At 36.7% G+C, this 53,352-nt stretch overlaps 1 protein-coding gene across 3 annotated transcripts; it reads left to right on the forward strand.

Moving 5' to 3' along the window:
* Positions 1–1,127: 1,127 nt before the first annotated feature.
* On the forward strand, positions 1,128–33,844 carry MYBL1 (MYB proto-oncogene like 1). Of its 3 annotated transcripts, none has more exons than XM_033125873.1 (16): positions 1,128–1,674; positions 9,942–10,047; positions 10,377–10,448; positions 12,438–12,530; positions 13,941–14,161; positions 15,618–15,792; positions 18,509–18,580; positions 19,151–19,255; positions 21,782–22,012; positions 23,076–23,444; positions 25,250–25,392; positions 25,822–25,936; positions 29,021–29,137; positions 29,226–29,330; positions 29,782–29,961; positions 31,206–33,831. In XM_033125873.1, the coding sequence occupies exons 1-16, from the start codon at positions 1,655–1,657 to the stop codon at positions 31,332–31,334; spliced, it is 2,253 nt and encodes a 750-aa protein (XP_032981764.1). In that variant the 5' UTR covers positions 1,128–1,654; the 3' UTR covers positions 31,335–33,831. The 3 variants fall into 3 exon arrangements, with proteins under 3 accessions (XP_032981764.1, XP_032981765.1, XP_032981763.1); XM_033125874.1 differs by having other exon boundaries at positions 15,663–15,792; positions 21,779–22,012; XM_033125872.1 differs by having other exon boundaries at positions 1,223–1,674; positions 21,779–22,012; positions 31,206–33,844.
* Positions 33,845–53,352: the final 19,508 nt, after the last annotated feature.

A 53,352-nucleotide genomic window follows, 5' to 3' on the forward strand; every position in this document is an offset into this window, starting at 1 on the left:
ATTAGTTTTTTTTAAAAAAAGTGAACCAGCCACACAATAAGGAATGATATTAAAGAGAAAAGCTGTCCACCTTCCCAGAAGACTTACCTTGAGAAAAAGGAACTATAAAAAGCCAGATGTTTTAAATTTTGAAAATAGTGCATGCGAGCTCTTAATTCACATTTGCACCTGCGTGTCTGATTTGCAAAAATTGATGCGTAAAATTTCAAAATAGCAAAATGTAAGTCTGTTACAATATTAACATGTGGTTTATTGTTCTATGCAGTAGAGCATGTTACCTTGCAAATCTGGGTCCTTTACCATTTCTAAATGGTTACTGTAGTTAAATCTATTTTAATGCTACTTGAATTGAGCAGTAAAAAGCTCCTCCGGGGCGGCTCCCCCTCCTCCCCCTCTCCTGCGAAGAAAGGTCAGCTTCCACTGTGGAGCACCGTTCTCGTTTATCTAGACTAAATTCCCAGTCCGCTCCAGTCTTCTTGCATCAGGGCTCCTTCCCGGTGCACATCAGGCATCAGTCACTTCCCGCAGAGCGGGGTGGGAGCTTAAGCATTTGAAGACCTGCCGCACACCTGGGTTATATCCCTTATCCGTTCTAAGCACGTCTCCAGCTAAAAACTTTTTTTTTTTTCACCTGTCACACTTCTGCTCATTCTTGATACTCAGTTTCCTGCCACAGAGTCTTCGCTGCTGCAGTAGTCATGACGTTTGGGCAAAAAGAGCTCACATTTTTACTTAAACAATAACGGCTGCCCACATTTGATGGTTGGATTTGTCTCGGAAGACTGCGTAGTGTGGCGGGATACACCCGAGGAGTGAGGAGCTGTGGCCCAGAAAAGGTTGCAGGGCCGTGCCCCGGCGAGACCCTCCAAGCCCGCGGAGAAATGGCCCGCACAGCCCGGGAAGTTCGGGATCTGGTCGCCGCTTCCGGACCCGCCTCTCCGCGAGCGCTGGAACTCGTTTTCCCAGCAGACCCCGCGTGGCCTCGGCATCCTGTCCCCTCGCGCTGCGCCGCTGGGCGCGCGGTGGGGCCTGTCACAGCGAGCCCCGCGAGCCCCGCCTGCGGCCCCAGCCCCGGCCTCCCGGCTCCTTCCCCGACTCCCGCGAGTTCCAGTCCAGGCTTCCAGCTCCCCAGCCCCGCCCTCAGTCGCGCGCGCTCTCCCGGCCCCTCCCTTGTCCCCCGCGTGCGGCTGCCACAGCCAATGAGGTTGGGGGCCGCGTGCGCAGATTCAAACGGCGGCTCTTGAGTGAGGCTAGGCGCGAGATTCGGCGGTGCGGACAAAACCCTGCAGGAGTCTGCGAGCCCTGCAGAGCTGCTGGCAGCGGGGAGAGGGCGGGGGTCGGCGCCCGCAGCTACGAGGCTTAGAGGCGGCGGGAGGGGCCGGCAGAGGGCCGGAGCGCGCCTGCTGACATGTTGGGAGCATCCTGGACCCGACCCGGCCGGGGCTAGGAGCGGCGCTGCGGACCGGGGGCGGGTCGCGGTCCGCCCCTCTGTCCCTCAGTCCTCCCCTGCTGGGGACTAGCGTTCCGCACTCGGTCTCCTCCGAGAGGGAGCGAGGAAAGCGGCGGGAGGGTCGGGGAAAAGGAGCATTCGTCTGAGGCTGCAGGAGGCTGAACTGCGTCCCCGCCCAGCCCGCGCCTATGCGGTACTTGAAGGATGGCGAAGAGGTCGCGCAGGTGGGTGACATCCCTTTCGCCCAGGCCTGTCGGCACAGTCTCGGCTCAGATTCGCGTTGCCTTTCCTGCTGCTTCCCCACCAGGCCTTCCCCGGCCGGGGCAGAGGTTTTTTTCTTTCCCGCGGCTCTCCAGCCGCCTTGGCCCAGCTGGCCGGAGAGCGGCCGTGACGTGTGCAGAGTTGGGACCAGTGTGTTTAAGACGCAGAAAGTGAGTAACAGATGCCCAGGTTGCTCCTTCGAATTGATTCTCCCCATAATCTCACACAGCCACTTCTTGGTGGGAGTTTCTTGCCTGGTAACTCTGTGCGCTTTTGGGAATACGCTACGCGGAGAAAAGTGATAATGTTCTGCCTGGGTGACTTGAAAATGGTGTTCAGAGGGACTCACTTTTTATGAATTACTGTATCAGTAAAAATAGGAACTTGTTGATGAACCTGGGCAGAGACCCCTCTGCCGTTATTGCATCCTGAAAGGTATTGGAAAATCTGCTGAGGAACAGCTGAGAGGACCTTGTTGATGTTTTCTGTAATCGCCATACTCATTTTCTCAGCTTTATGTATATACTTTAAATATCTTCTATTGGAAAGATGTCACATTGTTACTACCAGTAGCTTGATTTTCAAATGAAACAATGTGTTTGATTCATTTAATATTTGGAGTGTTGGCGTTTGGCTTTGACTGTAACTAGGTAAGTTGCACAGAGGTAGGACACATTTTTTGTTGGAAAACTTGCTACTGTGTTTCCCCGAAAATAAGACCTAGCCATACAATCAGCTCTAATGCGTCTTTTGGAGCAAAAATTAATATAAGACCCGGTCTTATTTTACTATAATACAAGACTGGGTCTTACATAACGTAATATAAGACCTGATCTCATATTAATTTTTGCTCCAAAAGATGCATTAGAGTAGATTGTCCGGCTAGGTCTTATTTTTGGGGAAACACAGTAGGATGAATTTATGCATCTGATTTTTATTTATGTCATTATAGTAGCTACTCCTAAATTGTGTGTAGTAATCAGAAGACAAAAAACTAGGGTGTCTTTTGATTGTGTTATTAATAAACCTGAAAAGATGTTTGGCACAATTTCCAAATGGTTTTATTTCTAGATCCACAGACTCAAAAAGTCTTAACTTTGTATTTCTTAAGTTGAAATTTAGTATCAGGATTGATTAATTGAGGATTTCTGTTAAAAATTTGGCAATAATACACAAAAATTGGCAATAAATGCGCTTTGCTCATTTATCAAGCATCTGCTATATGTAAGATGTTTTTGCAGAATGCATAAAATGTAATTAAGTCCCTGTTAGCTTATTATTTTGTAGCAACGACAGTATAGGTCATACTCTTAAAGGAATAAATGGACATGCACACACATATAAACCATATCTCGAGGACAGGGGTTTCAACCTTGGCACTATTGATATTTTGGATCAGATAATTCTTTGTAGTGGGGGGCTGTCCTGTGCTTTGCAGGATGTTTAGTAGTATCCCTGGCCTCTACACAATAGATACCAGTAACACCCGCCTTCCCCTAGTTGTGACAATCAAAAATTTCTCCAGACATTACCAAATATCTGTTGGGGAGACGGGGGTGGGGGGCGATGCAAAATCACCCAGGTGAGAATCACTGCTCCAGAATGTCAAGGATCAGTTAACCTCTTAAACTTCTGAAAAGATAGGTATTTAAAGCTCCTGTAATTATAATTACTGAGGTATAGCTTTAGGCCTTTTCTTTTGAATATACAAAATTTTAAACATAAAATAACTTCATTAAGCAAGGTGATAAGTGCCTATAACGTGTGGCGTTATCTACTTAGCAGTACTGATGTTAATCTTATTTGAAATAGTTTCTTAGCTAATGCTGTCATCAGCATTTAGTTGTGGATGCTTGAATGGCAGAACCCTGCTTTCTCCAATTGGTTTTCTGTTTGTTTCATAATTTGTATGTTTCATAATAATAGAATAAGAAAGAAGAAATGATTTAATGATTAATTTGCCTGTATAAGTTTCCTTTTATCGACAATACTATTAGCTTTGAGCGCTAAACATTAACTGTACTGTTGACTTTCATTCCTTGTTCTCTGTATAAATTAATTGAAACACATAGAATGATTTAAAGAGTCTGGAGTAATTAAACATAGTGAAGTTACACTCTCTATGGCAGTATTGAGATAGAGGATGCGAGAAATTATCATCTTTGAATGGTATATTTCTTAGGGTCTTCATACTTGAATGTTTCATGTTCTAAATTGTATTTCTTGTATATATAAATGACTTATGTATCTTAGAAAGTAATAGAATCTGAAATGTTTTGAAGGGAAAATCTATTCATTGGGCAAGTCTAGTCTCATTTCTTTGGCTAAGATGTTTCTGCAGAAAGCAACATAAAATGTAACTAAGTGCCTATTAGCTTATTATTTTGTAGCAACGACAGTGTAGGTCAAGCTCTTGAGGTGGAATAAATGTACATGCATACACATATATACCGGTATCTCTAGAACAGAGTTCTAGATATCTTAATATTAAATATGAAGCTAATTTATAATTGAAAGAGAAAGGAAATAATTCAGTCACTTTAAGATCACCACTAGACAACCATTTAACTGTTTGACTGAAAATTATACTTTGCTGTATCAAAGTTTTGCATAAGACTATAGGCATAAATCCTGTAATACACTTTTTCTGTGTGACCTGAAAAAAAAAAGAGTAAAACAGTTACCTCAGATGTGAAACAACTGAAGACTGTTGGCTCTTTTGATCTTTAAGATAGCTGTAGTGTCTCTGGTCTATATTTACATTAAGGAAAAGGCTCATTTAATGTTGTGACTTTAAATAGTTTTAGGTCCCACTGGGGTTTTAATGACATAATTTGCAGGCAATAGCAAAATTGGTATATCTGTTACTAACATGTACTTGATTGTTAAGCATATATATGTATTAAGTAATTAATTTTATTTTTTTAAAGCCAGTTCTACCCTTAAAAGTAAACTTTAAAAAATGTCATTTAGAAGCCAAAAGGCCTATTTCAGTAGTAACAGAATCAGGTATTTATACTTGAGATGACCTGTGACTATATTAAACTGAAAAGATAAAAGCCAGCTCTTGAATTAGAAGATGATTTTCGGTAGAAATGTGTGTGCAGGAAGCAATTTTACTATGTTGTCTCCAGCAAAGTGAATGTTATAGGTGCAAGAATACTGAAATATGAGAATGGATATTTTAACTCATCTTTGTCATTAACTAGCAATATTGTTTTGGCAAAGCAAGTAAACTCTGTATCCCAGTTTTTCATCTGTTACTATAAAGGGTTTGTATTTTGTGGTCTGTAGGGTAACTTCTAATTTAATATCTATCCTATTTTGAACCCTTTTGTAGTAAGATTTTCTCCCTTAAAAATGGAGGAAAGTAGAAATGTTCTTGTTTATATATAGCTAGGTAAAACTCTCTTCAGTATTTATTTTAGTATTGCTATTAATAATGTTCAAATGAAGTCAAATTTGTCTTACTCTAATATGCTAGTTTGCAATCCAGATTTGGAAATGAAATATTCATGTATGCAGTACATCATATTAACCACTGGGTGGCCTGATTTCACTATATTAAATTAACCTGGTAAATTTTCATACCTTGAATTTGATTAGACTTTTTAAAAAATGCAAAATCCTGTCAAGATGATATAATAAAGATGTATTTGTTGATGATAAAAATTTCAGACTTAATGCAGTTTGTGATTTAAAATATGATTAAGTTGATGTTATTTTATTAGAGCAAATTTTATAAAACCACTGATTTTTCCTCAATTTCAAACCAGTAGTTTCTTTTCAAATAAAAATAAATTTTTAAAATTCTCAAAGTCTGCCTCATTTTACTCTAGGTGGTATAATTGGCCTCTTTCAAAATTCAACTTCTTCTGAATGTTTTATCTTAATATTGTCAAGTGTGACTAGTTTGTGTATTATTTCATAGGCAAAAGATGACTGTCACATCCCATTAGCTTACACCACAGTGTGAAATTACTCTTAACCATTTTCCTTGCTTAATGAATCATAGCATTTGTGTGTGTGTGTGTGTGCATGTGTTTCATTTTGCTGTTTCATAATCAACCCTAATCACTTTGTTCATTCATAATTTACAAAGCGTTTCCATTTGACTATAGTACGTAGGTTATATATTAACAGTAACAGCATAAATATTTTCTTTGACTTAAATAAACCTGACAGAATGATTCTGGAAACCAAGTCCTGGATGGAGATTCAGAGACCAAATTCCCCTTCTATTTTTGCTTTGTGACTGTAGAAATAATTTCATCTGTTTTTGCTGTCTTCTGGATTAGTCATCTTAGACTAGAAATGGGTTATTTACCTACACAGTAGGAAGTTGATTTTATTTATTATATATTACCAACATAGATTGCTACAATACAAAAATGCTACAAGATGATATAAAAAGCAGAAAAAGTGAGCAGATTATTAATCAGTGAGACCTTTTTACTATTAAATGGTGAAAAGTGGAGTGAATATTGGTGAGGTTTCTTCCTTTCCCTTTTTTGGGGTTTTATCCTTTCCCTTTTTTAGGGCAAATTGTAGGCCTTCTCAGGGATCTTTCTGTCGAAGTTAGTGATGTTGATAAGTTTCTAGGATTTTTTTCTATCACACTTATTTAAAAGTCACCTCTTCCTTTCAACAATAACTTAAAATAATGCAGAAATAACTTAATGCTAAAACTAAGAAGTAGCTAGGTAGATAGACTCTAGGAAAGTCCCCGTGGCAGAGAGAGGATTCTAAGAATTCTACTTTAATCCTCCCTCACACTCACCCACTCAAAAAACCCAGTTTCCTGAACACTGAGCTGTTTAACTCTGCCTGAAATTGATGACCATACTGATGCAAAACAGAAGGAAACCTCATATAGAAATAGAAATTTCTCACAGATCAGCTATGTGGTTACAAAATAAGGGAGAATTTTAACGTTAAAATGAACACGCTTTCAGGAAAATTACTCCTTGGAAACTAGTCTTTTGACCCAAGTAACATTTTTGGACTCATATTCTTAAAATAGTTTGTAAGAACCTTAAGGTGAATTTCGTACCGATTAGCTGTGATGTAGATAGTTTTGTGAATACTCAAAATTTATACGGGCAAGTCCCCAAATTAAAAATTGTTTTAATCTACAAATAACCTAATTTTTAAAGCAGTCTCAAAATGCTGCAGTTTCAAAAGTTTCAAAAGCTTTTGGGATCTGAGGGAAGGAAGGAGAGGGAAACCTGTGAAAAGCACAACAGAGGGCTGTTTGGGATGGCAGGAAGTGGTAAACTTGCTAGAGACAGTTCTAGGAAAGGCTAGGCAACATTAGTAGACACTCCAAAGAACCCCTTCTGTACTGAATACTTTTTTTAATGTTATTTCAGCAGGTTCGGCTTCTTACATTTTTCCACTTGGAGGTGCATTTGGATTTTGAAAGTCCTTTTTAACAAATGGGAATTGAATGCCTTTCACCTCCTCTTAAGAGTTATTTTTCATTTGTTAAAATTGTTTTCTCATATTCACTTGGGATCTGCCGTGTTGAGGGAGGTAAAGTTTTGACTGGGTTGAAAGGGAGTGAGGGAATTTTGGAATACAGAGCAGTTGGAGGAGGTGAAAGAGTAAGGAAGATCATTAATTTTACACATACATATCTGAATGGCAGGTCCTGTGCTTGGTGTGGAGAGGTGAACATATCAGACATAGTCTTTGCTCTCCTGAGCTTACGCTTTGGTGGGGAAGGTTGGCAACTGTGCCGAGCATAGGGAAGGAAGGGTAGATGCCATGTGTACATACAAACTGGACAGAACGCTTCAGTGTATGGTGTTTTATCTGATTTGTAACCACCTTAGAAATGTATGAAGTCGTTGGATCCGGAACCATCTCCAAGTTAACAAATAATAATATTAGCTAGTCAGGTAATATTTCTAATAGCCAAAGATGGCTGCGAATAGCAAGTATTTTCTTTAATTAAACCCGTGTCTTTATTTTTGACATAGTTTAACAAAACAAGCATTTATGTAATCAGAACTGGCAGATTATTGTTACAAATAGACATTGGCTTTTGGGAGAGAGCATTTGAATATTAAAGTGTATTGAACTAAAGTTAGATAAATATCATAGGTAGTGGAATAGAGGATCGTGGTGTCTTGCTTGGTCAGATGATGAATTTTGGTCCTATGGCATTGACAAATCAAGGGAAATGGAAGTTCCTGCAAAAGATTTGTAGACAGTATATGTTAAATCTAGGCCTTCATTTTTCTAAGATTGAAACTATATGTAGATATTAGGAGCTACCTATATGTTATATAGTATATTACGGTAAGGTTAAACAAATTATCGAACTTTTGCTATTTGAAATCAGAATGAATTTTTGGAAAAGAGTTGAATCTAGAAAAGCAAAAATAATTTTGAATATTGTTAGGCAGTCAGCCTATGCAAAAATAATGATGTTGAGCCACCTCTCTGTGCCAGATGCTATTTACAAGTGTGCCCAGTTTCCTTCTAGATCTGCTCTGTCCAATAGGAGAGCCACTATCCACGTGTGGCTGTTGAGCTTTTGAAACCTGGTTAGTCTGAATTGCGATGTACTGTATAAAATACACACCAGATTTTGAAGTGTTTAATAAAAAAGGAATGTGAAGTATTTCATGATGTGTTGGAATGATAATTTTTTATATATTGGGTTAAATAATATTGATTATTAAAATTAATTTCACCTATTTCTATTTTTTTAAAACCTGGCTACTACGAAATTACATATGTGGCTTGCATTACATTTCTTTGGACAGTGCTGTTATATATATATCCACCTGTGTATTTCTCAAGTGCCTTGAAATCAGCTAGTCTAAAACTGCTTACTCTCCCCATTCCCTTCTCCTCCCAAAGTTGTTTCTCCTACTCTATTCCTTACCTCAGTGAATAGCTCTATTTATGCTTCCAAAACTGGAAATTTGGGAGTCATCCTTGATTCCTCCTTCTCCTATGTCTCTCATACCCATCCGTTGTAAAATCTTGTTTCTACTTGTTCAGTTTCATGTGCTTCTTTTCATTGCCACTATTATTACCTTAGTCAGTTTGTTCTTTTATGGTTTCTTGATTTTTGTCATATTTAGATCTCTTTTATTCAATGATATAAAAAATAGAATTCTACCCTATTTTCTTATAGTACTATTATGGTTTCATTTTTAAAAAAATTAAAATATTTGCTTCATCTGAATTTTGTAATTTTAAAGTAGGACTTGAACTTTATTTTTTTAAAATAGCTACTCAGTGTCTTACCATTTATTGAAAAGTCCATCTTTGCCCCACTGATTTGGTATGTTACTGTTATAATTTACCAAATTCCCATATGGGTTTTGTTTTTTTTCTGAGTATTCTATTCTGTTCCATTGATCTATGAATCTGTTCATGTGCCAGTGCCATTCTGTTTTATTTATTGTTTCTCTACAGTGTACTTTGCTATTAATTTAGGGAGAATGGACAGCTCTAACATTCTTTTCCTTTCTAAGAATGTGGTCTGGATGTTTTTCCATATGTTCAAGTCTTCTGTGTTTGAAACTCATGTTTTATTGTGTACTGTACCTTGATCTTGTACATTCAAGTTATTTCTACATATTTTAACTTTTTGTTGTTGTTGGTATTATTAATGGATCATTTTTTCCATTGTGTCTTTTAATTGGCTGTGTTTTATCATTACCATTGTCAGGTCCTAATAATTCCCTACTTGGGTTATTATAAAAGATTACCAATTTGTCTTCCTCTCTTCATTTCTCCACACTCCTGCCAGTGACTTATCTGAAACACAAGATATTTATCTTTGACTCCCTTAAAGTCTTTTAACTCTTTAGGATAAAGGTCAAAAAGAATAAAGGTCAAACTCCTTAGCATGATGTACAGATTATCACTTGGACCATGGTGGCAATCCACCCTCATCTCTCCGGTGTCAGTAAGAACTATAGCTCTTCTCCATTGTGCCGTGTTTCCCCAAAACTAAGACTGGGTCTTATATTAATTTTTGCTCCCAAAGATGCATTAGGGTTTACATTCAAGGGATGTCATCCTGAAAAATCATGCTAGGGCTTATTTTCCGGTTAGGTCTTATTTTTGGGGAAATACGGTATGTCTCTTAAATTTTTTTGTACTTTGAATAATCTGATTGGATACGTGTCTTTTAATCTGAGTGGTTTCTTCAGTCATACACATTTAAATAAAATTCTTGATTTCACAATTGTGTTGTTTGTAGTGAGGATGAGGATGACGACCTTCAGTATGCTGATCATGATTATGAAGTACCACAACAAAAAGGATTGAAGAAACTCTGGAACAGAGTAAAATGGACAAGAGATGAGGTGATTATCTCATAAGGTTTCCTGATTTCATCTTTGTATTTATTAACAATATTATAGATATGAAAAATATTTAAAAACAAAACATGAGAAAAGTTTTCCATCAACTAACTTGCACATTATTTTTCTTCAACCAGCTACATGAATAGTGCATTGATGTTGAGACTGACAGAAAAAGTATAGTAAATGGGAGAACTTGTATTACAGTGGCTTCAGGCCTGCTAACAATGGCCACCGGATAATGCCATGAAAGAATTGGAGAGTTATCTATGTGCAGGGACAGAGGAACAGGGCGGGGGAAAGCTTTCTAATATTCAAACCTGTTTTAATAGGATGATAAGTTAAAGAAGTTGGTTGAACAACATGGAACTGATGATTGGACTCTAATTGCTAGTCATCTTCAAGTAAGTAAAACATTATATTTCTGTATATAATGGATGATTTAAATCAATGGGTTAAATTTGCTGCTTTTAAAAGAATATGTCTACATTATTTTAGATTTAGGTTTCCTTTCTAAAAACATCTCTTCTTCTGGTCCTCCTATAGTTGCCAATGGCTTCGAAAGCCTGATGTTCTAGTAATTAGTTTATCCAGTAATTAGTTTATCCATTAGTTTACTAATCTAAAATAAGAATGATAATTAAGTTTGGGTAGGGCTTTATAAATATTTGCTGATAAATGTTAAAGCATTTTGAAAGAAGTTGAATGCATTGAACTATTCGATAGCTAATAAGAAAAGGTGTTGTTGAAAAGTTTGTCATAAAATGCTTACATTTTAAAGTGTTAACAGATTTTTTTTTTTAAATTATACTTACTGTTCACCATACTAGTATTCACATACTATTCATTAGCATGTATTAGGTTGGTGCAAAAGTACTTGTGGTTTTTTGCAATTATTTTTAACCTTTTAAACCAGAATTACTTTTGCGGTTACCAACCTAATAATTTTATAATTTGCAAAGTATTTTCACATGTGCTTTTATTTGTTCCTTACTATACTGTAGGTAGTAAGACAAAATATTCGTATTTGAATTTCTGTATTTACTACCTTGGGTTTTAGAAACCATGTTCCCTGTGTTCTTTCTATATTGTTTTAATGCCTTTTAACATAACCTGAAAATTGAGACCAAATCATGGAAAGAGCATACGTTTTGGAGTCAATCTGAATTATGTTCGAATGTCTTAGAAAAATTTCAGCCTCTTTGGTCTTTGGCTTTTTTATCTATAATAATACTCGTTTTTGTAGTAATTTTGTGAGAATTAGAAATAACATATAGGATGTTTGGCACAGTTCCTGACATTTTGCAGATGTTCAATAAATGGAAGCTAAATTAGGACAGTTATTTACATTAGCTTTATCAGTTTAACTTCAACTGTATAACAGCAAATGAAGTGAACAGAGAAATGCTACAAGAACATAACAGGATCGACCTGATTATTTTGAAGTGATAGCCTCAAAATGGATCAGCATTGACGTACAGAAGCCATAAATGAAGACACTCAGTTTGAATAAAAATAATTTGAAGTCCACTAGGCACAAAGACAGAGCTATTGGTAAACAAAGTATTTGTATCTATCCCTTTATATACTTCTAATTTGTAATCCTGAATATGAACTAATATCTTTGTAAACAATGAATCACTAATGAAAAGTTAGTTGTTGTTATCATCACTGTAATACATAGGTGTTACTAGGTCATGGATTGACTAAATAAAGTAAGACTGCATTTATTAATCATTTGTGGAGTTTGAGATGTTTCTACATAAGGTTTTCTTATCCTGGTAAATTCATTTTTCTTTTTAAGCTTCAATAGTTAAATAATTTAAGTGCTAGACAATGCACACCCTCTATACGTATAGATATGTTTTTGTTTTTTCTTGATAACTTGGGAGTCATCATGTATAACCATCCTTTAAATACCATGCACTAGTCTAGTAATGCCTTTAGGTTTTTTTTTTTTTAATTGTGAGAGTTATTACTGCTGTACTGTATGAATCCAGACTGCTGTGCTACTTGAGTTCTTTTATCTGCTTTGTATAGTTTTCTGTTTCCTCCCTTTTATTTCTCAACCTTATAGACGTTTTTTATGGGCAGTATTTGTGTCATAGCTTTGTTGCTTGCTGTTTTATAAGGCATAGTATAGAGATAAATACTTTGATTTCAAATATGTCTTGTTTTTATTTGTACTCTGATCCCAGCCAATGACTTTAGTAAAAAAAAAAAAAAAGCGAATTGGGACACAGGCATGCAAAGTAAATATGACATGTTTAAGGAATGCTGTTGAATGCATTGTTCTTGAAGACTTCATTCTTAAGGTTGTGAGACATAAGTGTGGGTTGACTTTCTTTCTGGAAGACAGTTGTTCAATAACAAAATCGTCTAAATTCTTTCAGAATCGTTCTGACTTTCAGTGCCAGCATCGATGGCAGAAAGTTTTAAATCCAGAATTGATAAAGGGTCCTTGGACTAAAGAAGAAGATCAGAGGGTAACATGTTCATTTTTTTTTCCCACTGTGTAGGTGGATTAGCTTATTTTTCTTCCTAGTACATTGTTTTGACACATTAAGTATATCTTTAAATAACTTTGATTTTGTTCTCTGGGTGCTGCTTGCATAAGAATTAAAAGTTAAGTGTTTTGAAATGTAGTTTTTAAATGAAGTTTTTAGTGAATTTAATATGTAAATATTAAAAACTATATATAGCCTTTTCTGTCTGAGAGTTTGGTTTGCAAAAGTAAAAAAATACTGTCAGCTTAGTCACCTTGTTTAGACTTTAGGTTCGCAACATTTAGGGTATAGTTTCTTTTTGAAAATTGAGTAAACATTTTAAAAACAATTTAATTTTTATTTTATCTGTTAACACTATATGTGAGGAAGTCATTCTTAACTTTCCCTCTTGACTTATAATAAGCCCCCAAAAAAGGTAGATATCAGAGCATTATGTTTCGAAAGGGTTGGATGATTTAAAAAGCAAGATAATTCTTTGTATTATAAAAGAATGGGAGAGTTTTGGTCCTCCACTTGGAATTGCCCTTTAGTTCATGTCCTTGATGGCATAAAAACTTGTTAATGTAGTTGGGGAATTAGAGTATTCTTATTGCCATTCAAAAAAAAATTACTTCATTAAGCTCAGAATCGATCTGATTTATTTGATGGCTAATGCTAAGTTTTTAAATGTGTGATTTATGTCTTTTTAGTTTGAGAAAGGAAAAAATGAAAAGATGGTAACTGGATTCTTCCTGCTTGATTTATTTGGCTTTCAGATGAAGCTTTTTTTTTTTTAAGATGTAAGAATAAAAAAATACATAAATCTTACCATTTTTATTGTTATTTTAAATTAATTTTGTATGAAAACAATTTAATTTAGAAGTCACTTTAATTAGCACCTTGTAAATTTTAGATAAGTTTGGGATCAATTTTTGAACTTGGCCAATACTGAAGTAGTATTTATTGGTAAAATTGTTTTTTTAAGTTGTAGTTGTGGCTTGCATTTAATACATTTTTTAAAAAGTAGTATTCTTTTTTTTAATTTAATTTGATTATTAGTTTCAGGTGTCAAAAATAGTATTCTTGAGTTATGTTTTTTTTTTGCCCGATTAAAGTTTATTGGGTGACAATTGTTAGTAAAGTTACATAGATTTCAGTTGTATAATTCTGTATTATATCATCTATAAATCACATTGTGTGTTCACCATCCAGAGTCAGTTCTCCTTCCATCATCATATATTTGATCCCCTTTACCTTCGTCTACCACCCTCTTCCCCCCTTACCCTCTGGTAACCACTGAACTATTGTCTGTGTCTGTGAGTTTTTGTTTCTCATTTGTTTGTCTTGTTGAGTTATGTTTTAACATCTGTCAAGGTGATGTTTTTTAAACTTTGTTTTTCTGTTTCTTAGGTTATTGAATTAGTTCAGAAATATGGGCCAAAAAGGTGGTCTTTAATTGCAAAACATTTGAAAGGAAGAATAGGCAAGCAGTGTAGAGAAAGATGGCATAATCATCTGAATCCCGAGGTAAAGAAATCTTCCTGGACAGAAGAGGAGGACAGGATCATTTATGAAGCACATAAGCGGTTGGGAAATCGTTGGGCAGAAATTGCCAAACTACTTCCTGGAAGGTGCTTATATAAATGTATATACATTTTTCTGTACTTAAACTTGATCTTTATTACATTAGTATTAAATATATTTGCAAGTACCCCATGACTTTTATTTTATTTATAATTAAATTTTAAACTATAATACAAGCAACCCTTTGGAACTATTTGTTAATATATTTTGTGGTAAGGGATATAATTACTTTTTTAATGAAATATTTCATAGCAGTAATTTGTGCAATAAAATGATAGTCCTTTGGATTATGAAAGTTTACCACCCTCCCAAAATTATGTTTACATATCAATGCCAGTCAGGCAGACCATCTTTGTACAAACTCTGTTGGGTGAATGCAATCTACATCGACCAGAGAATAACAAATACACTGGCTATAAAATAAACTGCTATAAAAGTGCACTAGAGAAAATTCAATTCTTAATTAATTATGGTGTGGTTCAAATCATGGGAGTAGTGCATATATTTGTGTGGCTAAAATACAGAATTTCTTTCGGGCAGTGATGTGCTATGTACACTATACGTTGCACTGGTTTAAATCTATATCTCACTTAGAAGCTATGCATTTGTTTTTTATATTAATCCCTATCTGTAGAGTACTTCATAGTTTTAAAATGCTTTTACGTATATTCTTAATTAATCTTCATATACTGTGAAATATGCAGAGTAGACATTGCTGTCTTCATAGATAGGGAACTTCTGATGTTTTTAATCTCATACATCTTTTTACTGTCCATAGAACCTAACTTAGTGCCTTAACATAAATCAGGCTCTCAGTAAATGTTTGTATATTTTATAAAGAATGGATTTACACTACAAGTAGCTGTAGGTTGAAGATTTACACTTATCTAAAGGGAACTTAGGTGAAAAGGGGGCGGTGAACTCTTTCTTTCATAGGTATTTTGTTCTAAGGAGTACAGAAGAATACTGAGATTCTATAATTTGTGGTTTGCTTTTCATGATCATGTTTGTTCCTGGCTCAAAGGTCTTTGTCCTTGCTATGCCCTTAATGCTCTTTTTTTTCCTTCTGTTCTTGTATTATTTGTTTCATTCTTGTTATTCAGATCTTAGCCTCACTGTCACCTCACATAGTCCTTCCTGGACCATTTAATCACCTAGTTACTTGTGTTTCTTATCCTGCTTTAATGATCTACATCGCACTGATATTTTTCTTATTATGTATATTTTTTTGTTTTTCTATTCTTCGCTCCTTCCCTGCTGACACACTTCCCATGAGAATGTAAGTTCCCTGAGAGAGGGACTTTCTTTGTCTTATTCTCTACTATGTCTCCAGTGCTTAGAACTGGGCCTGACATATAGACATATGATTTATATTTTTTAATTAAAAAAGTATCTAATTTCACCAGATGTAAACTTTCTTTTAAGTACTTTGTACATTTTATACAGTATTCAGATTTGTGGAATCCTCCTTTTCTTTTAAAAATACACACTTTCATTTTGTAGGACTGATAATTCTATAAAAAACCATTGGAATTCTACTATGCGAAGAAAAGTGGAACAGGAGGGCTACTTACAAGATGGAATAAAATCAGAACGATCTTCAGCTAAACTTCAACACAAACCTTGTGCGACAATGGACCATTTGCAAACCCAGAATCAGTTTTACATACCTGTTCAGGCACATATTTTTAATACCTTTATTATTTAAAAAATTTCTTTAGTTTCGGTGTGGGAAGGTGTTTGGTTTCTTAATAGGACAAATACAACATGTATTAAGGGGAATAGACATTTGAATTTCCAAGTTGAAAAAATATTCCCTAACTAGCTGTTATGCAATTAGTGGCAGTTTAATCTCTATTTGTTTTGATTGATAAATATTTTGGGAACAAACTTATTAAAATGTTTGTTTTACATGTAATTTTTACATTATCTGGTAAAATTTCCTAATATTATCATTCTTTGAATCTTCATTTATGATTCAAAGCCAGTGGTCATCTGTGCTTTAACATCTATTGTAGTTTTTTAAAAATTTTGTGTAATTATAGTATTCCATATATCTAAGGTGTAAGTGTATATAAAATGGTTTAAAGGGGAAAATAGTAAAATAAGGAGAAAAATAGTAAAATATCATTCAAGCCATAGTTTTGAAGAGTGTGGTAAATAATTGGTTCCTTGAGGGCATTTAACTTTGCTTTTCCCCTGACAACCAACTGGTTGAGTGATTTCAGTCTTCATTTAGAAAGGTTCATTGGAGTAGAGATTACCCACGTTCATAATGGGGCAAGCTCTAGTTTCCTTACAGTGCATTTTCCTACCTGTCAGAAATTAGTTTAGGAGTTTTCATAAGGTTTATTTACATTTCCCTGTCTAGCTATCTGTCATACCATTTTTTCATGTTGAGCAATTCTTGTTCTTGTCACATACAATGTGAAGAGTAAGTCAGGACTTAATAGTATCTACCAAAAGACAAAATTTGGCTAGTGTTAAAAATCTGTGCTTAGTATTTTTTTTCCATTAAATGGACGTTTTTTAAGACATAATTTTAAAAGAACCACTTACAGTAATGACATCTTAATTTACAAATAGGAAAAACATGTGAAGAAGACATTATACTTATCTGCTGATACTCAGTATCTTAAGGTTTTTTTGTGTATGTTTCTTTACATTTTTCTTTAGAGTCCTAGATTTCAGCAGCATAAACTGAAACATTCTGCTTCTATCTTAGAAAGGTTACCATTTAAATTTATTTCTTTAACTCATAGAAAGATAATTTTAAAAATTATTTGGGGCCAAAGAAGTGAGTCTTGAACAATCTCAATCAAAATATATTGAAAAGATAAAGATAGTTCTTGTACTTCAAGAATTGTTTACTTTTAATATTCTTGAAAGATGCATATATTCATCGTTCAATTCATTTAAATTACTAAAAAGATAATTTAATTTTGACTTGAAAGAAAAAAAATGGATTGGTGTGAAATACTGTCACAGATTTTTGTGAAAAATTTGAGAAAGATAATGTTTTTAATCCATTGGAGTTACCAAGTTGAGTGATAACTGATGCTAATCAAGTATTCTGAAAATTAAGTTCTATGTTAGAAGTATAATGATACTGCATTAGATAGTGATTCAGATAGGCCATTTTGGAAAATAAATCGTATCATATTTATCTTTTTTAGTTTTTAAAAATACCTTCTCATTTCTTTCCACCATTACACGCTAAATTTGCACGCAACTTCAAAATCCTTATTACAGATGCTTTAGAAAAGAAACAGAATAATTCTTAGTCTAGTAACTTAATTCAGAGTATTGAAAGGTACATGAGTGATTCTGATTGTTTTTCTAAGTCAAGTAACAGAAGAAGCCTCTTATTTTCCTACCTTTCTACCCAACAGATTGCCATGGGGTGGTAGTAGGAGTAGCAGATATGATGTTGAAAAATTTGCTTTAGTCTCCATCTTTGTGAGTGCTTCAGATGGACTAATCCCTTCCTCTGAAAGATAGGAAGACGATTACTTTGTCTTCTCCAGGAGACAGAGCAATTCTAATAGCAGACTTAAAAAAATATTTGGTGGATATTGTAGTTAATAGAGTGATTGGCTGATAAATCTAGGCCAAGTAATTCTCATATTTCATTTAGAAGAAGATAGGTCTTTCCTAAGTGTTATATGACTTTTAATCAGTAGATTCTAAGATCAGAGATGTACCGTATTTTGCCGTGTATAATGCGCACTTTTTTGCCCAAATTGGTGAAGGAAAAATAAGGATGCGCATTATACGTGGGTAGTACAAATTCTGTGTCTATATAAATGTTTTTAATTCTTTTAATTATGCTTATGAGTTAAAAGTGTAACTCTAGAAATCAATAACTATATCCATATGCAAAATAATACCCTGGAATACAATCATCGGTTTTGTTGAACTTACGATGAGCTGGCAACAAGGAAGTTCTTGGCCTTCTATGATGCGTAAATATCATAAATTTGTACATAAAATTTCTTGTACCTTGTATCTGTTCTTGTGTTTTGTAATTGTTTATTACATAAAATTTCTTGTACCATACTATGTTAAAAAATAAATGCTAAAATTCTTTTATAATACAAAAAACAAGTACCTAAATGTAAACAAATAAAAAATTAAAATGAAAGATTTTTTTCCCCTGAAAGTTTGGGCTGAAAACGTGGGTGTGCGTTACACATGGGAGTGCATTATACACAGCAAAATATGGCATTTATTAGATAAGAAACTATTGTAGATATGAATATTCAAAGTTAACAGAAATACTTCTGAGCTTTTAATGTTGATATTTAATCAACAGTTTTTGTGCTTTGCCTCAGATTTTAAATATTTGTATTGTGTTATATATATATGATACTAATGATTGAATTACTTTTTAGATCCCAGGCTATCAGTATGTGTCACCTGAAGGCAATTGTGTAGAACATGTTCAGACTTCTGCCTTTATTCAGGTAACTTTTTATTTATAATAAAACAAAAGAAACACTTTCAAACATATTTTTGAAACTCTAATAGTGTCTGTTTCCTCACCTATAAAACTAGGACAAAAACAATACTACTGTCCTATTTACTTTGAGTATTATAACATTAAAGGAGAAAGTTTGCTAAGTGGGTTTGAGAAACAAACTACAAATGCAAGGTGATTGACAACACCAGTAAGGCAGTTCTTTTCATTCTTCCAACGTAAAACATGAATGTTGTGAATGGACATATTTTTGTAAATTGGATAGAAAATGTGTATTGAGATTCAATTAATTAAAACATACTCCAGACATAAATTTTTAAATTGATATAGATGATGCAATATAAATTTTTTTAATGCATTTAAATTTTCCAAATATTTTCATTAAAAATATTTACCTGGTGTCCTCTTTAGACACCAGAAGGATTGTGAGATTTAGTAGTATTAGCATTATTAGAGAAAACATATTTTATGTTGTGTAGAAGAAAATAAAAATTAGAACACTAAGAATAGTAAAGCAATTATGTAAGTAGCCTATTTTTTATTTAACTTATTTTAGCAACCCTTTGTTGATGAAGATCCTGATAAAGAAAAAAAAATTAAGGAACTTGAGATGCTTCTTATGTCAGCTGAGAATGAAGTTAGAAGAAAGCGAGTTCCATCGGTAAGAAATAAGGTTAAATGTTTAAATTTTATTGGAAGAATCCTTTATATGCTTTTCTAGTTTTCATCAGCATTGACTTTCATATTGCAACAAGTGGAAAGCATATTCAGGATGACTTCAGATTTTAATAAGAACTACAAATGGTCTTTCTCATTTGTAACTTTGCAGTTGCCTGATTTTGATAAGTATCTCTGAGCATCTTTGACAGTGTTCTGTATTAAGATGCTTCTTGAGTCATAAATGTCACGCAGTCTTAAGATGTAATCTTTGATATATGTGTTTGTGAAAATGATGTGTGGGTTTGATTAGGCTTTGGTTTTATACATTCCATGTAATGATGGCTTTGATAGAAAAGAAGCTTGAGAAATAATTTAAAAGATGTGTAGTGATTTATGTGCTCCAAATTACTTTTCTTGTGTCTTTGAATTTTTTTTCCTATTTATTATATTTAGTAAATTGGAAAAATATGGAAAAAAGGAACATTTAGATTTTATTCTTGCTAAAGAAATTTTGATATGGATGTTGGGTTTTGGATACCAGGTGTGAAAACTATTGTCTGAGATTTGGTTGATGAGAACAACTAGGAATATTTAATTAGGATAAAGGGTAATCATTCTACCTAAGTTAAATAGGCTATACTACATGGATTAAAAGGGGAAAAAAAAGTTTATACTAAATGACAATTTTAAAAGTTTAATATCCTGACCCTTTTACATTTTGGAAAGGGTTTTTCTTGGTTTGGGGATGAATGAGGGGACATTTAGAGAGACTGAGAACTAATACAAAATTACTAAATAGAATAACTTGAGATCTTGAAAAGGTATTATGAGGCAACGGGTGATATCTTTATACTGTTTAGAGAGTATTAATAAAAATGATGTTTGTTAATTATAATAAAGATATACACCATCGGAAAAGTAGTTTTCGTTTTGAAACTGCAAAAACCATGGGAAAACAGGAAGACCTGAAGTGTACTTACCTCTGTACTTTGTCAAGTAGGTGGTTTATCGTTAGGGATTCAGATTCGAGTGTGTATGTGGTTACAACCCTCTGGTTTTTCCAGTGATCTGCCTTTTTGCATCTTTTTCCTACCTACAAACTCAAATCGAAATGCATACGGTTTGAAAGCTTTCTCCAGGAAGTAATTGTAAACTCTATGTTAGTGAAATAAGATTGCTTTAATTTCTTTTGTTTTTAGGAAACTTTAAAACAGGTGGAACTTATTTTGCCACAATGTTGAAAACTTGTTTTTTCATCTTACTTAACTTGGAACTAACTAACACAGTCTAGCAATTTTCATTTCTAATAGTAATAGGTACCATTTATTGAGTACTTGCTATGGACTGGGTCAATGTGCTCTCTAGAATGCAGTAGTTATTAGCCACATTTAATTTTAAATAAAATTTAAAAAGTCAGCCCCTCAGTTGCACTAGCCTCATTTTGGTTGCTCATATGGTTAGTGGCTTCCATACTGAGCAGCTTCAGATGTAGAACAGTTTTATCACCTCAGAAAGTTCTGTTGGACAGTACAATGACATGTAGCAGTACATATTGTTTCTTTTTTCCCCAGTGAAAGGAAAAAGAAAAGAAGTTTTCTTTTCCTTGTGATAAGAACTCTTAGGATCTACTCTTTTAACAACTTTCAAATTACGTCTTGTTTCTTAGTCATGACTCTTCAAGGCCTCTTGTTTTTTTATTATGAGACACTAGGAAACTAGGCTCAAAAGATAATTGCCAAGTGTACACCTCTACAGAGAGAAAGAGAGATGACACAGTCCCTGACTTCAAAGGATTTGCTCTGCAATGGGAACAGAGACAAGAAGCGGGATCCAGTGTGATAACATAAGCCACAGAGCATTATGGGAGCACATAGGAGAGGTGCCTAATTGAGACTGAGGTAGTCAGGGAAGGGTTCCTGGAAGAAATTCTGCTTGAGCTCAATCTTGAAAGACAGGCAGTGATTATATATTAGCAAAGTAGATGAGCTAGGTCATTATTATAAATGGAACAGCTAAAAGTGTATAGTCAGATGGAAAAGTATTTTCCAGTATTCAAATGTATCTTAAATGGGGAATAGGAGTTTTCCCTGGTCGTTGGGGAGCACTCTTGATAAAGGCAACAGCAGTATGTGCAGAGACACTCAGGGTAAAAGACTAACTGATCAGGGAATCGCAAGTCCTCTAGTTGGGTGGGTATTCCCTGGGAGGAGGAAGTGTTGGGACATGAAGTTTGAAAGGTAGAGGTCAGATTCTAGGAATTTAGACTTTATGTTGAATATACACACTTGTTTCATCTCACTATAATTTTATAAATTTAAAAACATTTAGTTAGAATAAAGAAATATAGACAAGATATGAAGTTTAATTAAAATATTTTTATATCAATTTTGAGGAAAGACTATATTAGCTACTATATTTTTAGCTGAAATGTTGTGAAGTATGTTCTAGAAAAGGCTCTTACAATCCAAATTTATGCTTACGTTAGAAATGACAAATAGTATTCAAATTTCTCTTGTACTTTTAGCAGCCTGGAAGCTTTTCTAACTGGTCTGGTAATTTCCTCATGGATGATAGCATGGCTAATACTCTAAATAGCCTCGAGGAACACACGAATGAGTTTTACAGTATGGATGAAAATCAAACTGTGTCTGCTCAGCAGAATTCACCCACAAAATTCCTGGCCGTGGAGGCAAATGCTGTACTGTCCTCTCTACAGACCATCCCAGAATTTGCAGAGACTCTTGAACTTATTGAATCTGTAAGTTTGAAATAGTGAGATTATCAAAAGCTCAATGTTAGAGACATGGTTTCATGTTCAGAGACTCAATGGACACTGACCAGTTTTATGTTAAGCATTACTTTGTATGTTATACTTAATTTTGTTTTGATATTTTTCAGTGACTTCTGGAAAAAATATATATAAATATTTCTTAAATATGTACCTTGTATAGAATTGTTAAAAATTAAAAATTTAACAGTTCATTTTTTTGTTGTACAAGTTGTACAAATATATTAGAAATAGATGGAAACTAGAGAATACTGAAATGAAGAAAATTAAAATCTTCCATAAACCAGTTAGTGATTTGAGGTATTTTCCCTTTCAGACTGTGTTCTATGCATGTAAAACACAAATATTCATCTATTTTTAAAGCCAGATATGTACTTATGTGTTATGTTTGTGGATTTTTTCTCTCATTATATCATGAGCATGCTCTTTTTTAACTATTTCTTAAACTTGAATTTTAATGGCTTCATAGTATCCTATCATATGAATGTAACAAAATTTTTTACTTATACCATTATTATTGGACATTTAGGTGGTGTTCAGTTTATCAGTATCACAAGTTGCAGAACGTATTATGTAAAGCTTTGTGCAAAATCATGATTATGTCCTTTGGTTAAATTGAATTTCTGGATCAAAGTATATGACCATTTTGAAGATGTTCCATACACATTACCAAGTGATTATGTAGAATTTGATAGTATTTTCCTGATGTGAAATAGAGTGGGAAGTTTTATGATAAATTTTATTCTTCGATAATAACTTAAAATAATTTGTTCCTTTTATTTAAAATACTTTGACAGTAAGCTTCAGCTACTGAATTAGATGAAATATTATTTTGGGATGTTCCAAGCTGGAGTTGTAGTAAAACCATAATGTGTTCCTGTCAAGTGCTCTTGCTTAAAAAATAATGAACAAGGAAAGCCTATTTCTACTGATAAAAATGAGTAGTTAATTAACTGTGAAAGTCACTGTCCTATGTTCGAGGTCAGATTTAACTACACTGGAGCATTCACTTTAAGAATTGAATCTTTTGCAGGATCCTGTAGCTTGGAGTGATGTTGCCAGTTTTGATCTTTCTGATGCTGCTGCTTCTCCTGTCAAGTCCACTCCAGTTAAACTAATGCGAATTCAACACAACGAAGGAGCCATGGAATGTCAATTTAATGTCAGTCTTGTACTTGAAGGGAAAAAAAATGGTTGTAATGGTGCAGACAGTGAGGCTGTTCCTTTAGCATCCCCGAGTGTGGCCAAGTTTAGCACCCCACCAACCATTCTCAGAAAGAAGAGAAGAATGCGAGTGGGTCAGTCCCCAGGCAGTGAACTCAGCGTTGGCGCATTCAGTGATGGCGGCAACACAGCACTAAAGCACACACCGGTGAAAACACTACCGTTTTCTCCTTCACAGGTAGTAGTGTTGTTTCATTTATGTTTCCAAATGTTGATGAACTAGATTAAATTAAATCTTTAATATCCTTACTAGCAGTTTTTTGCTTTGATATTATATAAAAATTGGTAATGTATTTAAATGTACCCATGAGCATGCTAAGCTCAGATAAATCAGAAGATATCTCACAAAGTGTAGTTCTTGCATTATAGTGTCTTACAATTTCTAAAGCTAAAAGAAATGTTTGGATATGTAGTTTCAAATCTTTTTAATTGGACTCCTCAGGAAATAGGCCCAGAAAGGTAAAATGATTTGCCCAAAGTTATCTAATTACAGAGCTCAGACTGATACCCACTTTCCTAGCAGATAGCAGGTATATATCCATAAAGAACTGCTCACTGTAAGGATTTCACATGTCAGAAGATTTGGGGGGTGTCAGGAACTACCTGCTTTTTCCAATAGTTATGTCCTAGGCAGCAAATATTTCAATTAGGGCCAACTGGACCTCTGAATTTATAATATTCTCTTAATGAATACTATGTGCTAAATGCTTTTCTTCCAGCATCGCAGCAAAAATCTGTAGGAGGTAGGTGGAATGACATTTGGAATAGTTAAGCAATTTGTCCAAGGTCAGTTATTAAGATATGGAGCCGGGGTTTGCTGAAAGTGTCCTGACAGAGGTTAAGAAGTTTTATGGGAGAAGAAGGAAGTTTAATGGTCAAATAAACCTGGAGGATGCTGGGATATTATTGGAGGTGTTTTGATGTTAGGAAGATGAGGAGGATAGGGCAGTCCACAGTCACTATGATCTCGAAAAATTGTGCCCTCCCTGCTTCAGGGGGTGCCATTTACATAGGCTACAATGTGAATAGGCACCCCCACCCCACCCCAGCCCTCAGAGTTACAAAGCCTTCCAAGGGAGGTGAACCAGGCTTGGGCACACCTAGCAATTTTCTATGGAGTTTTGCACACTAGCAATTTTTGTTACAGTGTAAATTCTAAGGTGGAAAGTGGCTGAGAAGGTGAGGTGTGATCATAATGACCTTATATCCAATGGCAAAGGGCTTGGGTTTTCAGATGGTTTGACTGCTCGTTTTAGGGTTAAGTGTATTGCAGATATTAGGAAAGAGAAAGGAGAGAGCTAGAATTCATTCCAGTTATAAGTAGCCTTAAAGCAGTTTGTACTTCTCCCTACCATTGTTTCTAATCTGTTGACTACAAAAATAAATTAGTATTTCACAACTGTATGTAAGATCTAATGAGTAAAGTGTGTCATTTGGAAAATGGACTATGTGATACCAATCTTGGCTGCTCTGAGGTTCTGAGCTGTGTTCTAAATAGGCAACTTCACCAGACAGCTGTATTTTTTATCAGCAAAGCATTATTATATTCTGAATTCAAAGTATTCTCATAGAAAAGGACACTTAAGATCATTTACTAATAAACTAATAAACACTTTTTTTTCAGTTCCACTGTTGTACAAAACTGTTACATTTAACCCAGCAGCGATTTATTGTTTCTGTGGTTTCCTATTTGATAATATACTGTTTAAAAATTTTCTTACTGTGTTTTGTAACTGTTGAATATTTATTAAACAACTATTTCTTGCATGCCTATTATGCGCTAAACACTGTTGTGAGAGCTAGAGAGGCAGTGATGAAGCAAACAAAAATTCCTGCCCTTATGGAGTGGAATGTAAATGTAGTATTACGGGCAATCCTTTTGTAAGAGAAATGGGGAAATAATTTGAAAATTTTATCGGTTTAATAGTTGCATAGGGATTTTGATATTCTAGAAATTATCTTTAAATTCTCTTCCTTTTTTAGTTTTTCAACACATGCCCTGGAAATGAACAAATTAATATAGAAAATCCTTCATTTACATCAACCCCCATTTGTGGGCAGAAAGTTCTCCTTACAACTCCTCTTCAAAAGGCAACAACCCCCAAAGATCAAAAGGAAAATGTAGGGTAAGTAAGTCTTAAATAATTGGGTCAGAGAAAACAAGAAGTACAATCTCAACAGTAGATTAGCTTTCTGTCCACTGATACATAAATCGTAATCTCTATCCACATGGGATTTAGAATTTAAAAAAAAAAAAGTCATGTCCTATACCATGGAGACTGAAAAACAGCTAAATATAGTGTAAAACTGTGAACTCAAGCAAAACAACATTTCTGGTACTGTATTCTACATTAGTTCTTTTTTCTGTTTTAAGATCAGTGATTGAAATAAGAATTAGTTTAGGCAGGCATACTTAAAATAGTCCTGGAATGTTTAAATAAAGAATGTATATATGCAAGAAAAATTTAGTGTATGCTTTTATTATGGTTTTGCATTTCCTAACTGACATGAAATCAAATTTTGACTGTAATACAAATATCTAAATGATTGGATAGGTTTAGAACACCTACAATTAGAAGATCTATATTGGGTACCACACCAAGAACTCCTACTCCTTTTAAGAATGCGCTTGCTGCTCAGGAGAAAAAATATGGACCTCTTAAAATTGTGGTATGTATACTCTTTATTTTTAAGAATTTTCCTAATTTTAATTATTAAAACAACTTTTAATATATATCCTTGATTTTTTAACATTTTTTAAAAGGTGTTCACTGAAACTGATTAAACGTTTTATCTCTTCATTTGAATTTGTATTAATCTTTTTCCTTGATTTATAAATAAACCTTTGCTTGGCTTGTTTTGAATTCTTGCTTTCTTTATGTTATATCTAGAGAAAGCAAATCAAGTGTCAGCAGAACTCTTTTCTTAATGCTAAAATTCACCTTTTAGTAGTTTCTACAGTGGTTTCCTGTAGAATAAAATAATTTTAATATTTTTATATATGTAAAATATATACATGTATATATATTTTTATATACATAAGCAACTTTTGAAACTGACTGATCAGGATACCTCTTTAAGGCTCAGTTTCCTCTTCTGTTCAATGGAGATCATAGGACACATCCTAGAGGCTTATTTGTGAGGCTAAAAGAGATCATAGAAATAAATCTGGTGGTACTAAGTTTCAAGTAGTATGTGCTTCATTAGTTGCTGCTGTTAAAATAATTTTAATAATAGTCATAGCAATTGTAGTTCATGAATAGAGGGAGGAAGTGTTATCTGCACTTGTACATATATATTGTCAACCTCGAAGTACCTTAGATGAGCCATGGGCATTCTAATTCTAGACAGATACAGATTTCTGACAAATTGGGTTCATTAGAAATAAAACATGTATTGTAAAAAATCTTGGTCACTTCTAGCATACTTTAGTTTTATGTTCTATTTTTTAGTCACATTTTGGGTAGATGCATTAATAAATTAAATTCTAGTTTACTTGAATTAATCCAGTTTCTACCAGTAGGCATGTCATACTTTCAAATCTTCTAGTCTTTTCCTTTTTTTGAGATACTGTTTCAGAGTGTACATAGTAGGACCAATCAAGTCTTTTTGTCACTTAGCTCCATATACTGCTATGAACAATTATTTTCTCTTTAGAGCTCTCTAGACGTTTTTTAAATTTATGCACATGCACATAACAAAAGTGAGATCATACTTTATGTACTATTCTATAACTTTTTTGTTCAACTAAGTTAATAAATGAACATATTAATTTTTAATGTTCATAATTTCTAATGTTTGTGTAATAATCCATTGTATGGAATTACCTAATTGATTTCACTAATCTGTTTCAGTATTTTGTTTTTTTGTTTTTGTTTTTGTTACTTAGTTCAAAAAGTCCTCCTTAATTCAACATATATTGATTGAGTGCCTAATATGTGCCAGGCACTGGACTAGGCTTTGGGGATGTAATGTTGAACATGTTAGGTATGGTTCCTGCCTTCATAGGGATCTGGAGCCTAATTGGGAGTTAGACAAGTAAACAACAATTTGAAGACATTAAAAAATATGCTACAGTGCTTCAGGGTTATTTGTTCATCATATAAATTGAATAAAAATGATCACTTTAATAATTAGAAATTAGGTTTTAAGTAACCTAAAGTCTTTGTCAGTTTGTTTATGCTTGGGAAAAATTTATCCGTTTCCAAAATAGATCGTTTTCATCAGCAATGTAAGAGAAAAATAATAAAAGATAAAAGTAATGATTTAGTAATTAAAATTTCTAAGATGTCTATAGGCTTATACATTTCTTTGCAGCAAGCTCACTTTTCACTCCTGCCCCTCTTCTGCCACTTAATTTGCTGAGTACCTACTATACGCTAACCACTTAGCTTTCTAGTGTATCTTACTATGAGTCAAAAGCACTTCTTAGCGATTGGCCTTGGAATTTTAATCAGGTACATCTAAATATCTGTTACTTTCTTAATAAACATTGTTAGTAACCATTATTACTAAAAATTACTCAAAAAACTGAAAACTATGAAAGTCCTTTAAATATAAATCTATTAGTTTTGATAGAATCAAACCTGAGAAGTATTAAATGCAGCAGTTCTTTTCTTTGTCACATTAGGACAATTAAGAGAATAATTCTTAGTAGTGAATGAATTCATCTGTATCTTAGCCACTTCTCAAGGACATTTGCATTCTTAATGGGAGAAAAAAACATTCCAGAATTCTTTTTAAGAACATCTAAATCTGTGTTCTTTGTGACATATAATCCTTAAAACAAAAGCTCTTGGAGCAATACAGAAATACTAACATAAGTCCTGCATGTCTCAGGCTGTAGATGAGAGGATATTTAAAATTCTATTTTCATTTGTAAAGTTCTTATGAGTGCTGTGAAATCTCATCTATACACGAATGCTAGTCTGCCTAACTTTGCTGACTGGGAAATTAAGCGGCTGGTCATTATGTGCTGCCACCTTGTTCTTTTACTTAGTGGAGCTTTGATTACCTTTTTTTTTTTAAGCAGATCTTGGTTTTGGTAGGTGTTAAGTTTGATATAATTAAATTTCTTTTCTAGAAAACTAGATGAATAATATTTTGAGGCCATTTCATTATTCAGCCCACATTCAAGTTTCTTTCTGTATCCTGCCCTCCCACTCTCCAATGCACACATCCTCCTGTGCTCCTACCAACACACACACACTTCCTGAACACTGTGTCTCAGCTCTCAGCTCAAGGCCAGGTGTAGAGAGAGATGTGGACACAGATGAAAAAGGCGTGATCACTGCTCTTAAGTAGCTCACACATTTCGTGGTAAGAGAAATATGTTAACTAGTGATTGCACAATGTATAATGAGTACAATACAGAGAGCTAGTAGAGTCCCAATTTGTTCTATTTTTTTTCTATTTTTATATAAAAATACTTGAGAAATAATCTTTTTCTTTTCTTTTTAATACGGACGATCCTAATTGAAGCAGGAACTACAGTAAGCCCCCTAAAAGGAAGATTTTTGTTTAGTAACCTGGACTGAAGAAAGTGCCACACTTCATTCAGTGCTTACAACGTGCAAAATTATTTTTGTCATAAAACTGATTAGTTGATTAATTTTTTTTCACTTATGTATCCATAGGGACTGGGAGAAAATTAAGCCAATAATGAAAAAGTGTAAAAGATGGGTTGTATATGCGGGGAGAAAAAAAGGAATTGTTATAAAAGACTTTTAAAAAATTCTTTTAAAAACAATTTAGTCACAGCCACTTGCTTTCTTGGAAGAAGATATTCGGGAAGTTTTAAAAGAAGAAACTGGAACAGACATATTCCTCAAAGAGGAAGATGAACCTGCTTACAAAAGCTGCAAGCAAGAGGTAATCTTTTAGTAGTATTGTTACTAAAAACCTTATCGTGTCCAAGTGACCTTGCCATAATGCTTTTATTATAAATTATTCACTCTAGCATACTGCTTCTGTGAAGAAAGTCAGAAAATCACTCATTTTAGATAATTGGGAAAAAGAAGAACCAGGCACTCAACTATTGACCGAAGACATTTCAGATGTGCAGGTTTGTAAAGCTTTTTTTTTCTTTCTTAGAATGGTTGCTTAAAGTCCTAGTGATTCTTGTTTCTTACTCATTGTGTGATCAGTTCATTAGAGAGTCATGGAGTTTCCGTTAGTAGTATTCTGTCTAATTTAGAGAGAAGCTATTAACAGCAGAGAGTATTTTATTTATTATGTTGCTTTTTATTATATATTTGTTTTGTGTTGAGAGGAGATGGCTCTCTTATGTATAATGTCAAAAAATGGTAGTTCTTAAAACTTTAAATTTCAGTATTTATCTTTGGCTCATTTCTGAAATACTAATTTTATCACATTACTAGAAATTTCTTTGGGGCCAAAAGCTTTCTTGGAGGGAAATGAATGGAGCTTCCACTACCACTTACCCAATAGTCCCTTTATTTGTCTCCATTTTTTAATTACTTATTTTATTTTCCTTTTTCTTTTTTCTCTCTTAGTCAGAAAATGTATTTACAACATCTTTATTAATGATACCATTATTGGAAATACATGACAATAGGTGCAACTTGACTCCTGAAAAACAAGATATAAATTCAACCAACAAAACGTATACACTTAATAAAAAGAAACCAAACCCCAACACTTCCAAAGTAGTCACATTGGAAAAGAATCTTCAGGTACGAATTCATAAATTTATTTTAGTGTGGTTTTTGTTGTTGTTTATTCAATTATCACTTTGGACTTACTGATTACAAATTATGCTTTTTTCTTTTTAAATTTGACATTGACTATAACAGTAACTAAATATTCACCATTAATTTGTCACTCAAACTAGACTTGCTTTTTAAGAGACTTATTCATCAGGGCACATGTAAACTAAACAATTGGAGATGTAGCCAGACTCTCCTGGTGATTTTCCAAGCACTATTTCATTTTTAAACTAAAGATACCTAAATCTGCTTCTGGTACCTTTTCTCTTATAACAAATAAGTATAGCCCTAATCGCTATCTTGAAAGGGTAAGTGGTTGGAAGCTGTTTCAGCTTGATTTTGTTGGTATAACAGTTTCCAGTGAACTTTTTGGACTCAAAAGTTATAAAATAAAATCCTTTTTTTCTGTGCAGCCATTATGTAGCTGCAAATGAAGCCTGGAAATTTTTTACGACGTTACCTGAAGAATTCAACCCAGAGAATTTGAGAGTTCATTGAGAAGCAAGTTTTCTGTACACCACAATGATTACAGCACTAGCATTCCTGACATTTAAGCATTCCTTGAAAACATCTTTGGCGCTCAAATATGGCTACCTCATCTCTGTCCTTAGCCAGTGCTCTTCAAAGAGCCTTATAGCACATTCTCTTAATCCATTTAAAATGATTTGACTTCCAAGTGTTTAACACAAAACTTTTCAGGCAAATTTATTACATAGCAGGTCATACCTATAATGTAGTAATCTTTATAATAAAGGCAGAAAACAAATGAAACAGACATAAACTTGATTTTATGCTATGACTATATTTCCTAATTTTCAAGACATCAAGCATTCTCAGCTCATTTTTTGAACTTACATCCTCTCTTTCAATATTTTGTAAAATTTTGAAACAATACTGACACTTCCTTTGATTTGACTTTTGGGGGGAGTTGTGGGGACATAACTTTTGAACTGCCTCTACAGGCCTATAAACAATATAAATAGCTAAAAAATTGACTTAAGAAAATTGATTGTAAGTATTTCAGTATGTATTTTTAAAACATAGCATCGTTATTTAAAAAGAATTACAGTGCCATTACCAAAACATTTTAACAATAATTACTTATCAAATATCAAATCAATTACAATAATTGACTTTTTAAAAGTATAATTGTAGTAGTATGGGTAATTATTTTAGTAATTTTAATATTACTATTAATATTTCCTTCCTAGTCAAATTGTGAGTGGGAAACAGTGGTTTATGGGAAGACAGAAGACCAACTTATCATGACCGAACAAGCAAGACGATATCTGAGTACTTACACAGCTGCCAGCAGCACATCAAGAGCTCTCATACTGTAACTGTTATGAAAACTGATGAAATGCCCCAGCTCCTTATTATACTCTATACTAAATTAGATTGCAATGAAATTTTCATCAATTAATTGTTTTTAAAGTTTTAATATAGTCCTAAAACAGTTTGCATCTTTTTTTTTTTCATACTGGGCAGGCAGAAATCTAAGCCACTTAGGCAAGGGGTAGGCAATTTCATAGTTTATTTTTTAAGAGATGAGATTTTAAAAAATTGTTTTTAAAGAACAAGATGGGAAAATCATATTAGAATTAGTTCATGGCTTTCTGAAAGTAAATTCTCACATGTTTGCCTCAGAAGACGTATGTTGCTACTCTTGATGCTGCAGTTTCGTTATAGCTAGGTGTATGAGTATGTGTAATTTCTGAAATTAGTCTATGTATGGGAAGCACACATGGTTTTATGAAGTACTTTTGCCTACGTGCTGATTTATTTACTTAGGCTACCTACCATTTACAAAGAAACACAATGGAACGGAGTTAAAGGAAGGACAGAAAGTTGCACTACTAACTTTTGGTATTTTTCAAAAACAGTAAAATTAACTACAGTGTTAAATGTATTTATTTGAGCATAGTACTAAAAACAGAAAGTGTGGAAAAAGGTTTTTTTTCCTTATTAGTAAAGAGTCAGTATTTTCCTCATAAATCTCAGAAGAGCTGAGAGAGTTGAATGTATTGTACAGTATATAGGAGCAGGAAAACTTTGTAAATTGGAAAGAAGTCTGTTTTATAATTTATTTTCATTTTTAAAGCTTAAATGTAGATATTTATACCTATACAGGGTGTCTAGAAGCCAATGTTGTTTCCTGTTTTTACAGCAACATAGAAAGAACAATTTTGACTTTTAAGTATGAAACAGTAAGTTATAGCTGCAAAGAATACAATATCTATACTGTATGTCACATCTACCTAAATATTGCACTAAGCCCTTTAAATCATGTCGGTTATAAAGTAGTTCTAAAAATGTACTAAATAATAATTTAATGTTTTCTTTTTAAATTATATGGGGAGGGGTCATATAAATTAATCTGGTGATTTGTATATGTGTTTGAAATTTTTGCATTTTGTTTAAAAAATAATATGGTACTTTGGTCCCTAAAAACAGTCTGCACTTAGAAGTTTATTATATTTACTCAATGTTTCAGAAGTAGAGAACATTATTTTTTATTTATAAAAATATTTTGTCCTTTTATAAATGTTTTGTGTTTCTCTACAGGTTACAACAGTTGCTTCAGTTGCCTGTTTTAGGTGTTTGCACTTATTTTATTTCTTCTTGAAAGAATGTCTTTATTTGCTTTGTGTAGAGATTTACGTGATTTTTTTGAGACATATAATGGTGTGCTGTCACCTTAAACACTGACAGGCAAATAGAGTTGTACACTGTAGCTTTAATTATTTATGATCGACACACTCTCTCCCTCTCCGCTCCTGAAGTATGCTGCTATAGAAAATAGCAGAATCGGCTTGCTGCTATGAGAGAAGGAAAGAGCGACCACCACTTGCACTGTGTAAAAAGATAAAAAGCAAATGATGGCACGTTCTCAAGTTAACTTAACGGAATCAACCATTACCAGGCAAATTCTTGCAAATACCAAAATACTATGCCTTAAAACAAAAACAGCTTAAGATTTTCTGACGTTAATAGAAATGGAAATGCTAAGTATTTTAATGCCTAGCTCTTGAACAGTAGACCTAAAAGGGTTTTAAGCTATTTAAATCCACTAGCTCGTTTTTTGCATCTTATATGTAGTGAGAAGTGAAGAAAATGTATGGTACTAAGATTATGCCTTGTTGATAACAAATAGATGAACCAATTTGAATCTTCTTAGCATATTTGTTAAGTATGTTGATTGCTTCCTAATTAGTGAACTTCTCACAGAAATTTCACTTTGTAAAAGCAATGACTGTAGCAAAATCATACTGGACCATTTAAATTTCAGTTACCTTGAATTAATAGCACATAATGTTGTATTTTGTTTTTTTAAATATATGTAGCCCTTACCTTATTTGGATGTGCATAGCCTCCAATCACCAAAGTATAATATCTTGGAAGAGCTATATTTTTAAAAGCATAATTTTTCTCGAGCATTAAATTATCCCAAAGGTAATCTATTGCAGATAAGCCTGGGATTATTGGTACATACTTGGGTTGGTATTGGTTGAATCCCTCATTTAACGGCTTTGTTGCTTTTTGCAAGAAGTTTTTTAATCTTAAGCATGTCGGGCATCTTAAGTCATTTTTATACAGTTATGTTCATTTGAATTTCTTTCAATATGTTATAAAAATGCCAGACATATATATAGCAGCCATACTTGCATGGAAACTGAGTACACACATATAGCACTGCATTTTTGTTGTAAGGTTTTCACATTAATACAGCAGTTACCCTGACTAAATTTGAGTTTTTTGATGTATGGGAAAACTTACCATTGTTAAGAGAATCTTGCATTGAATGTTGACTGTTAACATCTAAAATAAAGCATCTGTGTACAAATGCTGACTTAGCATTGCTCATTTCCCTTTGCTTTTGAGTTTTATGGTATTGACTGGACCCTTAAGGACTTAACCCAACATTCTGTTCTTATAGACTTTTTTTCTCCTTTACAGGTGATTTTATCTGTTAACAAACTTAACATGTTACTGTTTACTCTTCAGCCTCATTCAGAACCATATTTTCAGCTGCCTTTAGATATTTCCACGAGTCTCCTGTCAACGTTTAAATGCAACATGCCCTCTTTTTCCCTCCTGAGACCTGCTCTTCCTTTGTTCTATCTCTTAGTTGTGTTGCCTTCCCTTCCATCATCCACTGACGAGTCTCCTCTCTCCCTCACCCCTCACATTGAAATCTGTTGTAAATCCTTTGCCTGCATAAGGCCCCTGCTCTAGTTCCATTCCTTCATCCCTTAGTTGGATTATTGCACTAATCACTCTGATCTCCAGTCTATAGAACTATCAAGAAACTGTTCAGTGACATCAGGGTGTCACCTGGGCAAGGCCAACGGGTCACCCAGTCAGGTCTATGCAGTATTACAGTGCCTTGGTGAATTCGTCACCATCCAGATTTTACTTTTATCTTTCTAGGCTCAGAAATCTGATGGACTAACCCATCAGATGCGAGTTTACCTCTCAGAAGACTGCTTATATCAAGTGTGTGAGACTGACACATGAAACCCGAATGCCAATCTAAGTGACAGTGTAAAATATAACTGCTGCGAGAATGAGGCACGTTCTCTCCGTATATTAAGCAGAAAGATACAGAAATCACACAGATCTGTCACATTTCTCCTATTCAAAGACTCCATAGTTGTCTGTTGCCCAAATAATAATAAGTGTTCCTTCACTTCCTAATCTGGACGTGGTGACTTGGGTCTTCCAAGAATATAGATGTGCATACGCCTGTCTCCATGTCTCTGCATGACTGCTTTTCTTTGTCTCCCTAGCCTGTTAAAATCTTATTCACCCTTTAAGGCACAGATCTGTCATTCATTTCCTGATTATCCTAGTGCTTCCAGAAACTTCCCTACTGCGCTTTATGTTTTAAAGAGTAGAGTTTGCCATTTATAGCTCTTGTGTCTAGCATGGTGTTTAGAAAATCTCAGTAAGTGTTAAATTGAAAAAAAAAATTTAGTCATGACTTAGGGAATATTAACCATACTTATTTTACACAACAGATTATTATAAATAGCTTTGGTTTATTAGTTACCTGCATGAAACCAGGTTTGTTTTATAGTCAGTAAACTATTATTTTTTTTAAATCTTTTAGCTCATAACTATGCAATTTTCTGCTTGATTTGTCCAGTAATAGAGTGATAGGTTTGCCAGCCAATCAGAACTTTAATTGTAATGTAAAACAGATGGTGGTTTTGAAGAGGTACTTCATTCCGTGAGAAGTGAAAATTTATTTTTAATTAAGTAGTGGAGGGTGAAATGAACCAAGTGAAATTCCTTCCGAACGTTACACTTTCCCCTTTCCTGCTTTAAAAAAAAAAAAAAAAAAAAAAAAAGGTGATAATCAAGAATATGTGAAATATATTGGTAGAAAACTAAGATAAAATGCATCAGGAAAGAAAATTATTCATGGCTGACGTGTTAGGAAGAGAATGTTTTTGAAAACGTTAGTATCTTGGCATGAGTACATTAAAAGATGTGGAGTTTGAGCAAACTCAGTATTAAAAGCAGCTTAGTATACTGTAATTTCTGAAGGTCTCAGACCTGGTGTGCTTATTCAAGTTCCAAGTACAGGATGTGCTAGGTTTGAGTAGATTTTCCTGGCCAGCACACGGAAAGAGGGAGGGAGATTGACTTGACTCTGATTTTTACTACTGTAATTTTGCCAACCGTAGCTCGAGAGATTGGATCAGATTCTGACAATTTTCTAAGCCCCAATACAATTAGTACTTATGTATTTGTTCAATTAGCAACCGGTACTTAAGTGAGTGCTTATAGAACCTGGTGCTAATCCTGGGAATACTATGGTAAACAGGACATGACCCTTCCCGTAAAGAAGCAGATATTCTAGAAGGGGAGGTGAATCAATACGTAACAGAAATGGCATCTCTTCTTTGGCCCCGAGTGAAATGGGTCAAGTAGCCAAGTTCTCTATTTGTAGATGCTCACTTTTGAGAATAAGGAAATGGCTGGTCACTGCCTAGATTGTGTGGGTTTTCCCCCATATGCTACAGAGAATTGGCTGGGCCCCAGCCAGGGATCTTGCACCACCCAGGATGTTCACAGAATAAGTTGGAGGACAATGTAGCAGCTGCTACAGCTGGTATGTGTACCAGTCACATACATTAGCTCATTTAATCCTTCCAACAACTCTATCAGGTGATACACATTGTTATAATGCACTTCTATGGATGGAAACAGGCTTAGGTCAAGAGGCTTGTCTAAACTCACATAGTATAATACTGAGCTGGGATTCATTCAATCGTCTGAGATTTGGGTTGAGTCTTTAACATTAAGCATAAGGCACAAAGGAGCATATAGTGTATGCTTCCATTTCTATAAAAGTACGAAAATAGGCAAAACTAATGTATGCTATTGGAAGTCAGGAGAGTGGTTACCTTGGAGGAAGCATTGCTGAAAGGAGCCTTTGGGTGGGGGATGGGCGTCAGGGGTGCTACAAAGCTTCATTTCTTGCTGGGTGCCATCTTATGGTTGTATTTAAGTTTACAAATCCAAGCTCTACTATTATGTGCATTTTTCTGTACGTATGTGCATTATGCTTCAATAATAAGTTTTAAAAAATTAATCCTAGGTTGGATAGGAGAAGAAAATAAAAATGCTCTGCCAGAGCAAAAGGTAAATGGATGACCCTTTGCCCTATGGCATTCATCTGCCTACTTGTCACCATTATTCTCTAGTGTATGTTGGGCCCCTTTCTTCTGGTAAAGTAAATGTATGCTAAAGTAAATTTCTGCATGTAATAAGTGAGTAGTTCATGGGCTGTATATACCAAGTATGTCAAATTTTATGTGTGAGCTTACTCTACTCCACTATGTGAACTCTTTATTCAAGCCCAACTACATAGTCACAGTTCCCTGTAAATACACCACAGTTATATCTCTGAGTCTTTGCTCAGCCTCTTGCCACCCCACAGGTATTCACCAAATTGTTGCCAAATATTCATCTATCTAATGTGTCTACTAGTTACTTTGTACCTTATCAACTGCGTTTCTTTGCAGCATAGTGAGTTATCTTGTTTGTTTAGTGTTAACTTCCCTTAACCAACATTCATTCAATTGACCCACATTCTTCATTCCCAAGTTCCCTGTTCCCCCAGAGCTAGTTGGCTAGTAGACTTTCTCCAGTTTGTTGAACACTGTTGCTCAACTAACAGTGAGTGCAAATAATGTCAGGAGAAAGGGCTTCTACCACATTTTTTTAAAGTTTAACAATACATTTTATTTAACCCAATATATACAAAATATTATTTTAAAGTGATTAATATACATTATTAGTGAAGTATTTTGCATTCCTTTTTTTTTTCCATTCTCAGTCTGAAAGCCAATGTCCATTTTACACTTACACCACATCTCCGTTCAGACCCTCCACATTTCAAGGGCTCCATGTGGTCACATGTGGTGAAGGACGACTGCACTGCGCAATGTAGTTCTAAATCACTAGGAATTCACAGAGAGAATTTTGTGATTCAGAAGAAACTACCTAGTTCAGGCCACATCAAAATAACTTAGCAAATTAACAGGCATTGTAATCCTTCCTTCATGCCTCCCTCCCTCTTCCCCTCGTTTCTCCCTGAGTCTTGGAGTTAATTAGCTTGATACCAATTCTTCTTACTGACTGTGGGGCCTTGTCCATCACAAACTTCAATTTCTTCATTAGTGAAATGAAGATCTACTACAGTCTTGAACGTCCACATTACTGTCTGTCTTAGTGAACTGTAAGCTCCCTGAGGGAATGTGCTCAGGTTTTAGCACACCAGCTGAAACTATGCAAAACACGAAGGATGCCACAGTGAGCCAAAAAAAAAAAAAAAAAAAAAAAAAAAAAATTCAGCCCTGCTAGCATGCTTAAATTCTGGGAGGGAAGATCCACTCTAAGTGCTATGAAGGAGAGAAGTAAGGTCCCATGAGAAGTTGTGACAAAAGAAACTGATCTGTTTTCCTCAGGAGAAAGTTAAGTTTGAGGTGAGCTATCACTGAATAGGCCTCAGGTAACTAGGTAAAGGGTTTGGGGAGCAGCAGGTAAAAGGCCCCAGGGAGGGAGCAAGCATTCCATGTTCAAAGGCCAGAGTGACTGACAGTGGTGAGGTTGGTGGGGAGGGAGGCTGGTGCAGAGAAGGCTCCTGAAGAAGAGCGGCTGGAGCTGGCAGTCCATGTATCGTCTGGAATGCAGAGTGCGATGGAGATTAGCATGCAGGACATGTATCAGGAAGCGCTCTTGGAACCCGAGGAAGGGAAGGAAGCAGGAAGTGACCCAAGGGGAGGGTGGGAGGCCGTGCAGTATCAGTGAAGATCTCGGCCAACTCCATGGGGAGCTCTGAGGCTCGTTCAAGTTGTCCCTAGTCAGGTGAGGAGACATGGTTTTACAGGCCTGGGTCTATCATTGGAAGTGGGCTGCCCCTGGGAGGGGGGCCTGCCCTTGGGTGAGGACTCTGCTTAGCAAATTCTTTGACTTGAGTTTCTTTGTGGACTAAGAGGCAGGGGCTTCTGCTGAGAGAGAAAAGGAGGCACTGTTGGAGATGTGAGGAGAATGAAGTATTTCTGAAACAATCCTTGAGAAGAATGGGGAAGGGATTTGACCAGGGAGACACAGGAGACGTGCCGAGCAGCACTGGGGACCGGCTCAAGGTTGGCGGCAGGAGTTCAGGCCCTGTCCTTAGGCCCATCATGGCGTCTGTGTTCATTCAGCCCCACTCGTTTCCTCGGCTGGGTGAAGCCACAGGCAGGGCCCTGCACTCAGGCACAGCGATACTCGTCTGCCCTCCCCTTGGCGTCAGGGCCCGCTGATCCGGTGGTGCAGCACAGGCAACAGACAGCACCTCCACGTGCCCAATGGATGTGACAAAAGGACTGAGGGGCAAGGGAGAGTGGACTATTATCAAGAAAGGTGGTTCAGGAAATAAGGCAGGACAACCTCCGACTGGAAGTCACTTGGCCTCTTCTAAATCGCCACTGCACTTTATCTGCCCCTCACTTGTGGTTGTCATTACTTCCATTTTTTGTTGTAGATGTTTTAGCTCCTCTTAGTTCCTCTTCTAGATTGTAGCTCTCTGAAGAGTTCCAGATCCCACTGGGCCCTCAACAAATATAGTCTGAATGTTCTGGAATGTTGTCTTCTTGACTCACCTACATTGACTCATCTACATGGAATTATTTATAGCTTAGCCAAGTATTGGTTAGGGGAGGAGGAAGGGAGCCTGGATCCACATCCTGGGTCCTTATTCACTCATTCACTCAACAATAGTGATCGTGTCCTACCATAAACTAGGGAGGATAGATCAGACCTGCTTTCAATCTTGTGGGATTTAATGCTTGACGGAGAGAGAGACACTCATAACTACAGACCATGATAAGCATTCTGACGGAAAGGAATGCAGTATTTTGATGGTGTCTATAATGAAAGGATCCAAGTAGATGGGTGGTCAGGCAGGGAAGGTTTCCCTAGGGAAATGATATTTGAACAGACCCCCACAGAAGGAGTTAAGAGGGAAGGAGATCAAATATAAGAATATGAACAAAACAAGGCCACGATTATTTATTGGCTGGCATTTGCTGCCCAGGCTCTACGGTGAACACACCTCCAGGCTGTGCAACCTCTCAGCCGGGCAGGCTTTCTAGGCTTCCACTGCATCCACCCAAAAAATGCATTTCAAGACCCGAGGCCACAGCTGCAAGAGGTGTAGGGTGCATGCCTGGACGTGATCGCAGCATCTTTCCACGTTTGGGGAGTGCACAAGAGCTGGATGGGGCATGTTGCAAGAAGGAACGGAGCTCTTCGAACAAGCCCTTTGACCTGGTTCTCACTGATCAGCTGTAGCTTCTTCTGACAGAACCTTTCTCTACCATCTGTTACTATAACTACGTTGAATCTAGAAAATTAAAGCCCAACATACACTATTAAGGCCTTGTCAGTTATTACAATTATCAACAGATTGTGTTTCCTGTTATCATTAAGTCCTATAGGATTCTAGAGTTCATTGAATTAGTATTTTTTATAAAACCTTAAAATAGCTTGAAAGGCATATAAAAGCAGTTATTGAATAAATTCTTTCCTAAAAAGCAATGTAATAATAATACTCTACATTGGATTATGTCCATGGATTTTCCTTAGACACTTTTAACTTTTAGATGGTCGGTTTCTTCTTGTCATTCCTTCTCAAGGGGTATCAATTCATCTTAGTCAAGTCACTGCCCGTTTACTGTGGATCATAGAACTTCGAAAGAGATAGATCTTAGGTATCTCTCTGTAGAATGAGAATTATTACACTATGCTGTATTAGTTTCCTGTTGCTGCCGTAACAAGCTACAACAAATTTAGAGGCTTAAAAGAACACAAATTTATTATCTTAGAGCCTGGAAGTCAGAAATTTGAAGTCAGTTTCCATGAGCTAAAATTAAGGTGCCAGAAGGCTTGCATTCCTTCTGGAGGCTCCAAGGAAGAATTCATTTCATGGCATTTCTAGCTCCTGGAGGCTGCCTGCATCCTTGGCTCCTGGCCCTTTCTTCCATCTTCGAAGCTAGGATTGGTTGGTGGAGTCTTCCTTATGCCACATACTTCTGACGTTCCTCTTTCTAGTCAAATCTCCCTGTGCCTCCTTTGTGATTACATTGGGCCCACCCAGATAATCCAGACTAATCTCTGCACGTCAAGATCCTTAACTTGATCACATCTGCCAAGTTCTTTTTACCGCAGAAGGCAACACGTTCATAGGTTCTGGAGAGTCACACTTCAACATCTTTGAGGGTCAATTTTCAGCTTCCCATATTAGGCTAGTATAATAGTGTGAATTATTGCATTTGTGGCAAATATGTAATCCATGGACCAATTTTGAATAATGGAGTAAATATATTAATTATATAATACTCAGAAATTGCAGTGAATGAAAAAAACTATCCAGATAACCTCTTATAACATGGATCTTATCCTAAATGTTCTTTTTCCCCCCATTACATTATTGTACTGTAATTCTTAACTTTTTTTTTTTAGGATGGAAAGGGGTTTCTCTACCATTCATTCATGTATCTAATAAATATACATCAATGTATGTGTATGTGGGAAGCATTCTTTTCAGGCATAGGGTTGGATACACTCTCCTTATTAGAAATCACCATTGATTGAGCTACACTGATGTTACTGGAAAAAAAAAATCAGCTCAACCTAATTGAAGAATATGAAAACCAAAATTCAAGATGTGGAAGAGATACCTGGGTTGAAGTTTTGGGAAGAGCAATAGTAGAGATTAGTACCAATTTCTCATGCTTTTGGACTGTGATGTAAATAGGTGAACCAAGTATCTTAACAGAGATGGAATCATGAAATTTACCATAGAATCAAAAGTTGATAAGTCAAAGCAGACTTATTTTAAATTTAATTTAAAATTTGAGGTCAATTCTCTCTCTCTTTCAGAATGTACCATTACTAGACATTTACTTTTAGTATTGAAGAAAATTTGTTCGTAAGTATTCAATTATCTCCAAGTGTCTTAAACATATATTCTTTCTTAAATACGAAAGCGAAAACTGAAGACTCAATAAAAGAAATCTTGGGAAGTAATATCTATGCCTCACCACCCACTGTTTAAAATTAGTTAATCGGTTTCTTGTTTCCTCTCTCCAACACTCAGAGGTTGTGGAGGGCCCATTTCTTGCCCCTCAGACTCAGATCTGCTTATGAGATGGTGCCACGCCTCCTTTTCAGGTTCATCTCTCTTACCCACCTTGCAGTTATCCTACCCATTCCTTCTGTTATTATCCAAGACAACGACACTGAGCTGAGGCTGGAATAGTTGTTAATTACAGAAGCATTTCTTTCACAAATGCAAGAATAAAACTGAGGCTAATTGTTTAAAATAGAATGAGACGCGTGGCATCTCTTGCCTGTTGTGGTATTAGCGCCTTTCCCACATTGTTGTGTATTATTTTACAGGGACCTAATTAGCCCCTGTTTGTCAGAGCCGGTGGGATGTCAGGTAAAATGCAGCCACATGAAAATGGCCCTTGGAGGGATCTATGTTGTAAACTGTGGAATAGATGACTTAGAGACAACTTTCAGGGGTCACCTTCAGACGTCTCGCAGCATTTTGGAAAAGTCGCCACAGAAAACGGTACCGTTCTCGGTGAGGAAGCAGTAACAGGAAATAGTTCATTGAAACCTTTGCGGGTTACTTACAAGATAAAAAGGATTGTGGTGAGTTCCAGTGGTATGAAGGAAAGCGTTTATGTGTTGCCTAAAGTGGATTTCCCTGCAGTGATTTGTAAAAGCCAAATTGCTGAGGGCGGTGAGTCCCTCTGACAGCTATAGGCCACCGAAGAGGCCAGCCCTGAGCAGTGTGCGCTTCCAGTGGGGCGTGAAACAATCACATCTCCAGGCTTTTGTTCCATAAACAGACCAGCTTGGGCAGGAAATTCATCTGAGACTGCTCTGAATTAGAAACTACAAAGTTATGAATGGCCCATCTGCTTACAGGCCTGAGCCGTTGAATCTCCTGAGTCCTTTAACCTTTTTCTAATCGCTTCAGTGCAACAACAACAACAAAAAAGTTTGGTTTTATTATGCATTATTTTCAGAAGAAGTAATTACAGGGAAGGCCCAGATAGAGTGTTGCTTTACCTAATTCCTATTTTAGACATATGTTGCTAGAGAAGGTTTTGTAAAAACTAACAAAATCTACTAGTCTAAAAATCCATTAAAAATGACATAAGAAAAGAAGGCATAGATTGTTTGTTGAAAATGACAATAATCTAACTGGAAGGAAACTGTCTCTACAAGGAGTCGGAACAATGCAGGGTGTTTCATGTGTAACCTCCACCTCTTGATCATTGGTGTTAGGAAATAATGACTGCCTGTGTGGTGCCCAATGGGTTCCAGTACCAGTTCCTGAATTATTTCATTGGGTCCTCACAGCAATCTCCTCAGGTAACCATTATGATTCCATTTTATAGATGAACAAACTGAGGACCAGATAAGTTATGTGACCAAGATCATACTGCAGAGAGGTATATTTACTATAAAGCAAGAAGCTTAAACTTCACGGCCCTGACTTGCCAGGCCTCTGTGAGTGCCAGAGTCACAGGGTATGGTGTGGTGGTGGTGGGGGTGAGGGGTGGGAGCCAGATTGCAATCAGAGCATTTCTGTATAAGTATTTCTGGTAAATTGCCTAAAGACATCTCAGAAGAAAAGATAAAAATCTCCAAATCTCCAGAAATGTGTTGTGATTTCCTTTTTCATTCCAAAGAAATATTCAATTCTGCTCTCAATTTTGTATTCTTAAAGAGGGCCCCCCCAAATTATAAAAGCTTTGAGCTCCATAACACTACTGCTTTTGCAGATAGGTGGTAAGTGGTAAAACAGAGTTTTGAACTTGAGTTTTCTGATTCCAAGACCTGTTCTATGTTCAGACTATGTAGAAATACAGAAAAATATAAATAGAAAATCAGATGAAAAAAACAGCTGGGTATGAGAACTATAATTGTAATAATATAAACCTTTTGTGTCTGACAAAAGAGAAAGGAAACACTTTCAAGTTAGCAGTGATTATGATAGAATTTGTGGAGTATGAGAGATATTTTTCGCTAAATTTTCTGAAAAGTTACTTAAATAGTATAAGACAAAACTGGAAATACAGAAGAATTACTTGCATTTGCTGGTTTAACAAATGACGATATTAGTTCAAGTTTTAAGTGTTTACAGAGCAAGGCCAAATGACCAACAACTGAACTTATGAATAAATTCCAGCATTGGTATCTGATTTATGTTTACTTGGTGCATTTTTTGTGCAGCATATCCTGACTTGTGCTGTGCTTAAGTGAGTTTTCTTATTTATAAAGTAGAGATAACATTGTTTCTCCCTCCTCTGCATCTGGTTTCTGGAAGTGGTAAAATTGGACAAGGGGTCAGAAGGCCAGCATCCTCATCCTAGATCTGACACCAGTCAAGGTTGGTTAACTTAACCTCTCTGAACGTTCATCTCTTCTTTCATAAGATGGAAACAGGCTTATCTTTCTTACTAATTTCTGCATTAGGATGAAATGAGATAATGTGTATGTGCCTTTCAGTTCTGGAGTTGTTGACAAAGGTGACGCATGACCAACTATAGTTATTATTACATCAAGAAAAATGAGTCCTTCTAAATAGAAACCCTGCTCAGATTCTCAGAGTAGACTTCCCGGTGAGTAAAGGTGAAGATGATGATGAGGGAAGAAACTACCTGCCATCTACTGGTGTAGTTCAGTCAGTAATACAGTGTTTGTAATATAGCAAGTGCTCAATAAATATGTGTGGAATAAGTGTTTACATGCGTAGCTGGAAAACAGCTGAATTTTGCTCTATTCCATGTTGAGCTCCAATATTAGAGAGTAATTTTGATCAATGATGAAGGGATTGCGTTTTAGACAGAAAGAGCAAGAATGAGTAAAGGCTGGAGAATGGAAAATTAAGGACATTCATAGGAAATGACAAGTGGCTTACTTTGATTCAAGTGTGGAGTGAATAGTAAGAAATAATAATACAGTGAACATGCAGATTAGGAAATAGTCTTTAAAATCCTGGTAAGAGGTTGAAGTTTATCCTGAAGAATTTGGGAGCTTACATATCTCCAAGCATGATCAAAGAATTATCTCTTTTAAAAACCAAAAAAAAAACAACAAAAAAAACACACACAAAAAAAAACTAGAGCATACATGTGAATAAGATATGAGTATGTATTATTCCCAATGAATAATGAAAAATTTCTTCTGGTAACAGGATGAGACAGGTCACTGAGGTATTGTTCACTTAGTGACCATTGATGATCAGATATGCAAGACAAAAATGAATATTCATTTTGTTTAAAGCTTTCTTAAAGAGATGGACACATACAAGCTAAAAGTTTACCAAAAAACATGGCAGTCCTTGTGTATCAAAAGAAGGGGGCAGACTAAGCACTTTAAGAGTTCTGAGAAGATTGGATGCTAGGCCAAAAACAAGGTGCTATAAAGGACATAACTGGGAGTATACTAGTCTGCTTGAGTTGCTATAACAAAATACCATGGAGAGGGCAGCTTCAACAACTGAAAATTATAATCTCACAGTTTTGGCAACTGGAAAATACAAGGTCAAGTTGCCTGCAAATTCAGTTTCCGGTGAGAGCCCTCTTCCTGGTTTCTAGAAGGCGAAGTCTGTCTTCTGGCTGCATCATCACACGGCGGGGGTGAGGGGGTGGGGGGGTGGAGAGAGAGAGAGAGAGAATGAGAGACAGCTCTCTGGTGTCTCTTCTTATAAGGTCTCCATCCTTATGGCCTCATTACTTCCTTGGAGGCCCCATCTCCAAATATAGTTACAACAGGGCTTAGGGCTTTAACAACATATGAATTTTAGGGAGACATACTCACTCCATAATAATTAGCAAAAGTTGAATAAAATTCATAGATTAGATAATAGTATTGTATCAGTGTTAAATTTCATGATTTTGATTATTGTACTATGGTGGTATAAGTGCATTTTTCCCCCCTTTCTTCCGCCTCCCCACTCTCACTCCCCGTCCACCAGCTGAAGCAGTCGGTAGTAGCCAGTCATAGGTCAGCCACTCACAGCAGCTCAAGGCAGCTCTCAGCCTGCTGCCGGCCTCTCATGAAGGGCATTAGGAGCACAGAGTTCCAACCACCTGAGCCACCAGGCCGGCCTGAATATTTTTGTTCTGGCGAATGCTCACTGAAGTATTTAGGGATAAAGAAGCATGATGTCTGTAACTCAGATAGTTCAAGGAAAATGTGTGTGTGTGTGTGTGTGTGTGTGTGTGTGTGTGTGTACGCACACACACACACACAGAGAAAGAGAGAATGATAAAGCAAATGTGGCTAAAATGTCAACAGATGGAAAACCTGGTTCAAAGGGCTGTGTGAAAGTTTCTCGTACTATTCTTGCAACTTTTCCTTTACTGTGATAGCATTTCAAAATTAAGCAAAAAATGAAAAATTAAGCAAAAAATGTTTCAGGGATCTAAAGAAAGCCGGCATTGTGGAAGAGATAGGAACAAATACTTTCCCCCTTGTTGTTCCCAAACGTTGTGCCCCTAGCCCAGCCCTGCACCCTTTGGCTTTGAGGCGGCTGCTTTGTGCTCACACCACATGTCCCTCTTAGAGACTGCGCGGATTCCTCTCCCAGGACCTAAGGACCAAGGGGAGGGGAGTTGGGGGGGACAGTGCACTTGTAGGTGGTTGATAAACCTCATTAACCGACTTAAAGTGGTACATGTAATTTATATTTTTATATTTGGTTTACTGTTCACTTTCCAAAGGAGAATGTATATGATAATTATCCTGGAGTCGCAAGGGATCTGGGGAATAGGTGAGATAACAGAGAAATTTACTCCCATTGCTGAGCACTTTAGATCTAGTGATTTGTGCGTGGTTTTGAGTCCTTCAATCGGTTTCTTTCACTGTAACTTTTTACGATGTGGTTATAAAAGTGAATGTTTTCTCTGACTTGCTGATGGAGAAAGAGTGGCACAGGAAATGGTTTCCTTAGGCCATAATACAAATTAGAGGGTGGAGGACAGGATGAGGACATAGAATCTCTGGAATTTGTGAGACCACTGCAGCACCAGATTTTATTGCATTCAGTTTGGGATTGCTTTTTTTTTTTTTAATCAATCTTTTGATCTGGGTAGAATTAGAAACAAACAAATTTTTTTTTTTCTAATTCTATTGTCTATATGAACGTCAGTTCTGTTTTGGGTGAGGATATGCTCTTATTTGAGAAAAGTGGGTGGGCATAATAAGCTTTTAAGTAAAAGAAAATTTAACTTAAAAAAAAGAAAATTTAACTTATAGAATAGTCATTTATTCTGAGAACGTGTTCTTCCTATTTTGGCGGTGTTCAAATAATAATCCTTTTTATAAAAAGAACAAAAAAATCTAGGAGGATATCCTTAGTTGACAAAATATGCCAGACTCCAAACCCCAAATATTTTTGAAATCTTACAGGTCCATGAAATCTAAAAGTTTGGTAACCACTCCTGGACCTCTTGGGTAAGAAATTCCATCTCTATAAGATTTTTGATACAGAGTTCTAGAAGGATTTTTACTCTTTTCCAGGCACTTTATACTATTGATGTTCTTGTATTCTGTGGCCAGTGAATAAGAACATAAAGCTTGGTGAGAAGTTAGGATTTAGCCCTTGTTGCCATCAAGTTTTATTGGCACATTGCTGTCAGAATCTCCTCATATTAGTTGGCAGGGTAGTTGATATTATAATATTAAATGCATAAGAACATGGAAGTGGCAGATTTCAGGGCAGCCGTGATGGTGTCTGTTTAGGTTCTGTGATGAAAGAGAAGTTGATCAGCAATTTTCAACCCCGGAATCCTCGCAGTGACTGTTGATCTATGGTAAAGAATAAAGAGGTCCGTAGGAAAACAAGGCCCATTGCATTCCCAGCAGCTGCATGGGTTTTCTTCTTTTATAATCTGGAGAAAATGGCTTTAAATGACAAGACAGGATGTCTCCTTAGTACTAATCACAAAGTGTGAGTAGCTGGCTGAGGGGTGCGGTGCTTGGGTGAGACTGATGAGAGGGAGCCTGGAGACGAACCTCTCTGTGCCACGTAATTAAATCATCGGATGTCAGTCCTCATCTTTCTTCTACTTTATAAAGGGAGAACTGCCGTCTCATTATGATTATATTTTCCCCCTTTTCATGAATACATAAGATGGAGTGTGTCCCGGAAAAAAGTACTAAAGTACTCGAGAATGTGATCATTATTTTGATTCCGTTTATTGTCATAAGAGTTGAGATGAAGTCATTTCCTGAGACAGATATAAATATTACAAAAAAATTAAGAGAGCGAGCGAGAGAGAAAGAGTTAGGGAGTGTATAGTTAGGGATGGAGCTGTGTGTATTAAATAATTCCTGTTAATAGAAAGCTCCAGATATGCATAATTTTCCATTATATAAATAAAATTAATCCAATTTTTGTTGTATTGGCTGCACAACTCTGTGAATTTACTAAAAATTGTTGAGTTGAACACTTAAAACAAGCAAATTTTATGGTATGTAAACTATACCTCAAAAAAGCTGTGAACAATAAATTCAGGGTTTGTTTTTTCTTCTTTTTTGTAGGCATAAGCAATAAAAGAGTGACAAAACAAGAAAATAGGAGCAAGACGTTTTAAAAAGATATAGCTACAGTGTGCCTAACACTGTAGGGCTGTTGAAGGAGGGTCAAAAGTTAGATTCTGATGCTGAACCATATGAAAAACGTGAACAAGTTTTGAATTTTCAGTTTGTTGATTGTTCTGAAAGCTTCAACCCTCCGTCTATATTTTGTGTCCACTGATGACCCCATTTGAGTTCTGAGGTGCTAACACGAGAGTCTTCAGGGGAGGGTGACTCAGGGAGCCCTTGTTGACTTGACAGTAGCTATAACCGGGGTGGCCATAGGATTTATCCTCTAACCCAGGGACAGATTGGAGCTTGAAATGTGATGCTATGAATAATTGTACTGGGACAATAAGCTTAAGCAAATTATATGCAAGATGCCTGAAGCTCTGATCATGTGTCTGATAACATAACAAATAATTATATGTAACTCTGGGTTGGTTTTCTACGCAGGGTTTGGAATGAGAAGGCCCGTGTTTACCTGTCTGAGCTTTGATTTCCTCAGTTCTAAAATGGAGAACCTTTTCTCCTTCCCTCCTACATCCTTTCTTCCCATCCTCACTTTCTTCCTTCAACACATATTTATTGAGCTCCTACTATTTTTTAAGTTCTGCCCTAAGAATTCAGGAGAAAAAGATAACTCATCCCTACCCCTCAAGGAACTCCTACTTTAATTTTAGAAACCGACACAGGTACCTAATTATAATTCTGGAGGGTGTGATCCCTAAGTTAAGTCCAAGCGTGACCAGGCTTTAGGCAGGAATGGGAACAGCGATTTCCAGCAAAACGTTCCAGGAGCGAGAAACTCTGCAGAGCAGGCTTCCCAAAGGCCTCTGCTCATCTCCTCCATCACCCGGGCAAATCTGCTAACTCACAGAGCACCGAAGGGTGGCTACAGGCAAACACACAACGGTGCCAACTGCCTGGTACAAAGTGTACATCGATGCCACAGTCTTACCCCAAGCGCCTGGACCACTGACTCTCTCTTCTCTGACAGGAGCTTTCTCACTTTCTCTCTCCTCAGACTTCCGTTCACTCACAGCTTGCTCTTTTGTGGGGGAGGGGGAAACTAGTGACAGTCAGCCTAGAAATACCTCATTTCCACCTCCTCCTGTCACACCTACCAAGCCACCTATACATACTCTGCTGACTTTCTCCATGCACAGGCCACACCCCCTCCCATGAGCGCGACCCCACCAAGCCTATTGCCCTTGCAATCCTCCCTTCTCTCCATCCCTCTCTCCTTGATCATTTTCATCTTCCTACAACAGTGTTGAAATACCCTCCACATTAAAAAAATCCGTCCCTTGATGGACACCAGCCCCCCCACTCCCATTTCTCTGCTGCTCATCAAACTCCACTTCCTCACCCTCCCTCTTGTTCTGATAAACTTCCATCTTGCTCGACCAATGCCCAATTTGCTGTCCTAATCTTATTATCTGACCTCTTAGGGACATGGGACAGAGTCAGCTCTCCTCTGTATGATCCACTTGTTTCACTTGGCCTCTGGGATCCTTCTGGGTTTTCTCCTTTCTTACTGGCTGCCCTTTCGTGGTTTCCTTTCCTGTCTCCTCCTCATCCTATGTCTAACTTTCATATGTGGGAGTTCAGGCCCCTGCCCTGTACCCCTTCTCTTTTCTGTATTTTCACCCGGGTGATTTCATCTAGTCATGGTTTCAAATAGTATCTATAAGTAAATGAGAAAGCTGTCTCCAGCATTCATTTAAAAAAATTTCTTCTTTCATTATACAAATAACACATGTTCCATTAGAGAAAACATGTAAAAATCAGAAAATACAGAAAATCAAAATAGGAAGATAAAACCAGTCACAAACTCAATACCCAGAAATAATCCGTTAACATCTTAGTATATATACTTTTTCTTCATACGTACATACATGTATGTACATCCATCCATACATACATACATGTATTCTTCTCTGTGATACGCATATATATATTTCATGCATATATATTATAACAAGATAGAATCACATTTTACAAATCATTTTGTAACTTGCTTTTTAAACTTAAGAATGTTTTCGTGGATATCCTTTGATGTCAACATACACAGGTCTCCAGCATCATTCTGAAGCCCTATACGGTATTTGATATTGTGGATATTTCCCCAATTTAGGTAAGCAACCCAACCATTCTTAATTGTTAGAGCTGTTTCCAAAATTTTGCTATTACACAGAAAGATGGTGCCACGAATCCCTAGCAGCTCTGTCGTTGGGTCCTTCTCAGTTGCTTGCTGCCCAGGATGAGGTCCTAAGAGCTACAAGCTGCTGAGTCACAGCCGCCTGCATTTTAATACATGTCGCCAATCTTGATGGGGTCCTAGGTCTCTCGTCGCCGCTTTCTCTGGCTGAGGGCCAGTCCACCGACACACCTGTCAGTCCTGGGCTGATAAAATGTCCTTGGCGCCCATCCAGGAGTGTGGGGACGCAGGCCCTTGGCCCTGGATATGGCCTTTGTCCTCCCTCCCTGAGTGACCGTGGATGGCCCTAAGCCTGGCACCTGCCGGCATGTGCCCTGTCAGGCCTGGCAGGGGCAGCTGCAGCCTGGGCCCCACAAATGCACAAAACGGCCTGGAGAAAGGCCAGGGTGAGGCTGGGCCACAGCCTTTGTGTGTGCCAGACAACAGATGGGATGCAATTAGGGCCGTGCACAGCGGGTCAGATGGCAGGCTCTCCATGGACTAGCTGCTGCTGCTGGTACAGACATTTTGGCGGGATGAAAAAATTCTTTAAAAAAAAAAAAAGAATTTTTTTTCTGTGATACGCCCTTTGGACAAAAGTCTTTTTGACTTTGTATGTGCTTGGGGGTGGGGTGGCAGCTCAGAATTGGACTCTGTCCTTCTGAGATAAAAGCCTTTAGCTCTGTCAGATGTGGGCCAACAATGAAGGGGAGTTTCCATATGGCCTTTTAGGGAGCAGAGAGCAGGGCGATGTTTGCACTCCGCTGAGCACGGCTGGCCGTTGTTAGGAGGCTCTATGAATGCGAAGATGTCAGTGAGGGATGGACTTGTGCTGTGCCCAGCGTGTGCACTTGTACAGGGAAAGGACACAAGGGAGGGGGAAGGACAGTGGGACCCCTCCCAAAGAGAACCCCCCAATTTACATCTTAACCCAGCGTTCCTGGGCAGAGCAAAACCTGACAGGTAGGAGATGTGGATGGCTTCCCGACCAGGTATTGAGTGCGTGTGTGTGTGTGTGTGTGTGTGTGTGTGTTGGTAGGAGATAGGCGGGCAGAGCTATACTTTATTTGTAATCACTTGCCCCATGCCCTCTGCTACCTGGAGGGGCCATTTCTCTAGGTCTGCATCAGAAGGGATTAATGGTAAAAATGACTTATCCAGGCCTGAGACTTGGGCGCCATTCGGATGAAATGCATTTATGGTACGTTCAGATCTGTGCAGATTTGAATGGAGCACTCAGTTCTAGAACACTGCTGTTCTGGATCAGCAGACATGAAGGGAGACCATATGAAAGCCCCTCTACCTCCCGAACATCTGGTCCACTGACTTGCCCTCTTCAGGTCTAGGTGTTCTCTCCAGAAGGCCCGTGTTATATCTACAGTGGTGACCCCGGGTCTAACACATTAGCACAGCTCATCACTTAAGCAGAGAGCAGTGCATGCAGGTAATGACACTCGGCTTAAATGTACTATGGAGACATGAGGAGCTGGGAGAGATCTGCAGTGAGGATGAGAGAGGACAGGCAGCCCAGAGTGAGAGTCCAGCAGAGCGTCCCTGTGGGGGTGAGATGAAGAGACAAGGCACTCCAGGGGTCTTCAAAAGCCACTTCATGTTTGCCCGTGGCCTGCCTGCTTGGATCCCACCTTTCCACCTAACCCCATGTTATCTCGGATAATACGCACAGATGTCCATCTGTGTCGGGTGGTGAGTCACTGGTCTTCTAAAAAAAGAGTAAAATATGTGTGGGACCAGGCAGAATGAAGTCACAGAGAGTTCTTGGGAGTTTCAGGCATTGTCCCTTGGAATCAGGGCTCCTCCAGAGCTCTAGCCAGAATGAGATGTCAGGAGCCTCCATCCACTTCTCCTTCATGGTGTGACCTTGGACCAGCCCTTTGTCTACTGACCCTTCTTCCTTATTGCTAATCAGGAGAGAAGAACACCCAGTTTACAGGGTCGGGTACAGATGGAACAAGCTCTGTAAAGACTATGACAATAATGACAATGATATTCTTTTCAATTCTTATGGTGGCATCTTCCCATATTTATGGTGGCATCTTCCCAGAGAACCAGCCCTCCTCTTCCACTCATGCAATAGGCAGGTTTCCTCTTTTCAGAATACTGGTGTCCTTAGATTATCTTTTTCATTGATTTTTAATTCTCTGACTCTGAGGGATTCAATACAGTGGCCATTAACCACATGTGGTTATTCTGCACTTGAAATGTGGCTGGTTTGAATTGAGATGTGCTGTGAGTGTAAAATACACACCAGATTTCGAAGATTCAAGACACAAGAGAATGTTAAACTATCTCACTAATTATTTTTATGTTGGCTTTATGGTGAAATGACATTATTTTGGATACACTGGGCCAAATCAAAATAGTGATTTACTAGTGCAATCTCTCTCTTTTTGCTTTTTAAAATGTGGCTTCTAGAAAAATTTAAATTACATTTGTGGAATGTGTTATATTCAACTGGACACTGCTGACACCTAAGTGCTAGGAAGAAGACTACGTTCTTACTGTCCAGCCCTCATCCTCCCTCATTAGGCTGGCTGATTGGGCGACACATGCTCTGATCTGTCTTTTTCTTACTCCTAGGGAGCCCAGTCCTTGTGGCTTCCGTGTTTTCTGGCATGAGGTTGCTTTGAGGCTGTGAATCTTGCCTTGTTTCCATAAATCAGGGACCAAAGCAAGCCTCTGCCCTCAGGCTGACCGATACCGTTCTGGAAACGGGAGGAGCTCTGGCTCCTACACCTTATGTTTTAGCACAGGTGGCTATAGAAAGTCCAGGTCAAAGAAGGAAAATCTGCTGGGGACTTCCAGAGTTGGATGCCTTATATAACTGGCCATCTCTTCTCTCCTTTATAAGTTAAAATCAAAACACAAGGCATTTAAAACCTGAGGGGGTATTTTGCTGCGGTGAGACCTGTGGCCGTGAGTTGGAGAAGGCGTCTGTCTTTCCCTCTTTGACCAGTGGTAAGCCCTGA

The sequence above is a fragment of the Rhinolophus ferrumequinum genome, chromosome 14 (assembly GCF_004115265.2).
Source record: "Rhinolophus ferrumequinum isolate MPI-CBG mRhiFer1 chromosome 14, mRhiFer1_v1.p, whole genome shotgun sequence".
NCBI classification, from domain to species: domain Eukaryota; kingdom Metazoa; phylum Chordata; class Mammalia; order Chiroptera; family Rhinolophidae; genus Rhinolophus; species Rhinolophus ferrumequinum.

What these genes read in the sequence shown, in the direction of transcription:
- MYBL1 (XM_033125872.1), top strand. Translation starts at nt 1,655, where the DNA reads ATGGCGAAGAGGTCGCGCAG. An exon ending in CTAAAGAAGAAGATCAGAGG is followed by an intron (nt 12,531 to 13,940) that starts GTAACATGTTCA and finishes TCTGTTTCTTAG; the next exon opens with GTTATTGAATTAGTTCAGAA. An exon ending in GATCAAAAGGAAAATGTAGG is followed by an intron (nt 25,393 to 25,821) that starts GTAAGTAAGTCT and finishes ATGATTGGATAG; the next exon opens with GTTTAGAACACCTACAATTA.